This window comes from Enhydra lutris, unplaced genomic scaffold (assembly GCF_002288905.1).
Source record: "Enhydra lutris kenyoni isolate GAN:26980312 unplaced genomic scaffold, ASM228890v2 scaffoldscaffold2, whole genome shotgun sequence".
Classification (NCBI taxonomy): Eukaryota; Metazoa; Chordata; class Mammalia; order Carnivora; family Mustelidae; genus Enhydra; species Enhydra lutris.
In genome coordinates this window covers 11,232,194-11,304,282 of record NW_019154086.1, presented here as the reverse complement: position 1 = coordinate 11,304,282, position 72,089 = coordinate 11,232,194, and positions in this window count along the sequence as shown.

Here is a 72,089-nt window from a genome sequence, read left to right as displayed (position 1 = left end):
TTTTTTAAGATTTTATTTATTTATTTGATGAGAGAGAGTGAGATCACAAGTAGGGAGGCAGGCAGCGGGGGGGCGGGGGGAGGAGGCTCCCTGCCGAGCAGAGGGCCTGATATGCGGGGCTCGATCCCAGGACCCTGAGATCATGACCCGAGCCAAAGGCAGAGGTTTTAACCCACTGAGCCACCCAGGCTCCCCGAAACTGACTCTTAACTATAGAGAACAAACTGATTATCAGAAGAGATGTGAGGGGGGGATGGGTTATAGGTGATGAGGATTAAGGAGCACACTTGCTGTGATGAGCATCAAGTGTTGTACAGAAGTGTTAAATCACTAAACTATACACCTGAAACTAATATTACATGGTATGTTAACTAACTGGAATTTAAATAAAAAGTTAAAGCAATAAAAGGCATGCAGATTAGAAAGGAAGAAGCAAATGTATGTTTAGTTGCCAATGACATCACTGGATTTTTAGGAAATCCATAAAACTACTACTAGAACTAGCATTTTTTGGAAGATTTCAGAATTCAATCTTGTTAAATGTAGAAAAATCTTAAAAAGGGAGAATTGAGTTGAAGCACTTTATGGTACCTGATTTTAAAACAATGAAAACTGCAGTACAGGGATATTTAGGACAAGTAGATTATATGACTAGCAGAAAGTACAGGAAAAAAATTCACATGTATACAATAATTATATTTTGGAAAAGGTGTTGAGATAATTTAATGGTGAAATGATGATGCCAGAACAATTGTGTAAATCAGTAGTTCTCAACCTGAGGCAATGCCCCACCAAATCCTGGTGGGTGGGGGTTTGGGGTAGGAGATATTTGGCAATATCTGGAGACATTTTTGATAGCCACAATTGAGTGGGGGCACTACTGGCATCTAGCTGATAGAGGCCAGGAACATTGCTAAACATCATACAATGAATAGGACAGCCTTTCACAAAAAAGTATTTTCTGGCCCAAAATGTCAGACATCCTGGAATAAAGAATGGAAAGAAAAATGAGCCTCCATTCCTACTTCAAATTAGGTATAAAAATAATCTGAAATGACTCATAGACCTAAATGTGACAGCCTAAAATATAAACTTATGGAATAAAACATAGGAGAATATCTCCATATTAGAACAGGCAGATTTCTTAGGCAGGGTAAAAGAAAACTGATCAATTAGTCTTCATCAAAATTTAAAAGTTCTGCTCATGAAGAGACGTTAGTAAGAAGAAGAAATAAAGCACAAGTTGCAAGAAAATATTTGCAATACACACGTACAACAAAGGACAAGTTCCCATAAGATAAAAAAAATCAATAAATATGATAACCCATTAAAGACATCCAAGTATGTAAAAAGAGACTTCAGAAAAGAGCATAATGAGGGCACCTGGGTGGCTCCGTGGGTTAAGCCTCTGCCTTCAGCTCAGTCATGATCTCAGGGTCCTGAGATCGAGTCCCACATCCGGCTCTCTGCTGGGCAGGGAGCCTGCTTCCTCCTCTCTCTCTGCCTGCCTCTCTGCCTACTTGTGATCTCTCTCTGTCAAATAAATAAATAAAAGTCTTAAAAAGAAAAGAGCATAACGAATGGACTGTAAGCATGTAAATGTAACTGTCATCAGTGAAATGCAAATTAAAACTGAGATACCACTGTATAACCACCAAAATAGCTAAAATTAGAAAGATTAGTAGCATCATGGCAAAGGTACCATGTTCTATGACAAACGGAGCACTTGACAATACTGGTAGGAGTATAAAATGGCACAACCACTTTGGAAGATGATTGGTATTTTTAATAAACATCTACCCAGTGATTTTACTCATATGTTTTTACTAAAGCTGAAAGATATGTACAAAAATGTTTTTGGAAGTTTCATTCATGATTGCCAAAAACTGAAGATCACCAAAATGTCCATCAATAGGAATTTGTAAATATTCATATAAGGGAATAAAACTCTCTAACAAATAAAAAATGAAGTTCTGGTGCACACCAAAGTGAGGTACATTTCAAAAACATTGAGTGAAAGAACATAGAGAAGTACATACTGTGTAATTCCAATTATATAAGGTTTAAGGGAGTTAAAACTAATGTATGAAGATAGAAGTAAAAACAGTGGTTGCCAATGTGAATGGGTAATGACTGGAAAGTAGGCACTAAGAACTTGATAGGGTAATGAAAATATTCTATATCTTAATAGATTATTGGTTACATGGTGTATATATTTATCAAAACTCATTGAACTATACATTTATAATCTGTGAATTTAACTCTGTGAAAATTTTACCTCTATAAAGAAAAAGTAAGTTCAGAGAAAACATTATTGATATACCACTATGTTCTATGGACCCTTATAGGTAGTAGTGATACAGCATGAATAAAACAGGTAAAATTCTGACTTAAGCATATATATATATATTTTAAAGATTTTATTTATTTATTTGACAAAGAGAGAGATCACAATTAGGCAGGCAGAGAGAGAGGGGAAGCAGGCTCCCCGCCGAGCAGAGAGCATGATGCAAGGCTTGATCCCAGGACCCTGAGATCATGACCTGAGCCAAAGACAGAGGCTTAACCCGCTGAGCCACCCAGGCACCCCTCAAGCATATATTTATAGTCACAGAATGACAGAAAAGCTAAAATCAAAGTGCAAATATTGTTTATGGTAGTGAAAAGGGTAGGTGATAAAATCAAATCAAGCAGGATATGAGTATAGAAAGTAACAAAGGGGATCAGAAAGTACTACTTTGGTTTGGGAAACCAGCGATTATGGTAAAGACATAATATACAATGCTGATGTAGTTATCATAAAATGGTATATTCATATTTCAAGTAAATCATTAGAATCATTTTGACAATCAGCACAACAATATATGCAAGAATCATGTCATTAAATGTGTTCATACCTTTAACACAACAATTCAATTTCTTGGAATATAAGGAAAAAGTTTAAAAAATATAAAGCTTCATGCATGAAATATGTTTATTGCAATGTTACTTATATTAGAAATGAAAAGTAACTCCATATTAGGTATTAGGAATTGGTTAAGTGAAATAGTGAATAATTAATAAATATTATGCAGGCATTATAATTATGATTATAAAGATTATGCAGCAACATGGAAATCTTTATGATACATTGTGCTTAAAACTGGAATGTGAAATTCTATGTAAATTTTGGTTAGACTACAATAATATTATGCATAGACAAAGACTGAAGTGAAAAAAGAATAAATAAAAATTTTCCTGTTTGAATTAAGGATTTTCCTTGTGGGGTTAAGACTATGGGCAGATATTTCCTTTATTTTTGTTTAGTGTTAAGTTTGTGTTGCTTTGATGTTTGTTTAATAAATATATGTGTATCATAAACATATGTGCTTTGAGAAGAAATAAAAAATTCTAAAGGCATGTTGATTTTGCAAACCATCATAAAATAGGCACTCAGAGAAGAATGTAAAGGATTAAGAGAATCGAAAGCCAATAATGTGATTATTTATCTTCAGTTTTTGATTCCCTTTGTTTTTCTATGTCTTTTTCTTGATTGTATTACCTCTTATCATTTAGTGACAAGTTATTAAATTTTTTTTAACTAAAATTCTCTTTCTCCTTTGTTCTTGATAATTTTAAATGGATAACACTTGTTTTAGATGTACATTATGATAGAGATAAAGTGTTCCCTCCACCTAGTGAGACCATCAACTACAAGTACTTGATTCGTATTAATAGGCATCTAATCTAAGTTGGCCAGTTATTGGGGTATTCATTGAAGCTGCACTACACACAGATGGTGTGTGTTCTAAGCAGGGCCAAACTTTTTACAGAGATTGATGCAGGTGCTGGGAGAGAGAGGACCTCTTTCCTTTTGATCTCATGCAAGAACATCATGAGCTTGGAGCTGGGTAGGAGCAGACATCTTTGCTTCCATTTGGAGTGAGCCTGTGGTAAATAAAGTTAACAGAGGAAAGTATAGCTGAGAATGAAAGAGATGTTTGATGACATCTTGCATCCAGCCTGCTTCTAGACTTTTTGTTATATGAGCTATTAATTAGTGCTTACCATCATTTTTTTTGGTTTATCCATAAAGTAGTTTGAGGGGCTTCTGCCATTTGCAACCCAGGGAGACCTAATATAACACGACTGCTGTTTTAAGAAGTTTCCCAACTAGAGTTCTGGAAGGAGCCTGCAGAAGGTATTCAATGACCTTACAAAGTAACAGGAGTTTGATCGACTTTTTGAAAGGATGAAATACTGAACATACATATTCTAATCTTCAAATCTATTGGGGAAAAGCAGATGGTTCCAGCAATCTCCTATAATTGCTTACTTGGCTAAATCACTAAGGACTACAGGGTTTTGCTATTTTATGAAATTAAAAGAAGGAACAACAGGGCTGTTATCTAACTTCTGTAAAAGAAGAATGCCTGCAGGTTCTTAGGGCCCAGCAGGAAAGAGGTTGTAATCAGTCTATTAGTCTTGCAGTAGTTAAAAGTTGCATGCTTTGTGCCTTGCTAAGGTTAGCATCAGCTATTTTCTAGTTTCCACACAGGGAGATTTTCCATATCCTGTGGGAAAAGAGTTTAGGAGCCCAAATGTTCATCTTTTAATTTAGGTCTCTTCAGGGAAGAAAAATAGCTATTCTATAACAGTGATTCCAAAGAAATATTGGATCTGAAACTTCTGACTGGAGATCTGAAAGAAAAAAGTCATGGTAAAGGGTAAAGTTTAGAAGCAGACATCCTGCAGGGAAACCCTTATGTTAGGCCATCCCATTTTTTAGTTTTAACAAGACAGCACTAAACAATGACTCAGTGGCATATTGAGTCTGAAAGTGAACTATCAGGACATTAAGTATATTGTAGGGCTCTATAAGAGGGCAATCCACTAGAGTCTTCTTACCCACTATTTGCTGGGTGTCCTTCAAAGGCACCCCCAAATATGAATCCAAAAATTTGGAAAATAAAGAAAGAAAATATTCATGAGTTACTAAAACTACCCTTGGCAACATTTTGTCATACTTTCAGTACTTTTACCTTTATATAGGTTCTTCAGGTAGTTATAATAATCACAGTATACATACAGTTTAGCATTTCACTTTTCCACAACATTATAGGTATTTTACCACATTGTTGATGATCTTTGTAGTAAGCATTTTTCAATGACTGCATACTATTTTTATCTACAAAAGTATTTCTTATATTTTAGATGAAAAACCCTTTGAGAATTTAAGTGATGATGCTTCTGCTCTGGTGAGTCTCATCCCTCAGTGTATTCCAGAGTAACACACGGGCTTGCTTTAAAGAGACTGCTGTCCAGACCTCATTCTCAGAAATTTGGATTTGCTTAATCAAGAGTGGGACCACATCATCAGTGTTAAAAAAACAAACAAACAAAAAAAACAAACGCAGATGATTCTAATGTGTACAGGATTGAGAACCATTGAACGTCCCCAAATACATATGTCCTCAAAATTTACTGTATAGCAGTGAGATTCATGGATTCTTCGGGTTCAAAGACCCCAGATTGTTATCTATCTTACACAACACAGCTTACACAATTATTACCTAATTTTTGGACATATTTTCAGTGTTTTTCCATTACATTTCCATACATGTGGATGTATATAACATTTTTCAGAAGTAGGATTCTAATGACAATTTCGTGACTCTTTCTAACATCCTGCCAAGTTGTCCCATCTTAGGGATCCTCTTAAAACACTCTCTTTCCCTCTCACATATGTGCATATTAGGACTCAACCAAAGACTCAGCAGGCCCCTCTGCAGATCTCTGGATCTCTCTCTCTTTCTCTCTCTTCTAGCTAGTTCCCTCATTTATAGTTCTCTTTCTTACAAATTCTAGCTACTCTGACTTCTCCAAGCTTCAACTTTTGCCTCCCCAACTCAGCAGGATCGAAGGGCTCTGTTTGGGTTTCCCTTTCTTTATGAAACATGCAGTATGAAAACTGTCTCTAGACAGTAATCTGATGCAATAGTGCACGTTTCTCTTCTCTTGGGATCATAGTCCTGTGTTGCTTTTTGTCAAGTCTGAACACCACAGTTTCATGTATTTTTTCTGGTTTTCTAGTGTTTAAAGTGAATAAAGTAAACCTTTTCTTTCTCTTGCTTCATCTTGGCTAGAAACAGAAACTAGTCCATTTATATTTAACGTTATTAATAATGTATTTGGATTTATTTCTACCAATTTACTCTGTACTTTCATTACTTCTCTTTGTTGTTGCTATTTTTTTTCTTTCTTTCTTGATAGTGTGTTTCACACTATCTTCTAAGAAGCCCTATCAGAAGTCTTCAGACACCACTTTTAGCAGTGTGTATAGGGATTATGATATCTGTAGGTAGGTGGTCCCATGGTTTATAAAAAGAGTACATTGCAAATAAAAAAACTGAAAACCAATTACCACAATTAAAGCAAAAATAATTTATGATTAATTAATTATCTGGTTAATTAGATAGCCCATTCTACTTATCCATTTAATATTTACTGAACACATGGATACCAGAAACAATGACAATTTGTTATTTCTTTCAGGGAGCTTATCTCTGAAGTAGGTTTCAAGGACTTAGTCTGACAATTGAAATTTTCAGGCATTTTTTTTTTTTAGTCTATTATATTGGTTTTCAATATCATATCTCCCCTGTACTGAAGTTATATATATAACATATATATCTATATCTATGTATATAGACATAGATGTAGATATCTATCTATCTATCTATCTATATATATCATTTACTTGGCATGGATGAAAGGGCAGAGATTTAGGTACCACCATGTGGTAAGTGTTAAAAAAGTATTTAATTAATTAAATTGTACAGAACTGTGGAAGTCAAGTTATAGAACTCTTGTCAAAAGGGAAAACTTAGTTTCCTCCCCCAGTTTTCCAGGCAAAAACTTGATCCTGCTTTTGTTTCATGATTTCATGATTTGCGGGCCCATTGAAATCTAGAGCTTTACAAATATTAATATGACTGCATCCATGTCATCTCTGTTGAATGTAATTCTATACTATTTATAAATCTATTGTTATTTAGATGAATATTGACTTCTCTTTTTATAGGGTTGGCTTGTTATTATCAAGTGCAGCTCAAGCATCTACATCAATACCAACTGCAGGCTTTTTAAAACGAGGTTTTTCTGATCTACACCAAAGAACCACGCAATCAGAATCTTTATGGATGGCTGTCTGGAATTTACATTTTAAACAAGTATCCCAGGTGATTCTATGGTTTAACAAATATTAGCGTAGGCTTTTGATCCTGATTTATCAAGGAAAATAACTCATCTTTTTTTGCTGGAGAAGAAGTTTCCACCAACTCTGTTCTGTGTCCTGGTTGTTCTACCTCAGCCATACAGATTGGTAGAAGGCTCTCCTAGAATACTAATGACATACCCATTTATGAGTAAGTACATTTCAGAGTCCACTCCCTATATACTACTAGCAAATCAATCTTAAGAATGTTGAATGAAAATGAGAAGTAGTTGTGAGTTCAGCAGCTAAGTGCTTTTCTTATTGAGACTAAACTCCCAGGTGTTTTACAGGACTCTTTAGCATAAAATACATGAGTCAGAAGTCTTTGTTTGCCATGATCATATCTCATTTTGGTCCTCAGAGATAGCCTACAATACAACCAGAAACTAAAGAACACTTCTCCTTTGCTTTATTTCTGTGCGCCAACTTGGGCCAACTCTATGGATGAAGCCCTAGATTTAGTCTGAATAGGTCCTGTGTAAAATGAAGGTTAGCTGTGTGCTAAAGTGGAATTTGCACTGATTTATATCTTGGCTGTATCACTTATGGCTTTATGACCATGGGCAAGTTTGTTACTTTCACTTGATTTTAACTTCTCTGAAAAAAAAAATTAATCATGCTTTACCTGTTTTACCAGACTATAATTATAATCCAGGAGAAAATACCTCATTGGGTTTCCTGGTATTTCAGGGTTCACACACTGAAAATTTCTTTCTATGATCTTGATGTCTTATATCCCTAAATATATCTGTCTCTGTCCTATGCTCCTACTACTCTATATCTTACCATGTGTAGGTTAGGGCAAGGAGAAAAAAGAATGATTTAAATATGATGCATGATGAAGTGTTGGTCACTCCATTAAGCTAAATTCTTTAAGCCAGCAATGATTCATTTATGCATTTGTTCATTAATTTTATAAATATTTATTGACTACCTGCTAGCAATATATATATATATGTATATAATTTTGTGTATATAGGTATAAACACATATATGTGTGTGTATTTGGTATGAGTGAGTAAAAAATTTTTGATTAAGCATAAATCCAATCTATCAAGAGCTGAGGTGTTAGCAATGACTTCATGGCTCAGTGAGGACATGTGGAAATGCTTCAGAAGTTGGCCTGAGGAAAGGTTATGTACAGCTAGAACGACAAAGCATTTGTTAGAACAACAAAGCATTCATCAAATTCAAGTTATGCTCAAGGCAAAATCATGCTTGAGTGATAAATGACAGCCTATCAATCAAAGTAAGTTCCAATGTCCAAGATAGGAAGGAGGGAAATTTTCAGCACCTTCTCTCAACATCAGACCCGCCTCTTCTATCCACCTTCTTCTTTGCTAAATTACCTGCTTGCCTCTTAAGAAATGAAGAGTTGAGACTTAATTCATGGTGGTGTTTCAAGGGATGAACCTTTGTTCTACTTTCTGTTTCCTGCTTTGAAGTGATAAGCAGGTCTAAACAGAGTCTGATTCTTGGGTCTGGCCTGGCAAACTAAACTCTCATTTCTACCTCTGCCACACATGCATCTATTTGGGTAAGTTAAATCACAGTCTGATTTGCAGACCTAGTCATTTCTTTTCCCTTTAGTCCCTCAACTTCATAATTCATGGTATGCTAGAGGTGGTGAGATACCAAGATTTAGATTTGGGGAAACTAGTACCTTGCAATCTTTCAGCCCAAGTGATGTGGAATCTACCTTTTACAAGGCTTGTACAAATTCAGGTGTGTGGTATAATAGGAAATCTTATTAATAACTGGAGCCAAATGCCAAAGACTTTTAGTTACCTAATATTTGGGTTATAAAAATCCTCAGTAAGGAACAAAAAATACAGTATATATTGACTGACAGAATGTTTGAGCTGGATATTATCTAGTCCATTGCTCTTCACTTCGTTGGGCCTTAAGTCCTTCAAAAATCTCATGAAGGCTATTCCCCTAAATTTTTTTATATAGTATCAGGACATTCCCATATCCTTCAAAACTGTATACACAGATCTATGCACACACCTTCTACTCTTGTTCAATCTCACCATTTCATGATGAAAGTGATTTCAGATTCATACATTCACAAATATTTATTGATCATGACCTATGTGCCCACTATTTTGCTAGTTGCAGCAAATATCAGCACAAATAATTTCTGCTTTCTTTCCTCAGGAAATTCTCCAAAGCTTAAGTAAATTGTCTAAGATGATAAAGACAGTAAGTGGTAACATGAAGTGGTAACATTTCTAACTCTAAATTCAATCTCAAAGTTAAACAAGACTGGGAGGAAGGAGAGTTCTAGCAGATAGTATTTTATAGATAAAGTAAAAATTTGGAGAAAATCAGCAAAGGCATTTAGGTCTGGACATGTGGGAGGATTTCTATGAGGGGGTTAGAATTATCAAAAGTGCACTCCTCGGGACAAGATGGCGGGGAAGTAGGAGGAGGTGCCTTTTCAACCTGTACCCTAAAGTGAGCTGATTGCCTACCAAAGAACTCCGATCCCCCATGAAATCAGCCTGAGATCAGAATTACACACATCTAGATCTCTACAGGGGCAGAAGATGCCAGTGGGCAGGTAAAGCAGAGTGGGAAAGGTGGACTGATATCAGAAGATAAACAAAAGGGGGAGGGAGCCACCAGAGGTGACCGGTTGGAAAGTAATACCCCTAATACGAGTGAGCGTGCCCTGCGTCTGGGGACTAGCATTAACTTGGAGACTGGTTTGAAAGCACTCCAAAAGAGCAAAAGATCACGGGGGGGAGGGGGAGAATTGTGGGAATCGGGGCGACTAGGGACAGGGGCTTAAGTCCCTGGTCCCTGGACAGTCTCCCCTGGCGCTGAGCCAGAGAGAGTGCGGTGGAGAAACCAGGTCTTGGTCCCTGAGCCGCCAGCGTGCCCGAGATTGTATGGGTTCTGGCCCCTGTGGGGGGATGGGAGCCACTCCGGACGACAGAATGAGCGAGCCCTGCTACAGAGCCTGAGACAGGCGCGCCCCTCATCCTCCCCTGAGAGAGGTACAAAGGCCCAGCCGGCGCTCTTTGACATGCGCCATTGTTTCAGAGCCTAAGACACGCACCCCAAACTCTCCCCTGAGAGAGGTGCGCGAAGGCCCAGCCTGGTGCTTTCGGACCTGCGCCCCGTTCTCAGAGCCTGAGACGTGCACGACCTACAGCCTCCCCTGAAAGAGGTGCGCGCAAGGCGGGCGCTCTTAGACCCAGAAAGACCAGGCACTCCCAGCCCAGGCCAGTGGGAAAATCTCAGTGTGTGATCACCGCTTGGAACCTCTCTGGTGGTCTGGAACTGCCCAAACAGCTGCCGCTGCTTTGGTTTTGGGTACAAGCAAAAGATCCTGCGTCCCCAGGGACCACGACTTGGAACCTGCTCTGCCAGCGGCCAAGGGGGAATTTATATGGGCTCTGCAGCACCCACAGGGGAGCAGACTGAGGCTTCTCTCTGAGAGGGAGGTCAGGGTGCAGTTTGCTTTCCTCTAAACCTACAAAAACCATCAAAAGCGGTCAAGGCGAGAGGAAAAAAAAAAAAAAAGTGAACAAACATAAAAACCTCCAGAGAACAAACGTCTGAAAAAACTGGTTTCCTCAGAGCCCACCCCCTTGAGGGGAACTGGAGGACTTAACTCAGGGAACATCATTGAAAACCCACGTGGCAAGCCCCTCCCCCAGAAAACCAACCAGGAAGGAAAAAAAAAAAAAGACTACAAGAGAACCACCACCACTACTTCATAGGACACCTTTTATTTTTAATTTGTTCCCACTATTCTGGGAACTATCCCACTATTCTTTTTTTAGATAGATAATTTTTTAACCTATTTACCATCACAGTGAGCTATCCAGTACATCAAATTCCATAATAACCTTCTAACCTGAACTTTTTGATACATACACCTGTGTTTTTCTTTTGCATTTCTATTTTTTGAATTTTTAAAAAATTTTAGTTTAGTTTAGTCTAGTTTATTCCTTTTTTATTTTTATTTTCTAATATTCATATAGAGTTAAACTTCAAAGTAATCCCCTTTCCCCAATCAATACTACCCCTATAGGTAAACCAATTTTTAATCCCCCTTTAGCCTAGGAAAGTTGAGTCCTTTAATAAAGATATCAAGATACATCCAGGAAGAATCAAAATAATCTTCCTCGCCCACACTGAGAATTTATAACTACTCTCCCATCTTTTTCTTCCACCAGTGTTTCTGTGTTTTTGTGTTTGTCCTGATAGTATATAAATCTTACACTTGGGGTTCTTTTCGACAAGGTTCTTCCTTTATTTGCACATATATATATTTTTTCTCTTGTTATATACTTTTATCAGTCTTTTTGTTTGTCTGTTTATGTTTGTACACCTCATAAATCTTACCTTGGGGCCCATTTGGGCTGAACCTTCTCTTTCATCTTCCCTTTCTTTCCTGTCTCTCTCTCTCTCTCTTTTTTTTTCTTTTTCTTTTCTTTTTTCTCTCATTTGGGTGGGGAATCCTGATTGCTCAGAAGTGTTCCAGGGTGCACCCAGACTGCACCACGGTCGATACAACCAGCTACCAAAATGACTAGGAGGAGGAATGCCCAACAGAAGAAAAATACAGAGGATGGACCTTCTGCAACAGAGCTAACGGCTATCAACATAGACAATATGTCGGAAAGAGAATTCAGGCTAACAATTATCCAGGCAATAGCTAGGTTGGAGAAAGCCATGGATGACCAAATGGAATTGATTAGGGCCGAGCTGAAAGCGACCAGACAGGATGTTCACAATGTTAGGGCAGAGCTAAAAGCTACCAGAGCTGAGGTTCACAATGCTCTCAATGAGTTCCAATCTAATCTAAATTCTCTCAAAGCTAGCGTAACTGAGACAGAAGATAGAATTAGTGATCTGGAGGACAAACAGATAGAGAGAAAGGATCAAGAGGAAGCCTGGAACAAACAGCTTAGAAACCATGAAAACAGAATCAGGGAAATAAATGACGCCATGAAATCTTCCAATGTCAGAATTATTGGAATCCCTGAAGGGGAGGAGAAAGAAAGAAGTCTAGAAGATATAGTGGAACAAGTCCTTCATGAAAATTTTCCCAATCTCGTGAATGGAACCAGCATTCATGTACTAGTGAACGGTCTCCACCCAAGATTATAGATTCCAGAAAAACATCAAGGCACCTGATAGTCAAATTGAGGAATCATAATTGTAGGTATAATCTCTTGAAAGCCACTAGGACAAAGAGGCTCCTTACTTACAGAGGAAAGCCCATCAGAATAACGTTAGACCTGTCCACAGAGACCTGGCAAGCCAGAAAGGGCTGGCAAGATATATTCAGGGCACTAAATGAGAAGAACATGCAGCCAAGAATACTTTATCTAGCAAGACTGACATTCAAAAGGGATGGAGAGATAAAGAGTTTCCAAGACCGGCAAGGCTTAAAAGACTATGCAACCACCAAGCCAACACTACAGGAAATATTAAGGGGGCTTCTATAAAAGAGGAAAAATCCTAAGAATAGCATTGAATAAAAATATAGAGACAATCTACAGAAAGAAAGACTTCAAAGGTAACACGATGTCAATAAAAACGTATCTATCAATAATCACTCTCAATGTGAATGGCCTAAATGCACCCATAAAATGGCACAGGGTTGCAGATTGGATAAAACGACAGGACCCATCCATATGTTGTCTACAAGAGACCCATTTTGAACCTAAAGATACACCCAGACTGAAAGTGAAGGGATGGAGAAGCATCTTTCATGCCAATGGGCTCAAAAGAAGGCCGAGGTAGCGATTCTCATATCAGATAAATTAGATTTTAAACTAAAGACTGTAGTCAGAGATACAGAAGGACACTACATAATTCTTAAAGGGACTATCCACCAAGATGATCTAACAATTGTAAATATCTATGCCCCCAATATGGGAGCAGCCAATTACATAAGAAAACTGTTAATCAAGATAAAGAGTCATATTGATATGAATACATTAACAGTAGGAGATCTTAACACGCCTCTCTCAGAAATAGACAGTCATCGAAGCAGAAAATCAATAAAGAAACAAGAGCATTGAATGACACATTGGACCAGATGGACCTCATAGATATATACAGAACATTCCACCCTAAAATAACAGAATACTCATTCTTCTCAAGTGCACATGGAACCTTCTCAAGAACAGACCACATACTGGGTCACAAATCAGGACTCAACAGATACCAAAAGACTGAGATTATTCCCTGCATATTCTCAGATCACAGTGCTTTGAAACTGGAGCTCAATCACAAGGAAAAGGTCAGAAGGAACTCAAACACCTGGAAGCTAAAGACCACCTTGATTAAGAATGCTTGGATCAACCAGGAGATCAAAGAAGAACTTAAACAATTCATGGAAACAAATGAGAATGAAGACACTTCAGTCCAAAACCTATGGGATACAGCAAAGGCGGTCCTAAGGGGAAAATACTCAGCCATCCAAGCCTACCTCAAAAAAATTGAAAAATCCAGAACACAGCAGCTGTCTCTACACCTTAAAGAACTGGAGAATCAACAACAAATCAAACCAACTCCACACATAATAAGGGAAATAATCAAGATTAGAGCTGAGATCAATGAGGTAGAAACCAGAGATACAGTAGAACGTATCAATGAAACTAGAAGCTGGTTTTTTGAAAGAATCAATACAATCGATAAACCATTGGCCACACTAATCCAAAAGAAAAGAGAGAAAGCCCAAATTAATAAAATTATGAATGAAAAGGGAGAGATCACAACTAACACCAAGGAAGTAGAAACAATCATCAGAAGTTATTATGAACAGTTATATGCCAATAAGCTAAGCAACCTAGATGAAATGGATACATTCCTGAAAAACTATAAACTCCCAAAATTGAACCAGGAAGAAATCGACAACCTAAATAGACCGATATCTAGTAACGAGATTGAAGCAGTGATCAAAAACCTCCCAAAAAACAAGAGCCCAGGACCTGACGGATTCCTTGGGGAATTCTACCAAACTTTCAAAGAAGAAATAACACCTATTCTCCTGAAGCTGTTTCAAAAAATTGAAGCAGAAGGAAAACTTCCAGACTCTTTCTATGAAGCCAGCATTACCCTGATCCCCAAACCAGGCAAAGACCCTACCAAAAAGGAGAATTTCAGACCAATATCACTGATGAATATGGATGCTAAGATTCTCAACAAGATCCTAGCAAACAGGATCCAACAGCACATTAAAAAGATTATCCACCATGACCAGGTGGGATTCATTTCTGGGCTACAAGGATGGTTCAAAATTCACAAATCAATCAATGTGATAGAACAAATCAATAAGAGAAGAGAGAAGAACCACATGATCCTCTCAATTGATGCAGAAAAAGCATTTGACAAAATCCAGCATCCGTTCCTGATTAAAACGCTTCAAATTATAGGGATAGAGGGAACATTCCTGAACTTCATCAAATCTATGAAAAACCCACAGCAAATATCATCCTCAATGGGGAAAAGCTTGCAGCCTTCCCGTTGAGATCAGGAACACGGCAAGGATGCCCACTCTCACCACTCTTGTTCAACATAGTATTAGAAGTCCTAGCAACAGCAATCAGACAACAAAGAGAAATAAAAGGTATCCAAATTGGCAATGAAGAAGTCAAACTCTCTCTCTTTGCAGATGACATGATTCTTTATATGGAAAACCCAAAAGACTCCACCCCCAAACTACTAAAACTCATACAGCAATTCAGTAACGTGGCAGGATACAAAGTCAATGTACAGAAATCAGTGGCTTTCTTATACACTAACAATGAAAATACAGAAAGGGAAATTAGAGAATCGATTCCATTTACTATAGCATCAAGAACCATAAGATACCTGGGAATAAACCTAACCAAAGAGGTAAAGGATCTGTACTCGAGGAACTACAGAACACTCATGAAAGAAATTGAAGAAGACACAAAAAGATGGAAGACCATTCCATGGTCTTGGATCGGAAGAATAAACATTGTTAAAATGTCTATACTGCCTAGAACAATCTATACTCTTAATGCCATTCCAATCAAAATTCCACCGGTATTCTTCAAAGAGCTGAAGCAAATAATCCAAAAATTTGTATGGAACCAGAAGAGACCCCGAATCGCTAAGGAAATGTTGAAAAGCAAAAATAAAACTGGTGGCATCACGTTACCTGATTTCAAGGTTTACTACAAAGCTGTGATCACCAAGACAGCATGGTACTGGCATAAAAACAGACACATAGACCAGTGGAACAGAGTAGAGAGCCCAGATATGGACCCTCAACTCTATGGTCAGTTAATCTTCGACAAAACAGGAAAAATATACAGTGGAAAAAAGACAGTCTCTTCAATAAATGGTGCTGGGAAAACTGGGCAGCTATATATAGAAGAATGAAACTCGACCATTCTCTTACACCGTACACAAAGATAAACTCAAAATGGATAAAAGACCTCAATGTGAGACAGGAATCCATCAGAATCCTACAGGAGAACATAGGCAGTTATCCCTTCAATATCAGCCACAGCAACTTCTTTCAAGATATGTCTCCAAAGGCAAAGGAAACAAAAGCCTAAATAAACTTTTGGGACTTCATCAAAATCAAAAGCTTCTGCACAGCAAAGGAAACAGTCAACAAAACAAAGAGGCAACCCACGCAATGGGAGAAGATATTTGCAAGTGACAGTACAGACAAAAGATTGATATCCAGGATCTATAAAGAACTCCTCAAACTCAACACACACAAAACAGATAATCATATCAAAAAATGGGCAGAAGATATGAACAGACACTTCTCCAATGAAGACATACAAATGACTATCAGACACATGAAAAAATGTTCATCATCACTAGCCCTCAGGGAGATTCAAATTAAAACCACAATGAGATATCATCTTACACCAGTTAGAATGGCCAAAATTAGCCAGACAGGAAACAACATGTGTTGGAGGGGATGTGGAGAAAGGGGAACCCTCTTACACGGTTGGTGGGAATGCAAGTTGGTGCAGCCTCTTTGGAGAACAGTGTGGAGATTCCTCAAGAAATTAAAAATAGAGCTTCCCTATGACCCTGCAATTGCACTACTGGGTATTTACCCCAAAGATACAGATGTAGTGAAAAGAAGGGCCATCTGTACCCCAATGTTTATAGCAGCAATGGCCACGGTCGCCAAACTGTGGAAAGAACCAAGATGCCCTTCAACGGACGAATGGATAAGGAAGATGTGGTCCATGTACACTATGGAGTATTATGCCTCCATCAGAAAGGATGAATACCCAACTTTTGTAGCAACATGGACGGGACTGGAAGAGATTATGCTGAGTGAAATAAGTCAAGCAGAGAGAGTCAATTATCATATGGTTTCACTTATTTGTGGAGCATAACAAATAGCATGGAGGACATGGGGAGTTAGGAGAAGGGAGTTGGGGGAAATTGGAAGGGGAGGTGAACAATGAGAGACTATGGACTCTGAAAAACTATCTGAAGGGTTTGAAGAGGTGGTGGGGTGGGAATTGGGGGAACCAGGTGGTGGGTATTGGAGAGGGCACGGATTGCATGGAGCACTGGGTGTGGTACAAAAACAATGAATACTGTTATGCTGAAAATAAATCAAAAAATGTTTAAAAAGAAAAGTGCACTCCTCAACTGGGAGATGAATATATTCTAAAAATGACTTATGATGATGGCTGCACCCTCAGTAAAGTTGCTAAAAATCATTCAATGTACACTTGAAATTGTGAGTTTTATAATATGTGAAATATAATTCAATAAAGGTGTTAAAATGTTTTGTTTTTTTTTTTTCTAAAGATTTTATTTATTTGTCAGAGAGAGAGAGGGAGAGAGCGAGCACAGGCAGACAGAATGGCAGGCAGAGGCAGAGGGAGAAGCAGGTTCCCTGACGAGCAAGGAGCCCGATGTGGGACTCGATCCCAGGACGCTGGGATCATGACCTGAGCCGAAGGCAGCTGCTTAACCAACTGAGCCACCCAGGCGTCCCATGTTTTTTGGGCTCTGACAAGTAAAGAGCTTGGAACTCTTCACTCCCATGCTTACAACAAGAAAAACACTGAACAAACTGAAAAGAAATCACTTTTCTTTTTTTTTAATTTTTTTTTTATTCATAGAAATCACTTTTCTTAGATCCATCAAAGAACTGAAGTTACAGAGCAAATTGCCACACCCAAATCTGGAAAGACTGGTAAATACAGGGAATCACAGCTGAAATCAGTTTATCTGATGCAGAAGGCACTGGAACCATAAATGGGTAGGAACATTCACATGATAATTTTGATGAATTTCGGGTGACTGGGTATGGACTAGCTTGAGAGTTAAAACTCCTCCTGGCCCAGGGTTAGGGAGACCCCTCACATGTTCATGGGTTTTACCTCTAGCAATCTGACCAGATTCCTGCCTTGAAGATGAGAGAAAAATTCCCTTCTCTGTTTAGAGCAAGAGAAAAAGTAACTATTTTGAAATATTTCCAGAGCTTCTCTATAGCAAAAGCCTGCCCTTCAAGGGAAACTACTTTACCAGAGTCTTCTCTGACCTAACGATGGGGCACTCAGCCGTATCCAGCTCCCTGTAGCCTTCCTATTACTGGTAAGGAGGAAAGAAGAAAAAAAAAAAAAAGGTAAGGTGCATGATTGAAGCCCAGTGACTTAGGCCTACTAGAAAAATGAAATTTCATCATAAGATTACAGAAAATGTTTTCTCCACAATACCTTACCATCACATCAGTAGGACTCCAGTATAATATTGGTAGATTAAAACTGAGAGACCTATAAGACACAGACTCAATTTAAGACCTTACTTAAACAAAAAGACAAGGGGGAATAAAAACAAAACAAAACTAAACAAACAAACAACAACAACAACAAAAACACATGATAACTAAAGGGAACTGAAGCCTATGGCAGCTACAGCTACAACAAACATTAAATATAGCCTAGCTCCTAGGAGGCAGATTATCATAAAACCTCACCAAAAACCAAATAATCTGCTCCTATCACCCAATATATCATACCTGGCTTTCACCAAAAACTTACCAGGTGTTTTAAAAAATAAGGAAAATCACATTCTGAAAATAAAAGCAAATATCTGAAATAGACTTAGATATGGCACAGATTTTGTAATTATTAGGTAGGGAATTTCAAATAATTATGGCTAATATATTAAAGACTCCAAGCGAAAGAAGTAGACAACATTTAAGAACAGATGAATAATGTAAGCAAAGAGATGGAAACTGTAAGAAAGAATCAGAAGTAAATGCTAGAAAACAAAATCTGTAAAAGAAATGAAAAATGCTTTTAATGGCCTCATTAAAAGACTGCACACTGCTGAAGAAAGAATCTGGACCTTGAAGACGTGTCAGTAGAAATATTCCAAATTGAAAGGCAGAGAGAAAAGAATAATCTTAAAAAAAAAGAAATACTGGGGTGTCTGGGTGGTTCAGTCAGTTAAGTGTCTGCCTTCTGCTCAGGTCATAATCTTGGGGTCCTGAGATCAAGCCCTGTGTTGGGCTTCCTCTCCTTCTGCCCCTCCCATCCACTTGTGCTCTTCCTCTCTGAAATAAATTAAATTAATAAAAAAATAAAATAAATAAAAAAAGAAACATAATATCCAAGAACTGTGGGACAATTAGAAAAGGGGTAACATAGATATAATTGGAATATGGCAAAGAGAAGAAAGAAAGGAAGAAATGTTTGAAATGACAATGGATATACGTTTTTGTAAAATTAATAATAGATACCAACCACAGATCCAGGAAGCTCATAGAATAACAAATAAGGTTAATATAAAAAGAAAACTACATCTATACATATCATATTCAAATTTCAGAAACCCAAACCAGGGATAATATCTTGAACAAAGCCAGAGGAAAAAAATAATATTTTATCTCTGAAGAACAAATATAACAATGAACGACTTCTAGTCAAGAACTGTGCAAATAAAATAGAAGTAAAGTGATATATTAAAAGTTTTTAAAGAAAAACTATCAACACAAAATTTTTAAAAATTGTATCTGTAAAATCATCATTCAAGTGTGAATGAGAAATAAAGACTTTCTCAGAAAAACAAAAGCTGAGGGACTCACCACTCATACATCTATCACCACCATTCATACATGTATCCTATAATATTTTTTAAGAAATCTTCAGAGAAAAACAAAATAATACAGGTTCAAAACTCAGATCTACATAAAGAAAGGAAAAACATCTGAGAAGAAATAAATGAAGGTAAAGGAAAATATTTCATTTTTCTAATTCTTTTTTTATTATTGAAGTATAATTGACATGCAACTTTCTAATTCTTAATTGATCTAATAGATTATTATTTATTCAAAAGAATGATAGCAAAAATGTTTTGGGTGATTATAGGATATGGATAGGTGAAATGAATGAAAGCAATGTTATAAGGCATAGGAGGGAAGAGTTGGAAATATCTTGTTATAAGGTAGCTATACTATCTGTGAAGTAGGATAGTGTTACTTGAAAGTAGAATTAGATTATTTGTAAATGTATATTGCAAACTCTAGGGTAACCTCTAAAAAATTTAATACATTATAATTGATATGGTAAAAGAGTAGAGAAAATGGAATAAAATGTTGAATTAAAACTACGGAGAGTGGACAAAGAGGAGAAAACAAGAAACAAACAAGAGTGGAAACAATAGAAAAGAGTTAGAAATATAGCCATTAATCCAACTATATCAATAACTACTTAAAATGTGAATATGCCATACCCAACTATATATTTACTACAAGAAGCTCACTGTAGATATCAACATGTAGACAGATTAAAAAGTAAAGGAATGGAGAAAGGTATACCATGTTAACTCTAATAAATGAAAACTGATACAGTTATTTTCAGACAAAGCAGACTTCAGAACAAGAAAAATTATCAGATAAAGAAGGGTACTGTATAATGAATAAAGGGGTCAATCTATAAGAGATATCAAAATCTTTAATGTATATGCACCTAACAACACATTATCAAAATACATGAGGCAAAAACCAATAGAACTGCAAGGAGAAATTGAGAAATCTGCTATTGTAGTTAAAGACTTCAACACGTCTCTCTCAGTAATTGACAGATCCTACACTCAAAAAAGCAGTAGAATATAGTTGAACCAAAGAGTATCATCCACCTGTTAAATCAAATTGACATGTATAAACTTCATACAGCAACAGCAGACTCAAACTCACACAGAACATTCATCAAGATAAACTATATTCTGGATGATAAAACACACCTTAACAAATTTAAAATAGAAGTCAGATAAAGTATGCTCTCAGACCACAATGTACAGAAAGATAGCTGAACAATCCCATAATAATTGGAGCTTAAACAACACATTTCTAAATAACAAGTGGATGAAAGAAGTCACAAAAGAAATTTTTAAAATCTTTCAAATTAATATCAAAATTTGTATGATATAGCAAAAGCAATGCTTACAGGGAAATTTATGGCATTGAATAATTATACTAAAAAAAGAAGAAAGATCTAAATTGAGTAAGTTTCCACCTAAGGAAACTAGAGCAGTTTAAGTAAAGCAAGGAGATGGCAAAAAACGAGAAGAAATCAATGAATTTGAAAGCCAGGAATAAAAAAAAACCAAAAGTTGCTTCTTTGAGAAGATCAACAAAATAATAAAACTTAGTTAATCAAACCAAGAAAAGAGAGAAGACACAAATAAGCCTACAAAAAGGTATTCATCGTCACACGTGATCAGTGAATTTTAAATGGAAACAATAGTGGGATAACACATCTAATTCCAAAATAGTGACAGCACCAAATGTTGGGAAGGATGGGAAAAAACAGGAACTCTCATTCATTGTTGAAGGGAATGGAAAGTGGTTCACCACTTGGGAAGCCAGTTTGGCAGTTTCATATAAAGCTAAAGATAGGCTTAGTATATGATCCAACAATTGCACTTGCAGGTATTTGCTGAAGTAAGCTGAACACATGCACACACAAAATAAATATTTGTGGGGCACCTGGGTGGCTCAGTGGTTAAAGCCTCTGCCTTCGGCTCAGGTCATGATCCCGGGGTCATGGGATCGAGCCTCGCGTCGGGCTCTCTGCTCGGCAGGGAGCCTGCCTCTTCCTCCTCTCTCTCTCTGCCTGCCTCTCTGCCTACTTGTGCTCTGTCAAATAAATGAAAATCTTTAAAAAAAAAATTATAAAAAAAAATAAATATTTGTAACAGCTTTATTTATAATTGCCCCAAATCAGAAACAACCAAGATCTCCTTCAATAGGTGAGGAGGTAAATGAACATTGTGGTATATCCATACAATGAAATCTTATTTAGTGGTAAAATAAATGAACTACCAAGCTACAAAGAAACACAGAGCAATCTTGAATGCATATTACAAAGTGAGAGAAGCCAATCTGGAAAAAATACACCTCTGTGATCCCAATTACATGTCAATCTGGAAGCACAGCTGAATGGATTAAAAACAACAACAACAACAACAACAACAAGTACAACAACAACAACACAAGAATAAAAGAGGACTCCAATAGATAAGAAATGAAAGAAGAGATATTAAAACTGATACCACAGAAATACAAAGGATCATAAAAGATGACTATGAATAATTATATGCTAACAAATTGGACAACCTAGAAAAAATGGATAAATTCCTAGAAACATACAACCTACCAGACTGAATTATGAAGAAATAGAAAATCTGAACAGACTGATTACTAGTATGGAGATTGAATTAGTAATCAAAAATATCTCAATAAGCAAAAGTCTAGGACCACGCTGCTTCACTGATGAATTCTACCAATCACTCAAAGAAGAATTAATACTCAAAATTCTCAAATTAGAAGAAAAAATAGAAGAGGAGAGAACTTTGTCAAACTCATTTTATAAAGTCAGCATTACCCTGACACCAAAACCAGACAAGGATGCCACAAGAAAAAATTATACACCAATATCTCTGATGAACATAGATGCAAAATTTCTCAGCAAAATAAAGCAAACCAAATTCAATAATAAATTTAAAGGATCGTACACAATGATCAAGTGAGATTTAGTCCAAGGATGCAAGGTTGGTTAAACATCTGCAAATCAATCGATATGGTATAGCACATTAACAAAATGAAGGGGTAAAATCATATGATTGATTCAATCAATGCAGAAAAAGCATTGGGTGAAATTCAACATCCATTTTTGATGAAAACTCTCAAAAAATGGGTTTAGTGGGACTATCACTCAACCTATAAAGGTCATATATGACAATCTCACAGCTAACATTGTACTCCATGATGAAAGGCTGAATTTTTTTTTCTTTAAGATCAGAAATAAGACAAGGACACCCACCCTCCCACTTATATTCAATACAGTATTGAATAGGAGGAGCCAGTGGACAAGTGCCCCAACTTCCTGCCCTTTGGCTGGAGAAATCTGGGAAGTATTTTATTTTATTATTTTTTTAAAATATAGATTTATTTATTTATTTGACAGAGAGATGGAGGGAGAGCACAAGTAGGCAGAGTGGCAGACAGAGGGACAGGGAGAAGCAGGCTCTCTGCTGAGCAGGGAGCCTGATGTGGAGCTTGATCCCAGGACCCTGGGATCATGACCCAAGCCAAAGGCAGCCCCTTAACAAACTGAGCCACCCAGCCACCCCTCTGGGAAGTATTTTATACATATATCACAATGCCAGTAAAATTGAGATTCCAATGCTCCCAAAAGTGAACTTGACAAAACACTCTTTTTTAATAAATTTTTTAATTTTTTTATAAACATATGTATTTTTAGCCCCAGGGGTACAGGTCTGTGAATTGCCAGGTTTACACACTTCACAGCACTCACCACAGCACACCCCCCCACAATGTCCATAACCCCACCAACCCTATCCCTTCCCCCACCCCAGCAACCCTCAGTTTGTTCTGCGAGATTAAGAGTCTCTTATGGTTTGGACAAAACACTCACTCTTATATTGACTTTTTCTCTTCCCTACTTCACTCTCACCACTCCCTCATTCCTGATTCTTAAGATCACGTCCAAAATAAACTACTGGAACTCTGGAATTTCTGGCTCTGCTTCAGGGCCAATTAAACTAAACAACGTTTGTTTCACTAAGATATCTTCAAGACACATGGCAATAGTTATGTTTCTGGATATCATTACCCATTACAAACATATAGAGAAAATTCTTTAGGGACATAGAAGCACAAATTGGGGACATGTCCCAATACATTCTAGAGGAATATTTTTCAGGTTTTGTTTTATAAATATTTCAATAAACACTTTATGCAAAGCAGTACTTAATAAACACTCGTGTCCTGACCAAACAGTTTTCTTCTTCTGTTGTGGGATCTGTAAAGGCAAGAGGCAAGAAAGAAAATCAGCAAAGCACTTTATGACAACCATACTGGTGAGCCAGTAACTCAAAGAAAGGTAATTATTAGTATCATCAGAAAGTGCTCTCAGCCCTCATGAAAGCTTTTCCTTTGGGGAAGTTCCTGATGGTAGTTATTCACACACATCATTTCTCAGGATCCCACAGCAGATTGACTAGACTAATTTTCAATTAAACTGCAGTGCTTTCCAAGTGGTGAAAAAGAGAAAGACATTTTTTAAAAGGAGCAGTTCTCTATCTGATAAATAACTACCTGCCAAAGTGTGAAATTTGATAGTAGTTGTGGTATTGTATATCAAAAAATAAATTGCAGTGGATGACGTTAACAAATTCTCAATGTGGATGCCCCCAACTTACTCTTTTCTAGAGGCACCAAGCAGTGGCAGATCATGAAGAAAACACTACATCAGCTGTTAATTCCATATTAGATTATGGATACATCTAAATTAAGGCTAGCTGCCTTAGTGAGAATTATGAGTGAGGTCTTGTTTCGGTTTTCTCTACACTTATGTGTAATAGCATGTTATCGGTGGACTGGTGAACATTAAAATGAAATTTAATAACAAAATAATAAGCAAAGCATCCATGAATATAACTTATACACTTAGTATGTATTTTCTTTTTTTAAAATTGATTTATGTTAGTCACCATACAATAAATCATTAGTTTTTGATGTATTGTTACAAGATTCATTGTTTACATATAATAAGCAATGCTCCATGCAACCTGTGCCTTGCTTAACACCCACCATCAGGCTCACCATCCCCCCCACCCCCGTCCCCTCTAAAACCCTCAGTTTGTTTCTCTGTAGTCTGTAGTCTCTCATGGTTCATCTGCCCTTCTGATTCCTCCCCCTTCACTTCTCCTTTCCTTCTTCTAATGTCCTCCATGTTATTTTTTGTGTTCCACAAATAAGTGAAACCACATGATAATTGACTTTCTCTGCTTGACTTATTTCACTCTGCATAATCTCCTCTAGTCCCATTCATGTTGATGCAAAAGTTGGGTATTCATCCTTTCTGATGGCTGAGTAATATTCCACTGTATGTATTTTCATAGCTTATTTTGTTTGTGTACCTTTAATGGAACCTAATACATCATAATAACATATTGATATGATTATTTTAAGAGGCCGTGATTTCCTTGAGGGCAGACTATGTTTTCATATTTCTTGTTCTCTTAATGTTTGAATGAGTGAATGAAATAATAGAATATGTTTCATCACATTTTTTATCATATATGGTAAACATATATGTCGTTCCTTGCCTGGCATCCCTTCCTTCTTCTTCGTAATGCTACTTCATTATTTGATAGAAAATACCCCTTCTTTCCTCTATGTTCATTTAGTTTTGGGCATGGAGTGGGGTGGGGTGGAAACATGATTTTAACTCTAAGACCTGACAAAACTGTATAACCCCTTCTTTGGGACCAGTGATTCAAGGATAGGTATGTGAACAAAGCTGGTTCAATTAGAGTGAATCTTGGGACTTCTGCTGGACTTACTGGAAAAGTGGCACCTAGTCCAGAAATTGGTACTTATTCTGTTCTGTTGTAGACTTCTCATTTATGTGAGCCAATAAGTTTCCAGTTACTTGACCAGTTGGAGTTTAATTTGTATCTTTGATTCCTTCTTTCCTATTTCCTCAAGATTTTATAAAAATCTTCCAGATAAGAATCCAGTGTTATCCTGTGATGCTGAAATGGTCAGTTGGGACTAATTAGTCTTAGCCATATTTTCCCCAGAAGTTTGGTGGAATGGACTGACACATAAATGAATAAAAGGAAAGACAGAGAGAGAGAGACAGAGAGAGAAAAAAAAAACCTGTAAAACCTCCTGAAACATGAACCCTAAAAAACTGATCATTTAATCATATGTTCCTACATCTATCATTTCACATAGAGCTCTTAGAGTCCATCGTTTTATGCTTATAGAACTGAAATGCTAAGTCAGTTTCTTGAACTACTTCAGAAGGTTAAATTACACATGGCCCAGCATTTTCTAGGTCAACAAGCCAAGTTATGTGTTTTGCTGGCTAGAAAATGGAAAGCTGACATTTTCCAGGGCTTATCTCAACTCCACCTTAGACAAGAGCTTAGAGAAATTAGTCATTTTTGATGCTGAATTTCCTCATCTACAAAGGGGGAAGATTTATTTGTTGTGGGCATAGCAAGGAACACAAACAAGGCTGAATAAAGCAGTCCTTTTGGTGTTAAAAATCTAGTAGCGATTTCATATTCATTACTTTATTAAGGAGTGTGAACCAAAAAAAAAAAAAAGTGAAAAGCCTCAGGGCTTTGTCTCAAAATTGACTATTCTTTTTTTTTTCTTTTTTCTTTTTTTTTTTTTTTTAAAGATTTTATTTATTTATTTGACAGAGAGATCACAAGTAGGGAGAGAGGCAGGCAGAGAGAGAGAGGAGGAAGCAGGCTCCCTGCCGAGCAGAGAGCCCGATGCGGGGCTCGATCCCAGGACTCTGAGATCATGACCTGAGCCGAAGGCAGCGGCTTAACCCACTGAGCCAGCCAGGCGCCCCTGACTAGACATTCTAAGATACAATTATAACTAGTGGCATTATGTTTCACTGTTTAGAGAGAGTGACTGAGGATATATAATAAAGTGCTAAGGGAAGGGAATATAGGTCAGTTTTAAATGCAACAAAGGATTTTGGGTCAGTGAAGTCAGATCTTGCCTGGAGAAGTAATCAATAGAAGAGGCACAAGAAGAGTTGGAAGGTCTCTACATTAGTCAGTATTAGATTTAGAAAACATAATTTTAGGATTTAGAGCCACAGACAGTTGTTTTTTTTGGAATGTACTCAAAGTAGGGTTAAAATCTCACCCTTCTTCTAGCAACAGCCTAGCTATGGAAATTGGGAAAGACATAAAACCTTGGTTTCTGTAAAGTGAAAATAAAAATAAATTTTCATCATGTAGTTAAATAAATGATATGATGATCATCATTATAGTTAACAATAACTTAATTTAGTATCTCATATGGGACATACACTGTTTTAAGGGTCAGCATATGATCTTATTTAGTTCTCAAGACAACTTGAAGGAGAGGGCTACTATTTACATTTTACAGTTAGGGAAATGGAGCAGGAGGAAGGTGCTTCACAGACAGGGTACCTTGCTTAAGTCCCACAGCTAGTAAGCGACAAAAAAGGATTTTCACAAGGCAGCTTATTCCAGGGTTTTATAAGGATTTTAGGAGTGTCTCTATGTTATTTTTTTCCCAGAGCAGATAATAACAACTTAACAAATCAGAATTGAAGCTAAATCATGCACATACTCAAACTAGGAAAGATGACTGAAGATTACCCAAACAGGCATAAAGTGTGGTAGACAGGAACTTGTCTCTGGCTCCATTTTCATAAATATATTGGTTCAAGATCTTGGTGCCTTTCTCTAGATCCAATGCTAGATCTATTTTTCTTCCTTTTTCTGTGTTGTCTTTTCCACCTGACTCTCTGAAATGGTAACCCCCTCATCTCTTGCTTTAAGTTTGAGGCAGAATAGGGAACAAATTTAAATAGCAACATTTATTTAACATTCTCCAAATTTCTTAAATGATGCTGACTACAAAAGTCACCATCTTAAATCACCAGTTTACTGGGATTTTCTCTGCATCCAGTGAAAAAGCCTGGACATTGGATACTGACGCCATGCTTGCATGGACTATGACTCATCCAATGCCTTTCCTGTTAAATGGGTATAAAAAAGACGGCCTAGATCTGCAGTTTCAAAACCTCATGAGGTCCTGAAGCCTTTAAAGTGCTGAAGATAAGATTAACAAGGGAGAGATAGTCTTACCAGATAGTAAATATATTCTAAAGCAGTAATAGTTACATCACATGGCATAGGAATAGACACAGATCAATGGAACAGAATACAAAGTCCATATATGCTTATCTTCATTTATAATAAAAGAATTTCTTTTATTTCACTGATATGACAGTTTTTTCACCTGGCAAAGATCAAAAGCTTATCACACTATGATGTTGAGATTGTGAGAAAACAGATACTCTCATACATTGATGATGGGAGTGTAAATTGTCCTATGGAGGATGATTTGGCAATACTCATTAGAATTATAAAAGGCATAACCTTTAATCGGGTAATTCCCCTTCTAGGAATTTATCCTATGCATGGGGGAATTAACATTTATTTATGTACTGATATGAAGGATCTCCAATATATATTGTTAAGTGAAAAGAAAAAACAAGAGGCAAAACAGAATATAAGGGTATACTATCATGCATAAAATACATTAGGAAAAATACACAAAAGCTGAATCTGAGGAAAGGAACTGAATGGCTGAAGGACACAGATGGGAAGTAGGCTTTTAACTATTTACCATAATTATAGTTTGTATTTTTAACCATATGAAGTCATTACCTTTTCAATAAATAAATAAATAAAATTTATTAAGGAAATTTATTGTATTATTTAATTTATTACATAAAATTTCTAAAGCAAATACTAACATATCATACAGGTAGAAATATTTTAAAATAAATTTTAAAGCTGTTTACAACTAATGAAGCATCTGAGGGCAAGTGCTGAAATAGTAATTATAGGACAGGTATGTTTTTCAGCAGGGTTTTTTATAAGTACAGGTCCCAAACTTCTCCTCTTCAATTCCTGTTTAAAAGGCTAAAAAAAATAAAGTATACAAATGGGGAAATTTTTTAGCAGCCTTGGAAAACAAAGCTAAGTATCATCTATTTACTAGGCGTTTGGAGAAATGTCTATAAGGTAAAATATTGATTAGATGAAGGGAAAATGATGGGAGATCCGGGGTGTTGTTCCAGGTAACTGAGTAGAAACAAATCCATTCACTGACACGTTTATATAAGAGACAAAAGTTTTGTGACCTGCATCTAGATACAAAGATAGTGTGAGGAACTCGAGGATTTGTCTTTGGTTTCCCCTCATGTTTACAGATGGGCTGCAGTAAGAATATACTCATTACCTGGAAAGGCCCTATCCTGGATCCAGACCCAAAATATCACTTAATAGAGAAGGCTCTCCTTAGAGATCTTATCTATGATGTTTTATGGATCTGAAGTTACCACAAAAGGCCATGGCTTTGGTTTTTTTGGTTTTGAGATAGTTTGATCTCAAAATTGCTCTGATGTCAATACTTACATAGATTTAATTTTATGCCATTCCTTCGAAACTAAAGTCTTCTCTACTTTCTGAATTAAGTTTAACTGTTATTTCACTATAAGATCATGATGGGCAGACACAAAACTTCCTATTTATGCAATAGTAAGCAAGGAAAATTATAGGACTTTAAAAAAAATCAGCAGCTGCATGTATTAGTGAACGTTTTGAGGAGTTGGCTCCCTCTACATTAATGGATTTACTGAAAGAAGCATGTGTGGGCATTCGTCCATCTGCTGTCCGCTTCATTTCTACATTGTCATACTTTGCTGTATATTGCAGGACGACAGAAGCCTGAAAACTATATTTCACAGACCCCCTTGCCAGTGTGGTCCTTCTGGTTTTGGTTCTATCAATGCAAAGCACCGTAAGAGACTAGATGGAGAAGCAGGAGGAAAAGAAGCCATTTCTCTTCCTATTTATGGGTTTTGGTAGCTCCTCTGGCAATGACAGCTGCACAGAGTAAATGCAGGCTCGTGGTTCCTCTGAGACGATTCAGTCGGGCAGCAGTGGCAAAAGGGAGTGCTTTATCATCCTTATCAGCATATTGCTAAGGTACTCTGGTTCCAACAGCAGCAGTGACAGAAGTCTTTTGAGTTACTGCAGCACAAGTGGCAATGCGAGTTCCAGGCTTCCTGCCATGGTGATAATAGCAGTGGTTCCAGTGTTAGTTGCAGGTGCTCCAGCGGCCTTAGTGATAACATTATTGTGGGCCCTGCATACCACCACTTTCCTTTTTTCTTCAGCCTACATGGGTAGTAGTTCTTGCTGTTACTAGTATCTTCCCCTTTGTATTTCTTTAGACCTCCCACCACTTTTGAAACCAGTGCTCTAGATTACAGTTCCACTGATTGAAAAAGCTAACATGGCTTCTTTTCCTTACTGACTTATACAAAGCAGAAGAATTTTTAGGAGATTCTTGACTTATGGGCTCAGGAAGATTTAAAACTGAAGAGAATGCTCCTTTTTGAAATTAGACTGAGATGTCATAGAAAAGAATCATGTAAGATAAGGAAGTGCTAAACGAAAATGAAAAATAATATTGTGATACTTTAAACCTCCATAGAGACCCAGCAGAAAAGCAAGATAGGGCACCAACTCATTATTCTGAAAATTGATAAAGAAAGGTAGAAGATCAAGCCCTTATTCTTCCTTTCCTGTATTAACTGTATTTCAGGGCACCAAATAGCTGGTGAAGGAAAATCCTTCTTTAATAAAAGTATCACAGCTAATAAATGCAAGACAAATGATAGAATTAGAAAATATCTATTTTGTAATACCTAATGAAATAATGAATGTAGGTTATAATCAACAGTGTCTGCTAAAACCATTAGCTGAATGATTAATGGAAAATTATAATAAGTGGATCTAAACTGACACCACCTGAGTCCTGTAATTAATTTCAACATCACCAAATGTAAACCAAACAGATATTATGCGCCATGAAGTAAAGCATTAGAAATTACACAGCAGGGGCACCTGGGTGGCTCAGTGGGTTAGGCCTCTGCCTTCAGCTCGGGTCATGATCTCAGGGTCCTGGGATCAAGCCCCAAATCAGGCTCTCTGCTCAGCGGGGAGCCTGCTTTCCCACACTCTCTCTATCTACTGCTTTGCCTACTTGTGATCTCTCTCTGTGTCAAATAACTAAATAAAAATTAAAAAAAAAAAAAAAGAAATTACACAGTACCTCCTATATGATATCCCTGAAAAAAGGACTTGATCTAATTAAGCCTGCAGATATAAGTACTAGTTTTAAGGGGGAAAAAAAAGAAATGGAAAACTGTATGCTAATTTACACTGAAAGATACAATAAGACAAATCCAGAATGTAAGAAATTCTAATTTTGGGGTGCCTGGGTGGCTCAGTCTGTTGAGCACCTGACTCTTGATTTTGGCTGAGGTCATGATCTCAGGGTCCTGGGATAAAGCCCTACATTGGGCTCCACCCAGCGTGGAGCCTGGTTAATATTCTCTCTCTCCCTCTGCCCCTTCCCCCACCCTGCTCACATATGCCAGCTCTCCCTCTCTCTAAAAAATAAAATAAATTAAAAAAATAAGAAATTCCACAGTTTTTCTCCAGAATAAATGATATTTAGAAAAGAGGGGAAAGTACGTGGATACCTATTAAAAGAGACTTAATAGAACAATCTACCAGTTGTAAGATATGGCCCTTATTAAGTGTACAAAGACAGTTTTTGAGACAGTTGGGGAAAAGTTAAACATAGACAAGGTATTAGATGATATTGAGGAATTATTATTAATTGTGTTCAGTATGTTAACGTTATTTTTTTCTGTGTGCGTTTAAAGAAAAATCTAAGGGCGCTTGGGTGGTTCAGTTCATTAGATGTCTGACTCTTGGTTTTGGCTCAGGTCATGACCTCATGGTAGTGAAATTGAGCCCCACATCGGGCGCGCTCAGGACAGAATCTGCTTAAGACTCTCTTTCCCGGGGCACCTGGGTGGCTCAGTACTTAGGCCTCTGCCTTCAGCTCAGGTCATGATCTCAGGGTCCTGGGATTGAGTCCCACATCGGGCTCTCTGCTCTGCAGGGAACCTGCTTCCTTCTCTCTCTCTCTCTCTCTCTCTGCCCACTTGTGATCTCTCTCTGTCGAATAAATAAAATCTTAAAAAAAAAAAAGACTCTCTTTCCCTCTGCTCCACCCCCTCTATGCTTGATCACATGCTTGTGCATTCTCTCTTTCTCAAATAAATAAGTAACTTAAAAAAAATCATTCTATTAGAAGTTTTTGTGGGAGAAATGATATAACGTGGATTGCTTTAAAATGCTTTAGCACTTTCCACTAAAAATGAAAACAAAAAGAAAAAAGAAAAAAAGATGAAACAAGAATAGCAGAGTGGTTATAATTGGTACTAAGCGATGGATACATGGGGACTCATTGCAGTGTTTTTTGCATGAAATTATTTTAATAAACAGTTTAAAATTATTTTCTTTATAAATATTTTTAAAACCAAGAGGCTTACGTTTGTTTTTAATTTTCAATTAACAGTAAATTCCCACATTTTATAAAGTATTTATGACCATAGCAAATTTGGAGACTTATTCCAATTACTTTGAGTTTCAAGTTCAAGCTGAGAAGCCCTACTTCTAAGCACACTCTAAGCCCACCTCTAAGCACTGCTCTAAGCACACCTCATGATAGATCATTCACACACAGAACAGTTAGAAGATGTAATTGCTTTCAAGCAAGATAAACACCTCAATGGACCAGAAGGGTTACATAACACAAAGAGTAATGTGAGAGGATCTGAAGCTGTAGTCCTTTTGGGGTTTGTGCTATTTAGGAATATAAAGACAAATATTTGTTTACCAATCTGTCACTTTTATAAGACAATGAGCTGCTTGAAGATAGGCACCATATTTCTTCATCTTATTATGCCTAAAAAAGTGCCTGGAATATGTTAGGCAATAATTGAGTAAAACACAAACAAGGAAAAACCTTGAGGAAAAGGATAGCAAACAAGACCAGAAATATGTTTGATCAGAAGAAAAATGTAAGCTTGAATTTGTAGAAGCACTAAATGGACATGTGTTATAGAAGACCAGTGAAAAATAACTCCATGGGACTTCAGAGCTCCTCCGTGATTTTTTTCAGTCACTTTTTGTGTAACTGTCCTATAGTTTTTCTTACAGAGACTTGTACTCACCCTTTTTATCATACAAGTTATAACACTTCCAGGAGCCAGGATTGTTTGGGCTATCAAAGAACACTTCGGAGGTCTGATCATTGTAGAAAAATCTAGAGATTGCTTGCATAATATGGGATAGAGAGTAAAGAGAGTGAAATTCTTTTTATTTACTTTTTAATGCAGAAGGTCAAATTATGGTCTAGCCGGAGAGGACAGATAGTCTAGTAATGGCCCTACTGAATCACCTCAAAATGAAAAGCTAGATTGCCTAAATGTAAATCTGGGTAAAATTCAGCCTTCACACATCACGTAAGTGGTCAATTGCTGGGTAACATGCAGGAAAAGTCATAATGCCTTAGACAAAAACTTCCAGCTTAAAATGAGAGAAGAATCATGGCCTTTTGTATTTATTGCCAAATGTTAATTAATGAAATAACTAACATTTTTATTTATGGTATTTATATAAATAAGGTGGAAAAATCCTTGAATTAAAAGCTAGTTCTTGTGCCAATTCTGACTGGCTAGCTATGTAATCTTGGGAAAGCCACCTGACTCTTTGAGCCTTAGTTATCCTTATAAAACCTCAGGACTTGAGTCAAGGCTCAATCAGATAAGTCTCTAAAGTCCCTATCAGTCTGTCAGGTGAATTTAGGCTCTGTAACATGTGTGTAATTATATAAATACTTAAGAAGGCACAGAGATATTCAGAGAAGTCAATAAGCAATAATATTGAGAATTTTTGGCATCATTACTGTGTAAGATGATACAGCAAGAGGGAGAGACAAAGAGAAAGGTAAATAGTGTTTTTGCTTTTTATTTTCACTCAAGTTGATAAAATGGTCCAATTTAAAAGCTGTGGAAGATAGAAAATGAATTAACATAGTAAGTAGTAAGTGTATATGAAACACTTAAGTCTTCTAAATATAAAGAACAATTTTTAAAGATTTTCAACTAAAAATTATTTCACCAGCATGAACTTTTCTGAACAAAAATAACCACAATACTAACCTATATCTATATTTGTTTTTTTTTAAAGAATTTATTTATTTGATAGAGAGTGAGAAAAGAAGAGAGAGCACAAGTGGGGGGAGCAGCAGAGGGAGAGGGGGAAGCAGGCTCCCCGCTGAACAGGGAGCCCGATGCGGGGCTCTATCCCAGGACTCTGGGATCATGACCTGAGCTGAAGGCAGAGGCTTAACCCACTGAGCCACCCAGGTGCCCCTCCTATATCTATATTTGTAATCAACTGCTACTCTTTCTTTATAGAGAAGATATGATAGCTGCCAAAACTAATTATAATTATGTGTGTGTGTGTATGGCTATGTGTTCTTTTTTTTTTTTTTTAAAGATTTTATTTATTTATTTGAGAGACAGTGAGCAAGAGAGACAGCATGAGCTGGGGGAGGTTCAGAGGGAGAGGGAGAAGCAGACTCCGTGCTGAGCAGGGAGTCCAATGTGGGGCTCAATTTCAGGACCCTGGGATTATGACCTGAGCTAAAGGCAGACGCTTAACTGACTGAGCACCCAGGCACCCCACATCTGTGTTCTTAATCTCTCTGCTACATTTCAGCAGTCAAAAATACAGACCCAAAATTTGGGTGTTATTGTCACTAAATGGTCTTAAGAAATTGCTGCCAGAATTTGTGCAGTCTGTAGATATTAGCCTGATATGTGAATAAATGGTACCCATTCATAACCTATTACCTCCTTTGGCACTTCATAATTTTATCTTCAAAGTTTAGTAACATGGTTGACTATTTTCTGTCCCTGAAAATTTGTGAATTGAAGTAGGAGCAGCAGTGGTAAGAATTACATGCCATTGACATGGCATGTAATTAATTACTTTAGGTATCCGGAATTTGGTATGTTGTTTATGGGAAATTCTAACCTCATTAGACAAGTATCAAGAAATGTATTGGTGGGATTGCACCAAAGTAACTAATGTCCCAAAGGTAAACTTTGGTATAAATGGGATTTTTAAATTAATTTTTTAAAAGATTTTATTTATTTGATAGAAAGACACAGTGAAAGAGGGAACACAAGCAGGGGGAGTGGGAGAGGGAGAAGTAGGTCCCTTGCTGAACAGGGGGACTCAATCACAGGACCCAGGGATCCTGACTGATGCCACCCAGAAGCCCTGAAATAGGATATTTTTAAACTGCTATTTGAAAATTTGTTTTATGATAGATGGAGGTCATACAAAAAGAACATACTGTTCTAAAATTTACTAATTTAAAAAATTTAGGAATAATAATAGGCAGTGTAGTATGATGTTGAGGATGCTGAGCTGAGTCAGATGAATTTTTATGCTTTTTGTGTTTTCCTACTTTTAGCTGAATGAGCTTTTGCAAACCATTTACCTTTCCTAGCTTTGTTTCCCTCATCTGTAAGTTGAGGATAACGTGATTAGCCTTACACATTTCATAGGGCTGCCTACCTAAGATATTAGATATTAATTTACTTTTGCTTATGGTGAAGAAATTAACTATATAAACAATGTTATTGCTAGTACCTATTACTACAACCATAGAAGTACTTAGAAAAGTCCAATTCCCCTTTCCTGGTATCTGTTCATGAAATGTGGACTCTGCTAACTCTGTCACCAGTCACAATTCCCCTGGATTCCTTTTTTTTTTTTTTTTTAAGATTTTATTTATTTACTTTTATTTTAGAGAGAAAGAAAGGGGGAGGGGCAGAGGCAGAGGGAGAAAATCTGAAGCAGTCGCTGGATGCGGAGCCTGTCTCAGCTGGATCTCACGACCCTGAGATCATGAACTGAGCTGAAATCAAGAGTCAGATACTTAACTGACTGAGCCACCCAGGAGCCCACTGCTCCTCTGGATTCCATATACAATCTGAAAAATGTTAATTTTATGTGTCACCTTGATTGGGTTACATGTGCCCAGATATTTGGTTAAACATTATTTCTGCATATACATGTGAGGGTGTTTCTGGAAGAGAATAGCATTTGAATCTGTAGACTGAGTAAAGTAGATTTCCCTCCCCAGTGTGGGTAGGCATCATGTAATCCAATGAGGACTAAAGAGAACGAACTGTGAAGGAACGGGAAAATTCTCTTTCTGCCTGACTGAGTTGGGAGGGGCATCAACCTCCTCTTGCCTTCAGATCACTGGGGATCCTGGTTCACAGGCCTTCATACTTAGATGGGAATTTACACCATTGGCTCTCCAGTTCTCAGGCCTTCAGACTTGGTCTAGAACTTGCACCATCGATTCTCCTGGTTTTCAGAATTTTAGACTCAGACTGGACACACCAGCCTTCTTGGTTCTTTAGATTGCAGATGTGGACTGCAATGGGACTTCTCAGCTCCCATGACTTTTTTCTAAAGAACCCTGACTTCTATGCAATTCCTCCATGTTTTTCAAATACTGATTAGGGAATAGCAGATAGATCTACTGGATTTCTTCTCCTTGTTAAAAGCATTTGGCTGATTTAAGGATCTGCTTTATCTAACTCCTGATAATAACTTTCTTCTCAAAGTCTAAAGAAATGTGTGTTCCAGTTCTGTGGTCCTATACGCACCTGGAATTTTATGTGTTTGAAACTGATGTCTAATCCTCATTTCCCAGACATTCTCTGCCTGTCCCATCAGAATCATATTTGTCCTCATTGAAATAATTTCTAGATACTGCTTCCTTACCACTTTCATTCACTCCACAAACAATGCAACAACCAAACCAAGAAATAAGAGAGCTGCCATTTATTGATCTCTTACCTAGGAGAATTTTCATATTTTATCTCATTTAATCCTCATGACCATCCAACAGTATCATTGTCTCATTTTACAGATGAGGAAACTATGGCTTATGACGGGTTATTAACTTACTCAAAGATATATAATAAACTGTAGGTCTAAGAGTTAGATTCAAAGCCACCCAACAGCAAAGTCTGTGTGGGCTCAACTACCAGCATATCTCCTGCTCCCATATTCTCTTTCTTTCTTTCCTCAGTCACTTTTTTTTTTTTTTTTTTTTTTTGTCCACCTAAGTGTCTTAGGCTCAAAACAACTTACTATAACCTGGGTATATATTTTCTTCCAGTATTTTATGCAACAGTTTCAAAACAGCCCCAAAATGCATGATGACCACATTTTGCCTGTCAGCAATATTTTTTCTTTTGAAAGGATTCAAATTCGATAAGGTTGATATGTTTTGTAAATCCCTACTGCCTCCTTTAATGCAATCATAACTTCCTGGGGGTTGGCTCCTAGGGACAAAGCTTTATAGCGCATAACTTCTCAGTGAAAGATTTACTATGCAATGGAATTAATAGGTGTAGTGCATTTCACAGCTTTTCCACCTCAAATGGCATTTCTTAGTCAGCACAGTAGGTTTCCCATATGTATTGCCACAAATAGTAATTCTTCCTCAGAGTTCAGGAAGATTTTGGGAAACAAGTATTTCCAAATTAAATCTTATTCACAGTTTCTGCTCAGCATAAACCAGCCTAATTTGATGAGTGCCTTTGACATGTTGAAGAATAATTAAATTTAATTTTCACGCACAAAATAGAAATAAAAAAAGAATTCTGCAGCTCTGCAGTGGCTGACACTATACTATTGCCTTTGTGTTCTCAAAAGGGAAGGGAAATGGAATTCTAAGAGAATAGTGCATTCCACCAAGTTTTAGGAGAAGACATTCTAGAATAACACAATCTCTGCTGATATGGCAGATTTTATATTACCCCTTAGGAATGAAAGTGGGAAGGTACTCGGTTGAATTTTTTTTCTTTTGAAAAGGTAGAAAGGTAATTTGACTTATTTACTATCAAAATGTTCTTTAAAGGGGCACCTGGGTGGCTTAGTCAGTTGGGTATCTGCCTGCGGCTCGGGTCGTGATCTCAGGGTCCTGGGATCAAGCCCCATATCGGGCTCCCTGCTCAGTGGGGAGTCTTCTTCTCCCTCTCCTTCTGCCCCTTCTTCTGTTCATGCTCTCTCCATCTCAAATAAATAAATAAAATTAAAAAAAAAATGTTCTTTAAAAATTCACTGACTTTTAACAGACAGACCTGAGAGGGAAGCCATAGAATCACACATTCTGAATTGTCAGCAAGCTACCAGAATGGAATAGGCTCTTTACTATTATTGGGCTCTTTAATATTATTAATAACAACTAAAACAATAGTTCAATGTATTTGAATCCTTTATGAATCAGGGTTTATGCTAAATATTTTCTAGACTTCCCAATAATCCTTTGAGATGTCTTGTTGTTATATTTACAATTAGCCTCAGAGTGGTGAAGCAATTATCCTGATGTCACACAGCTAGTAAATGATTAAGCTGGGATTGGCTCTGAGGTCTGGATGTCCAAAGCCTATACTCCTTCTAATATAATATATTATAATTAAGAGCACAGTTTCAAAAGGCAGACTTGGGCTTTCAAACTCTGGCACTGTGGCTGTGGAAACGCAACTTACTTAACATTTTTGAAGCTCAGATCTCTCATGTGTAAATAATAATAATAACAATAATAGTAATAAGATCTTCAGTTGGGCTATTGTGGGGATTAAATGAGGTAACATATAGAGAATGCTTTTTACTTTCTGCCTGGCCTATGTACAGTACTCAATGTGTGTTAGCTATTTTTTATGCTCCCATACCAGGTAGGTCCTCTTCAGAGATATTAAGGCATAGACAGAAAGTTGGGGAATCAATAGGGCTACTTCCTTTATACATGGTTAAATTGGTTGTAGGTCAATAAAAAGATACATTGATAATGTAGAAGAAAGCAAAATGAGCTTTGGTCCGCAAAGCCCAAACTGTATTGTCAAATGTTACTCAATTTGAGCATAAGCAATAATGATGGAAAGACATTTTTAATTTATTCATTCACTCAACAGATTCAACCCTTTTGTTTGTTTGTTTGTTTGTTTGTTTTCTCTAGAGTATGAAAGTATATGTCAAATTCACCTCTGGGTAAGATTAGCCCTGTCTGAAAATTCCAATCTGTGTCAGAGTCATGAACAAAGAGATGAACTTTATAAAACTTGAGACAACTTGCTTTCTTTAAACTTACAACTTCTATACTACTCGTTTATCTTAAAAGATATTTTTAAGGTGAGGCAGCTTCTGAAAGAAATACAGAGTGACTCTCCTTATTGTCTAATTAATTTGCTTCTTTTTATTCAGGGTTCTCTTTACTCTCTTTATTTTTTTCCTGGTTGTTTGAACGGAGACACTAAAGGTAGAGGGAGAACAGCTCGGAGGGACATGATGCCATAACCCAAAAGTCCCTGCTCACATCTGCTTCCCTGAAACAGCTTTGCTCTTATATATATCTGTATAAATTATACTGATTTGAAAGAAACAAAACACCTTTTGTGCTTGTATTACTCTGAGTTCTTTTTCATCCATGCCAGAATTCTTTCTCTGTAAGAATAATAGCAAAGATTTGCTTTGCAAAACTCTGTGCTCAGAGCTGGAAGTGGGGGTTGGGGAGAAAGGAGGAATTTGATTCTTCTTCTTCTTCTTTTTTTTAAATCATGTAGTAGGCTGAGATTCCCTCCGGTGTGATAAAAAATAAAATGAGGCCAGATGGTAAGAGTTGTTTATGGGTTCTGAAGTAAAAGTATTAAGTCATTAAAATTTGGAGGCTTCTCTCATTTATTCCAGCTTCCTCTGCTCATTAAATTCTTGTTTTACGTGGTTGGAGGTGTAGGGAGAAGATATCTGGGCACCAGACCTGAATTCTCTCTTGCACTGAGTCTCAGTTAAAGCATTTCTTTGCTTCTCTCAGATCTCCAGCCTGGAATGAATGTAAAGGAGTATGCTTTCCTGATAGGAGTCTAGAAAGGTGCATGGCAGACCCTATATTGGAGATAGGGAAGGGTTATGTACCCTAACTTTTAAGGTTTTTAAAATCTGAATAAACTTTGAAGCCCATTTTTCGACACAGACTTTTCTGAGGGCTCCTTAGGGAAGAATTTATTCTCGTTGATGGATGTAAGAGGGAAGTTTTCCAGTATAATGAATCCTGAATGGATGTACACTAAGTTGACTTTAAACGTGTTGGCTGGTGTTACCTATAAAATGGAAAAGATGACATGGTCTTGTTGTTAGATTTTTTAAGAATGAGATTGGTCAGTTAGTGCCTGGGTATCTTAAGCCGATTAAGCAGCTGACTCTTGGTTTCATCTGAAGTTATGATCTCAGGGTCCTGGGATTGAGCCTGTATTGGCCTGTGTGCTCAGTGAAGAGTCAGCTTGAGGATTCTCTGTCTCTCCCTCTGGGACTTTCCCCCACTTGTGCTCTCTCTTTCCCTCTCAAATAAATAAAATCTTAAAAAAAATAAAAAAGAATGAAATCTGTCAAGTCCACTCATATTGTTGGACATGATCCTGATATTTCATGTAAATCTGATTATGTAAATATTCTCAGAAGTAAGCAAACAGCTTACATTAAAAAGTTGTAAGCCATACGTTACATTTTGGGGAGTAATAGTGTTTCCTTGTTGAGCCCATATTAAACCTTATGTGGTAGTTAAGTCTCCAGGGTTATGGATTGGACTGACTGGGTCTTAATTTGAGATTAAATCTTAACTTGACAACTCACTAACCAAGTGAATTTGGACAATTACTTAACACCTTTAAGCTCCTATTTTACTCACCTATAAAATGAGGTTATTAATAACTCTTATTTCATAATTAACTTAGGAAGCTAAATTGAGCAATGCATACACATGCCTTTGTATAGTTTCTGGGCCATAGTTCCTGGCCACTGATAAGCAGAACTACCCATCAACTTAAATGATCTATCACCTTTACTGTTCCTGATAAAGAGTCATTGGCAGGAAAACTTATTAAAACAGAAGAGTAGCCTTAAAAAAGTATATATACAATTGAGAGTCTCCTTGGGGGACATGCAATGAGTTTTATATATGTAAGAAACAGAGTGTGTCTCAGGCTGCTGGGCTCTTCCCCTGGTATGGTATGGCTGCTGATTGTGGGGCAGCCATGTTAAGAGCCATTGGGCTCCAACACTAAGTAAGTAGAGCTTGGTGAAGACTGGGCAAAAATTTGGATCAGGAGGGATTGTGGGAGATTTTCATTGCTTTGCACTTATTCCTTCTCAGGACTATCTCATTCTTGACCAGTGCTCTGAGGACAACCAGGGAGAAAGGGAGAAAAGAACAGGAAATAGAAGTCCACAAAAGCCCTGGGAAACATCTCCTATTTTGAGGTAAGGAAAGACTGGACAGATCCTCCACTACAGAGTTTTACTGGAGTCTTAATTCAGGCCTTTCTTGATTCTGAAATGAATATTTTGAGCTTTTAGAACCTCTGAATTTTTTTTTTTTTAATTTTTTTTTTAAAGATTTTATTTATTTGACAGAGAGAGATCACAAGTAGGCAGAGAGGCAAGCAGACAGAGAGAGAGGAGGAAGCAGGCTCTCTGCCAAGCAGAGAGTGCAATGCGGGACTCGATCCCAGGACCCTGAGATCATGACCTGAGCCGAAGGCAGAGGCTTAACCCATTGAGCCACCTAGGCGCCCCAGAACCTCTGAATTTCAAAGCCTCTGAGTCTTCTACGTTTTCCTATTTAAAATTTTACTTCTAAAAATACACAAGTGGGGGCGCCTGGGTGGCTCAGTGGGTTAAAGCCTCTGCCTTCGGCTCAGGTCATGATCTCAGGATCCTGGGATCGAGCCCCACATCGGGCTCTCTGTTCAGTAGGGAGCCTGCTTCCCCCCTCTTTCTCTCTGCCTGCCTCTCTGCCTACTTGTGATCTCTCTCTGTCAAATAAATAAATAAAATCTTAAAAAAAAATACACAAGTGTTTGTATTCCATATATTCTAAAAATAAAATATATGTACGATATATTCTTGGAAAAAAAAATCATGTCTGGAAAAAAAGTCTCCCTGTATGACCACTCAGAAACAAATCAGATATGGCTTTTCTGTAATTTTATTGTAATTTTTTTTATAGGAATGAGATCATACTATAGATGTTTTTCTGAAATTTTTTCTTTTTTTTTTTTACTTACTAACATATCTATGAGATTTCTATGATAGTACATATGCACTTAGTTCATTGTTTTTAACTGTTGCATGGTATTCCACAGTTTTAACAACTGATAATTTAAGAATTTCTCTATTGATGATTATTTGGTTTTCAATAGTTTATTATTACAATCAGATTTTAGTAAGCACCTTTTTTTAAATTATGTCAGATGAATTCTCATAAATAATTGTTGGGTCATAGGATATGCCAGTTTTAAATGCTGATCAAACTTACGATTGCCCTTCAAAAATTTTGTACCAATTTATATTTCCTGCACATTATTTATTTATATTTCCTGGATATTATTGAAATTTTTGCAAATCTAACAGGTAAAAATAATTCTATTTCAGGTCCCACTATTACACTTTCTATCTTTCTTAATTTGACTACTTTGGGTACCTCATATAAGGGGAATCATATAGTATTTGCCCTTTTGTGTCTAGCTTATTTCACTTTTGACTATTGTGAATAAATATCCTAAGAACACGAACGTGCACAAATATCTGTTCAAGTAGGAGTACTTAAGCTCATAAATTCAAAAATTTAGATGAAATGGACCAATTTCTTGAAAGACACAAGCTGCCAAGGAAATTATTTTTTTGAATTTGAGAAGGCCATAAGTACTTCTGAGAAAGGTATTTGTCTCTCTGTACCAAAGAACCTAGCACAGTACTTGCTTCATGGTGGATGCTTGATAAATTGTGGTAACTGTTATAACAATATTATGTAAAGTGAAGACTGAATTAAGAAAGGAATGACATACTAAATTGGATTTGGATATGACTTGCTTAGAAGAGTTGCACTGCTTGCATAATTTTTGTGTCAAATTGTTCATTTATTTACTGGTCTATCAATTTTAAAAGTTCTTTAGAATGCTTATTGGATGAATGAATAAGTCTGTGATGCTACGTACTAGGAATATGCAGATAAAAATGATGACACCCATCCCTGAGCAGCTCATAATCTAGCAAGACCTAATTGGGAATATGTAGTGAGATATGGAACCAAGACATTCCCAAACAGAATAATATAAAGTGGTTTATCTGGAAGAGAAATGATACCCAGTACAGTGGAGTTCAGCCTAAGAAGTTAGGGAAGTCTTTCTAGAACTAATAGTTTAGCTATGCTCTGAAAGGTTTATACTTTGTGTGAATTCACTGTATATGAGCAGAGCATATTTCCGGAAATGGCTTGAGTGTAGGTCCACATGAATGAAATGCTGAGGAATGTCAAGCAGTCCTCTGGGTTACAACACAGGGTATAGAGGGATTAGCTACAAAAGGCAGAAACAGAAGAAAATGCAAGGCCAGAGGTGAAGGATTGGATTTCTTATGGAGTTACTATTAACCAAGTTTAAGTGTGTATTAATATTAAAAGGTGAACTATTTTGTGGTTTTAGTAGAGAGAAGGATATTCTTCATTATGTCTCAAACCCTATATAAACAGTAACACATTTGTTAGTAGATAAAGATGCCCTTGATTTCATTAACTACACATTTATCTTGAATTATGCTTTTATAGTATTTTTAGATATGAAAGCTCCACATTAAATCAGAAAATATGTTTATATTTTGTAATTTCACATCAAAGCTGTTCCATAAAGAGTTAAATACATTATCTCAATTTATAGAGATCAGGAGTTTAACTGCAAATCACATTCGTGTTAGAAATCATGTGGCAGTTTAAGGTTTTCAATCTATAGAAATGTAATTCTTAGAATTGAAGAAGGATGAAAGAAAGAGACCCGGAATGAAGGTCATACACCAAAGAAATAATTTCAGAAAGACTAACTCATAGAGTAAAAAGAAATCGATCTTGAAGAACTTAAAGACAAGTTGCTGAAATACAGTCACTCTAGGTATTAGAATGATAAAACACTTGCAGGAAATCTCACTTTCATGATCTATATGATCTATATTTATTATTTTCCCACAGCCAAGTTTTTAAAAAATCCTTAATAATGTATGCAATAAATTTAAGTCTATCTGGGAGGCTGAAAGTTATTCTGTAGTGATGCCTCCTGTAAAGACCACCATATCTTCTTAAATCTACATCCAGCCCCTCAAGACTTCATATCTAGATAGTGTTCCATTAAGATTAAATATTATGAAGAATATATAATACATAATTAATCAGTTGGATAGAATAATAAGCCATTACATCCACAGACATTTATTGAAAACCTGTGATGTTCCACAGATACTATTCGGTGTGCTTGGGGTAGATAGGTGCAAAATAATTCCTGTTTATGTTGGGTAGGAAAAACTTTTCCTCTACTCTCTTATATTCAATAGTAGCTGGAAGGCATGCAAATTAAACTAACAATAGACAGAATAATAGGATAAAAAGCACATAATTTTTGTTAATACTGATGTACATAGGAGTTTACACAGAAGTAAAACTCAAAGAAATAGTTAGGCTCTGGGCTTATAGACCCTTATAACAAAGATAAGAGGGCTGGGGCCATCAAAGTTATAGGGAAATGACTAAGAAAAATTTTAGTAAGGTCTGTTTATACAAACTCATCTTGGTGCCTACTTTCCATCTTAGATGATAAGAGTGTCTCTTCTCTACCTGGTCTGGGAGATGGGCAACCCCTTCAAAGGAAAATTTATGCCCTGCTTTTAGGAACATAAGGGGAGGGCATCTGTTGATTTTCAGTTGCCTTCAGCTAAAAATAATCCTTATGTTAAATTGGCATATTATGGGCTGGCATATTCTGATCTCCTTCACTTACATTGTAGAAAGATGACTATGCAGTATGCTTATCTAAATATAAGTATTTTTTACCTTGGACACAGAATTATGCTCTAACTCAAGGGTTCTCAAACTTGGATATGCAAATTATTATCACTCTGGGAATCTTGCAGATGCCTGCCTCCTTGCAGGAGGTCTGGGTGGTGCCTGAGATTCAGCCTTTCTAATATAGAAGGTAATCCCAATCTGCTGGTCTACTGACCACATTTGAATATCAAGGTAATCCAAGATTTCTCTATGTTTGCTATCCATAAAACTACTCAAGGAAGATTCTCTAAGAAAAAAAAAAAAAAGGTATTTTTAATCAGGTAAGTTTGAGAAGGGCTATGTAGTACATTTTACTCTCAAAGATCCATAGTGCACATAACCATACGGAAAGCTCTGAGAATTTCTTCAGTAAAAAAAACTGCTTAGCTTTATTTTGCCCATTTTGTTATAGATTAACACAAAAATTACCCAAAAGATACCTGCCCAGGAGACAATTTAAAATTTCCACCTGAGGAATATTTCACATTTGCTGTTAGCCACTCTAGATACTTTGCTTTTACCTAGCTGCTATTCAATAATCTTCTATTTTGGAGTCAAAATCATAAGCCTCAAAACTGAAATTAGTCTTGGTTAAAATTAAATAACTTATAGATCATAAATGGTATTTGATGAGAAACCCTTAGAGAAAATAATCTTGTTGACAAAAAAAATAACTCTTTGAAAATTCTAAAACTGTGCTCTTTACTGTCCTTTGTAGTAAGATAAAGAAGGAAAGGATAACAAATATTAACATTCTAGGAACCATAAAAGTACAATAAATGAATAGATAGAGACTAGATAACTGAGACAAATGTTTTATATAATTTCTATTCATCTTGTTTCTTGTTATCATGATCACAGTTTCTATTTTTTCCATAGTCAAAGGAAGAACAAGAAGCTCTGTGATATTCAACCGTTTAACTATATAGTTTTTTAAAAATCTCTTTAGAGAAGAAATATTTAGTTGTGAGGTTTGCAATAGCCACAAATATTGCACAATTTATTGCTATGAGCAATCTTATTTGTTCACTTAAACTATAGGTGAACTCTTCAGACTTGTGTTAATTTTAGCCAGTTCCTGTAAATGAACTCTTCAAAGGTCTTATGTAAAGTAGCCCACTACATTATATTATGTGGATTCTTTTGTTAAAAGTACTAGACTACCCCTGACTTCTTCCTTGAAGACCTGATGAACATAAAGGGTGCTGCTAATAGATTCTCTTCTGAACACAGGGAGAAGCTACCTCTTTACACACTTTGTATTCTACCATTTTGTGGATATTTGAGGTTGATCTCCATAATTAGAAGGTACAAATGTAGTAATGTGATTTGCATAGCAGTACCCAGTTTACCTCTATCCCTGAAGGGTTATGGACAGAAAAAATAAAAATACTGTTAATATTCCTTTACTACCTACAGAGATTGGAGGGGGTAGGGCTCATCCTCATGAAACTTCATCCTCATGAAGCAAAATAGAAACTTTTAAAGCTTCTATTTGTGTGTGACTCACAGTTGCCATCAGGATGATTCTGTTGTTTGGCAGGACTCTACAATGTGCCTCCTTCCTTTTTTTTTTTTTTTTTAGGTATCTGTGCAACTCTGCATAATAATGTATACTGATCTCTCTCCTTTTGTAGAACAATTTCCACAGATTTTGTCAAATTTAGGAAAATCGTTTCTCTTCTTGAATATAAATTTAAGCTGTATCATTTTAAAAAATATTGCCCATGAGGGTCATGTAGGTATGTTTGCACTGTTGAGTGATTATTCTGGGCAAAAATTATACTCTGAAAAACAGTACTATAAGTGGAATAAATGGGGGCAGAACAAAGTACTGGTGAATAGGTTTCAAAGAGGACCAAATCCCCAATCCAAATTCTAAGTGACAGACCCATCTGGGATTCTTGTGCCAGGCCTATAATTCCAAAATTCACCAAGACTGTCACATATGCACTCTGGCCTACCCTCTACTGGAGTTCTTGTAGGTGGTCCTTCACAAGTCAGGATGCACACTGGAAACACCTGAGCAGTTTTAAGAACCTACCCATGCTGACAGCCCACCCCAGAGATTCTGAGTTAGTTGACTGGGAATGAGTCTTAGGCATAGTCTTATTTGAAACACTTTTTAAAACTTAAGTTAGAGCTATAATAACTGCAGTTCATCCTATGAATATGTCCAGTTATCCATGTCCAAGAGTTTCTGACACTCAGTTGGAAAGGAGCAAAGGCCCTGAAAGGCAACTGCTGAAGGATGACTCGGGGGCCATTTGACAGGGGCCAAATCTCCACTCTCCTACCATGTTCTTAAGGTCCCTTGAAAATGGGGAGAGGCTGATGCTGGGCTATAGTTTGAAGGTTTGAAAATTTCCACTCCAGGACGTCTTTATTATTTTCTTTGTTCTGAATTAGAGATTTGATAGGCTCATGAAACAGGAAACTGTAAATAATTGTTTGCTATTGTTGCTCCTACCCAGGGAAACCAAGAGCGAACTGCACCTGTCATAAAACTGGTAGCTCTCAAGGTCAAGGATGGTATCCTTTATTTTTCCAACTTCATCTACAACAGACTGCACATAGCACATGTTCAATACAGGGGTTTTCTTTTTTCTGTTTTTAATTTTTCTTTTTTAAGTGACATTTGAAGGCTTGAAGACCTCTAAAAAGGAGCAAAACCTAGCTCTCTTTCCCTTGATGTAAATGAGGTATCCAAAGAGTAGTGTGGTTCAATTTTGATGGTTTGTTTTCCTTTGAGTTTCTATAGGGTGTTCTGTTACTTTTGGATTCCTGTAATTGTGTACTGTAATGATTTCAAATGATGCTGGCAAAGATGTTCATGCTCCACTAAAAGGCTTCTCTTGAAGCATCTTTACTTAAACTGATATACCATTACAAAAATCACTTACAAATAATGTAGTTACATAAAGCTTTTCAACCCAGCAAAATAAGGAGGAATCAATCAGTGAACTCTCATATTTTAAGTACATTTTTGCTTGGATTTTCATATATAATAACCTTTCTTCCAAAAGGAATTTTATACAGTTCATGTCTAATATGTGCAAATTATTGTGCTTTTTGTCAACTGTCATTTGTAAAGATAATCTCTCAAAAAATCACTTTAAACTAATGAAAAAAGACAATTATCTTGAAAGTGTCCTATTTGTGGCTCATTTTTCTACTCTTGGAAAACGTGAGGAATGAAGTTCCCTCCCACCCTATCTCCTTTTTCTAAACGTCATACATAAGCAGAACTTGTCACTGTAAGAGGCAAATGTTCCTGCTGTGATACTGTGATGCAGACTTGGGTTCTACAGCACATTATTAGGTCTTACAAGATCATTTAACAGGAGTGGGCTATGTTTGAAAGGTAATTTCTCTGAACTACATAGAATTTTCTCTAAGTAGAAGATCTTTAGCTTATCATATAGGTGAACAGGTTCAAATAAATACTAAGTTATAGAACAAAAAGTCGTCTTAGAGGGTCTCTTGCAGTCTATTATTAAATGTATGATCTACAGTTGATATTACTCCGTGGAAAAGTATAGGTCAAGAGGATGTGCTACTTTTCATAAAATAGAAAGTACAAATATTCACAGACTATATACTAGAGAAATGGAAGAATTCACAATGGTTACTAAATCACTTTAGCCATTAGGATTCACTAGATATTCTTCATGTTTTATTTGTTGAGGTACCGTACCTAGTTTTTGGTTTGCTGCTTTATTTCATTTTGCCACTTAGTTAATTTATCTTCAACTCCACAGTTGGCAGCTCTTAGCTTTTGCCTGATAGAATATTCCCGAAGGGGTAGTTTTGATGAGGGAACAGAAGGCTAGCTGAGGACAAGGCAGAAGTTGACACCCTGCAACCTCCCCGCCACCCCACTCCTGGGTAGGACATATATGACATTCTTCTAGGAATCTCCCAACTATCTTAATGTTAATACCTTGCTAAAGGGGGAAAAACAACCTTAACTAGATAATGGCAAGGTCTCTGGTATCTTTAGGTCTTCTTTAGCATATGAAAGTTCTTTTGAAACCTCCTTTTTCCTTACCTCCCCCCATCCCCCTAGTATATAATGAGCCACCCCTCACAACCCTAGGGCAGCAGCTCTTTCTGCCCGTGCTTTAATAAACCACCATTTTGTACCAAAGACATCTCAAGAATTCAGACGTCTCAAGAATTCTTTCTTGGGTTTTGGCTCCTGACTCCATCCCACTGCACCTCACTTATATTCTAAAACTTTATCAGTTTTACTTCTTCCAACACTTCCATTTAGAAGACTTGAGATGTAAATGCACCAAATAGAGGCACCTTAGTGTTTTAGCGTTATTTCTCATTGATTTGCAATTATCTTATCATATTTTTAAAGGCAGAACATTGGTTTTTAAAGCAGTAAATAATTTATTTATGATAATTCCCCAAATTCATCTTAAAAAGACAGTATTGTAGGTGCAATCATGGGGGCTAAGTTTTAAGTACATCACTTCTTTTTATAGCAGAATCAGCGGTTATCATTTCTTCTCCAAGTCCCAGGTTCTAGAGTGTGTGTCTGTTTATCTAGTTAGCTGGCTAGCTATAAATAGATATAGAGACAGTATGTTTATATTTATATATATACTGCCTCATTCAGTCTTCATAACAAGCCTGCTCTCTGACACTTGATTATGGACACTGACAGAAGAGGAAACTGAGTTTGAAAGGACTTTCACAAGATTACACAGCCTGCTAAAAAACAAAGCCAAAAGTTTGACCCCATGCTGGCCAAGTACAATTCTTGTGCTCTGTCTGCCCTTACACTTCCAAACCCCCTCTTCCTTCATGCTGTGAAAGATTAAATTTTAGGCAAAAGAAACCAGAATATTTTTTACAACTCATTCTGCTAAAAGCCCCCCACCCACATAGGATCTGAATGAAGGAAAGGGCACATATTTTAGTAAGTCAGTCCTGAGATGTTCTCTTGTATAACTGATGTGATTACGACTTTTTTTTCCTAATTATTTTGTCACAGACACCAGTGTCTGAAAATGAGAAGAGATGACCACATGTAGAGTCTTTATTTTGTTCTCTATGATTTCTTTTTTTATGTTTTGCTGAGGAAAAAAAAAAAACATACAAAAATAGAAGAGCTTAAAAGTCAGAGGTTAGTGGCATCAGGAATTTCTAACTTGCTAAATGTCCACCTCATTCAGAGGGATCTCATTCTAATTTAAAACTGAGGCAAAAATAGAAGGCATTTTAATGTAAGAATGATCCCATCTCTTAGAGTCACACACTTAGGACTGAAGATTCAGGGGTTACTTAGAAACAACAAAAACAACAACAACAAAATCCTGCCACTTTTCTAACAAACAATGAATGGAGAGATTGACCACAGCTGAGTGTCTCTGAGAGAAGCACTAAGTGTGCTCTTTAGATACCAACCATAAATCCCAAAGAGACTATCTTGTTGCAGGTAAACTTTTAGAAAAGATGAGGATGGGAAACAAGGGATTCAATCAACCAATCAACAGATATTTGTTTATAGTTGTATCAGCTTTGGATGTATTCAGTGGCAAGTAACAGAACATCAAAATAATATTGGCTTGAGCAGATAGGGCATTATTTTTCTCCAGAGGAGCCAGTCTAGAGCTGGCTGGTATGGATGGCTCAACAGTGTCAACAAGGACCCAAACTCTTTCTATCTTGAATAGGTAGGTGGGTATTTGTTTGTTTGTTTTTTCCCACAATCTCCAAAGCTTTCTTAGGTCTGTAAGCCTTGTGTCCCTAGCAGACACAAGTTCTGATAGCAGAACAACACAACAGCAAAAAAAATGCTTTCACCTAGTGTTTCAATTATCTATTAATATAAAACAAACTACCCCCAAATTTAATGGCTTTAATCAACAAGTTAAAAATATTATATGCCATGAGTCTGTGGAGCAGAGAACTAAAATTACTGAGGGTTGTCCAGGCATCTCTTTCACTCTTAACATAGCCTCTCCGCATGGCTAGTGTGGGCTTCTTCACACCACAGTCCCCTCAGAGTAATCAGATCTCTCCCAGAGTGGTTCAAGACTCCCCCAAAAAGGAAGAAGAAAGTGCTGGGTGTCACAAAGGCTAATCCTGGAGGTGACATAGCATCAGTTCCACCACATTTTATTGTTCAAAGAGGTCACAGTTCAGCCCAGATTCAAATGAAGCAGATACAGATACCCCTTTACTTTCAATCCTTTGCATCTCAATGGAAGGAGTGTCAAAGAATTTACCTTCATCTTTATCACAGTCTGCACTATCGTCATAAATTATGTTTCCTCCACATGCAAAATATACTAACTCCCTTCCATGACCCAAAAGTCTCATTCCATTATGGCATTAGGCTCAGGCTCAAGGTCTAGGATATCACAATCTCTATAGACCCATGTGGAGTTATGGCTTCTAAAGTGTGGTTCTTTAATACCAGTTCCTTGAGTATAATTCCACTTATGCTTAAGAGCTATCAGCTAAAGAGATAAGTCATCTGTCCCCCATACTGCACTGACCAATAATTGGAGCTCCAAGATGTGGAAAAGCAAGAAGACAGGGAGAGATTAATGCTGGAGGGCCAGAAGTTAAAGAGAGAAAATGGCCTAAGAAGGTACTCTGTTATTTCTTCTAAAGAATCTACACCCAGGGGCACCTGGGTGGCTCAGTGGGTTAAAGCCTCTGCCTTCAGCTCAGGTCATGATCCCAGGGTTCTGGGATTGAGCCCCACATCGGGCTCTCTGCCCAGCAGGGAACCTACTTCCTTTCCTCTCTCTCTGCCTGCCTCTCAGCCTACTTGTGATCTGTCTGTCAAATAAATAAAAAAAAAAAAAAAAAAAAAAAAAAGAATCTACACCCAAAGGCCTCCATATCATTCCTTTATACTGTGGATCCAACTGAAAACATTCCAGTATTCCTTGAGTTCAGAATTGAGTCTTTGCACAGAATAAAACAGATTAAAAAAACTTATTTATTTGAGAGAGAGAGAGAGGACAAGCACATGAATAGGAGGGAGGGGTAGAGGGAGAAACAGACTACACACTGAGCAGGGAGCCCGATTTGGGACTTGATCCCCGGACCCTGAGATCGTGACCTGAGCTGAAGGCAGACATTTAACCAACTGAGCCACCCAGGAACACCTCCCCTTTTTTTGCCTTTTTAAACAAAAATGTGTGGCATACATTTTTATTAAATCATAGAAAACTCATTTATATACAAATTGTTCCCCTTTGGGGAAACTGTAATAATAGACAGCTGGGTAACAAAACAGTGGAAAAATACATCTTACTTCGAATGCTTATCACCCAATTAGCCTCCCCCTCCACCCCTCCAGGAACCCTCAATTTGTTTCCTAGAGTTAAGAGCCTCTCATGGTTTTTCTCCCTCTCTGATGGCTTCCTATTCAGTTTTCCCTCCCTTTTCCTATGATCCTCTGTCCTGTTTCTTATATTCTACATATGAGTGAAACTGTATGATAATTATTTTTGTTGATTGACTTATTTCACTCAGCATAATACCATTCAGTCTTGTCCACATCAATGTAAATGGTAACTTTTCATCCTTTCTGATGGCTGAGTAATATTTCATTATATATATATACCACATCTTCTTCATTTCTTCATCTGTCAATGGACATCTCAAGCTCTTTCCACAGTTTGGCTACTGTGCACACTATGGAGCAACCTCTTTATAATGGGAAAAGATAGTTGTCATAAGATTTTGGATAAGCTTGTTTGGTGAATAACTGCCCTGCTTCCTTATTTACTTTTCTTGTCTACTCCTTCCCCCTCCTTTCCTCTTTTCCCTTCCTTCTCTTTCCTTCCTTCTTTCTATCCTACCTGCTCTCTTCTCTCCCTCCTTCCTCCCTTTCCCCCCTCCTCATTCTTTACTTTCTTATAGTTTTCACTCCACTTTTTTCCTTTTCAGACTGTATGAGAACAATATTACCATGTTGAATGTCATATACAAATGTCTAAAAAATATTAAATACCTGAAAGTAATAACCTGCCATTTTTATTCTTTTATTTCTTAATTGTAGTCAACCCATTTCAGTCATCTGTCCTTTGCCTTGCCACTAAAGAGAAAAATAAATACTCTCTAAACCGGAAAAACAATCAATGTCCTTTTTCTAGCAGTTTCAAGTCAAAACAACTTATCCATATTCATTGACTATTGTGCACAGTAGCTAATGTATTGACATTTAAAAAATATCTTCTTTCAGGTTGAAATTCAGTATATTTTATGGCTTCCACTTATTTAAAACTTTTATAATATCCTGAAGTGATAAAATTTTATGAATAAAAGACCATCTGGTTCCCCAGAGTGTGTGAATTTCTTTCAGCTTCTCTGAATGGGGCTTTATTTTCAGTAACAAGCTACATTTAAAAAATGGGTTTGTGATGAATAAGCCAGGGAGGCCTCATAATGTACCAATTTTGTCTTTTCAGGGGTCTTTCTTCATCTCTTGTTTCCATCTCTTTATCCTTCCTATGTTCATAGGAAATGGAAACTTTAGGTTTCTATTACCTTCCTTCTCTTTGTCTTGAGTTTTACAGAGAAGTCTGGGATTGAATCACTGTGAACCAAGGTAACTAGTACCTTGAATATGGAAGACTTCTGTATTAAGTTGGGAAAAGTAACATAAGGCACCCCACCCTGTAAAAATTCCTGTGGGAACAATCCAGCCAATAGTAAAAACCAGAGATACACCTATAGCAGTTCTAGAAATGAGGAATGTCGTCATTCACATTCTAGAAGCATCAGCAACATTCTACTATTAGCATGTAAGTGGAACAGGACTGATAGAGATGGAGACTTGAGTCATAACTTTGCTCCAAGAAACATACATTGTGCTAGGGAATTAAGTTGCATGTTAGCTTTGCTAGATTATGTTGTGTAACAAACAATCCCAGAATCTAAGTGGCTTACAAAACAAATAATTATTCCAATATGTACATGCTTGTGTAGACATTACTAGAAGACATAAATGAAATAGTTAGATGTCCATAACTTTACACAGAATAACTGCATGCCGAAGCTAGAAAGTTAGACTGACAGAGGTATGTTGCATTGGCGACTTAAACTTTATAAGCAACATTGCCACTGGAGAAGTTATTTCCAAAATAATGACCAGAATTTGATCAAGTACAAAAGAATGTAGTCACAGTCTATAAATTTCAGTATTTACTGCGAATTATTTTTAAAATTGTGTTTCTGTATAAAATAAACCTGTGTTCTAAAACTGCTATTGTTTTAACTTACATGTCCAGTGGGGTGTTTAAAATTGTTTGGCACCAGAAAATTCTTCAATATGTGGAATTTTCCTTCATGATACAGGATGTCTGGCATTGAATATTTATTATGCACCCATTAAAGAGTAATGGTCCCTCTGAATCACTGGGACAAACAAAACTATCTCAACAAATTTTCAAAATACGTTTCCTCAGAGTAGTACAACTCTATTGAGAACAAGTACACTAAAAGAATAAAACAAGGTATCTATTAAAACACAAAACAGAAAAAGAAAGGAAACAATGCAAATCTCAAGGAAGATATGATAAGGGCAACAGCAAGAAAATACTAAAACAGAAGAACCACAATGAAGAATAGGAAAATATTCCGCTTCCACTTTGGATATAGAAAACTAGAGTATACTATAGTATACTATAACAACAACAACAATAACCACCACAACAAAGGAAAGCCAAATAAATCATAAAATCCTAACTTTCCTTGAACTGGCTAGAAAATTTTCATTTTAGGTCAAGCTAGCACCCTGAAATCTAAGGAACAACTGGTACCTCCAAGTAGATGGGGCATGAATACTGGTTCTCCTTTGGCAGAGCACAGGAGGAAGATATGCCAGACACCATTGAAGCAGACAAGAAGAGTATAGCTAAGATTTTTAGCATATGGCTGAAAACCCAATGTGGGCTTGTGTGAGAATATGAAACCCCTGGAGATCACAGATACAAGGGCATATTGTACCAACTCATACGATCTTCTAATATGCCTCTGTGGAGATACATATGAAAAAGATTGAGTGGGGTACCAAAGAAAACCTCTGTCAGTAATGCAGACCTAAGAGAAAGAATGGCCTCCCCTGTGGGAAAGGCACAAACTGTTTGGGTCCTATGTACCTAGAAAACAAAAGCCTTAAGCCTCTCAGGGATGGTAAGCAAATATTGCTACCTCTAGGACACAGATGAAGATTTACTACAGCTGGGGAAATGGTAAAAGCTAAAAAAAGAAAGCCCTTGATCTTGGAAGGAAGTGGTAAGAAACTTCCCTGGGGCTAAATCATTAGAGTTATTCTGTTGGGGAAGGAACAGGAACCTCATTCCCAGACAAGGCCTCCTGAATATAAAAAGCAGAATTTGGCTTCAGTGGGAGAGGAGGGGTAAGACCCTGGAGAAGCCACATCTCACAAACCCGTGGATCCAATACCTACTTTAGACAGGCCAGACTAAGACAAAAAATAGCACTTTTTCCACTAACCACCAGTAGGTAAGAACAAAGGAGTAAGTAATAGCTGTCTCTACTGGGAACAAAGTTAGAGCATGCAGAGGGACCCCCTCCAAAGCACAGGTACAGAGCAAAAGTCACAATAAGGTCAGAACAAAATTATTAAGAAAAACTAATAGGTACTCTAGCCTCTAACCTAAATACTAGGTAATGCTAGAGAATTTCAAGTTGGTGATGAACTGAATTTAATAGCAGCAACAACGGAACCCAAACGTAGCACAACTCTTGACGAGATTTACTCAACAACTCACAGTAATCATCTAGTAGCAGAAGAGGCATAAATATTATTTATCTTAGATGCTACTCTTCTACATACAGTAAGAAAAAATCATGTTACACAAAAAAGCAAAATTAAAAAAAAAACCTAGTGTCAAAATATAAGTGAATCAACCAAACTAGACTCAGAGATGACCCCAAAGTAGAAATTATTAGATAGGAAATTTAAATTATGTTAATATGTTAAAGGGTCTAATGTAAAAAGTAGACAACATGAACAGATGGGAATGTCAGCAGAGAAACAGAAACTATAAGAGTGAAATGGACATTCTAGAAATAAAAATGCAATCACAGGGATGAAGAAAGCCTTTAACAGGCAGATTCAAGGAAGGTAATACGTCAAAGATAGGATAATAAAAATTATAAAACAAACATTTCTTAAAAACAACACATAACACTGTAAGATGTGGGACAATGTCAAAAAGTTAAAAATGTGTATAATTTTAATTTCAGGAGGAGAACACAGAGAGAATGGATTATGGGAGAAATATTAAAGAAGATAATAGTTAAGAATTTCCCCCAAATAATGAAAGATCCAGAGATCCAATAACTCAAGAGAGCCCCAAACTGGATAAATACAAAACAAACAAAACTCATATATCTACCTAAATCTAGCCATATAGTATTCAAACTGCTAAACCCAAAAATAAAGAGAAAATCTTGAAAGTAGCCAAAGAATTACAGTAGACTTCTCATTAAAAACTCTCTAAGCTAGAGCACAATGGAATGACATATTTAAAGTGCTGTAAGAAAAAAAATCAACCCCTTCTAGAATCAATTTCTCAATGTTCAAATTTTAAAAGTTGGTATACATTTACCTTAATAAAAATACAATCTATGTTCTCCTATGTGTAATATATTGTCAATGATAGTTTAGTGGATACATTTTATTTCACATCATTTACCCCTTAGGACTGCGGAGATATCATCTCTCTTTTTCTTCCTTTAAAAAGATTTTTAGGTGAACCTAAATAAAATAAAGATGTTCTTTTGTTCTCTAATTATCAGCTAAAATGTTCAAGGCCCAACCAATATAACTCTAAGAAGCCTGGACTCTCATTGAATTCTGTACTATTATTGGCATTTGAATTTATCACCGCTTGATATCAATTATCATGTACTACTTTGTGCTATTATAGGTCACTACTCTGGCCTTCCTAATCCATTTCTCTTGCCATTTGGTCCTTAGGCATTTCTGCCTTCCTAATCCATTTCTCTTGCCATTTGGTCCTTAGGCATTTCTGTTGCTTTGTCCATATTAGTATTGCTTTCTTTTGATATTTTTCTCAAGGTGTGTGTCCATGCTATTCTTTTAAATCCTAAAAGCACAACTAATACCTGTCTATAGTATTTAACAAAAGAGTAACTGTATGAAAAATTAATTTATAGCATATTGCCGTGCTTCAAAGTGTAGCCTCTGTAGCCAGACTGGGTTAAAATTTTGTCGCAACCATTCACTAGTTTGTGACCTTGGGCAAGTTATTTAATCTTGTGATGTCTGTTTTCTCAATTTCTCAGAAAAATAATACTGCTATCATGAAAATCACATTGTTTATAAAGTGCTCAGTCCAGTGCCTGGCACTTAGTAAGTGCTATATGAATGTTTGTTAAGTAAGTTAAACAAAAAATTCAAAACGGTTAGCAAATTTGAGTATTTCTATAATTCATTAGCTAAGGTAGCACTCAGGAGATAATAGAACACTGGTTAGCATATTTAAAAAAATAAATGGTAATTGCTATTATTGTTTATTTTGTGACTCGTTCCTTAGCCTTTATTCCACCTCATATAGGATGGGTCAGATTACTTCCCAAGGATGGAATTGCCTTCAATTATGTTCCCTGCTTCTTTATTTCATCTTTTTTTCCCAGCTTTATTGAGATACAATTGACAAATAAAATTATGAAATGTGTACAATGTGATGATTTGATACATGTTTACATTATGAAATCACTACCATTGCCCCTACTACTTTAAATCTAGGCCTCCAGGTCTATCTCAGGGTCAGGAAGAAGAAAAAACAAATATTTATCCCCACCACACCTACACTGGAGCCACCACCTGAACTGACTGAACATGTTAGTATGTACACCCTAAACATAAAAGTTAGCTTTTTATTTTCTCAACATCTCCTTTCCAAAAGAGGTCCATATTAACCTAAAGGTTCATCAAAATGTTGATTCCAAAGCCAGAAAGCTCTAGCTTCCAATAATGAATTCAAACATTCACTCACCTCCAGCAGAAGAACCTAAAGGCAACATCCAGCAATTTGTTACATTTGCCCTTATAGGATTTTTTATTTACCTTTGAATCACAAACCTCATCACACCAGTCATGTTTAGACTCAGTTTTAGTATGCTGATACACTATTATAAAGTAATTTCTCAAAGTTTCCAGTATATAATTTTTTCATCCTAAATTTCTATCACTGATACTGATTTTTCATAAATTTTGTAATCGGTAATTAATATAATCTTATATTATATAATCTTAATATTTTATATAAATAACATAAATAAATCTTATATAAATATAATCTTAATAGGAACTTTTGGGAGTGGGAAATTTAGACACATTTGCTCAAATATCCATCCTATTCAAAGGCTAAAGACTATTTAAAAGTAATGGAAATGAGAACCTAATACTTAAAAATATTAGATAGAGCTAAAACTTTATTCAGAGGTAAATCCTTACCTCTAAATACTTTCAGAATTAGAGAAGGAAAGAAATTATTGAGCCAAATATTCTACTCAATATGTTTTGAAAAACCAAAACTAAACCAGTATAAAATAAACAGATAAAAATGATATAACGAGAAATAAATAAATTGTAAAACAGAATTATAAATCATAGTTATAAAAAATAAGTTTGAAATTGAAATAGAGTCAAACTGATAAATCAACTTAAAAGTCGAAACTTTGGAAAGCAAAAACAAAAGAGAAGAATAAAAACCAGACAATTTCTCTCACAAATCTAATTTAAAAGAAAGAAAACATGCAAAAATTTTAAGTCAAAGTGTAGATAAAATAGGTAATTTAAATTATAGAAATTACATAGGACTTTATACTACTCAAGTTGAAAATCTCAAATGATGGTTTGTAGGAAAGCAAAAAACTAAATTATTTCTTTTAATCTAATGAAAAATTGTTTAATATCACTAATCAACAAAAAATGAAAATCAAAATCAAAATGAGATAATCACCTCATAGCTTTTAGGATGGCTATTATCAAAAAACAAAAAGATAACTGGTCTTGGTGAGAACCGGAATTCTCATGCACTGGTGGTGGGAATGTAAAATGGTGCAGCCATTATGGAAAACTATGGAAATTCCTTAAAAAACTTTAAATATAAATGCCAAATGATCTAGCAATTTCCCTTCCAACTATATACCCCAAAGAATTGAAATCAGGATCTTGAAGATATATCTGTACCCTCCCCACCCATGTTCAGAGTAGCACTATTCAAAATAGCCAAGACATGGAAACAACTCAAATGTTCATTGGCAGATGAATAAATAAAGAAAATGTGGTATACATATACATATATATGTGTGTATATATTATATATATATAATATTATTCAGTCTTTAAATAGAAGGAAAAATAGAAGGAAATTCTTCTATTTTTGACAACATAGATGAATCTGGAGGACACTGTGTTAGGTGAAATAACAGACTCAGAAGGATAAATGCTGTACGATTTCCCTTACATAAGGTATCTAAAGTAGTCAAACTCTTAAAAGCAGAGAATAGAACAGTGATTACTGGGGGGTAGAGGAAAAAGTCAGTGTTGCTAAATGTGTATAAAGTTTTAATTTTGTAATGTGAATAAATTCTGGAAAACTTTAAATTAGTAAAATAGGTCTAAGATGTAGAAAAACTGAATAGCAGTAAACCAAGGAAGAATTTGAAAACATATCTCAACAGCATACACAGATAAGGCCAGATCAATTAAAAATCTGAATGTAACAGATTTACATTAATCTTCTATAACACTGATAGAAGATGATAGCAGAAACAGGTAGGAAAGTAATTCTTAAGTAAAATTCACCAGACCAAGCCACTAGTTTGTTAAGCCATTAATTAAGTGTGATTAGTTGGTTATATTAAAATTAAATATTTCTGTTTGTGGAGATCATGCACAAAATTAGAGGTGACTTACTGGGATGAGACTATGAGAAACAGATAATACCAAAATATAGTTAAAAGCCATGGTGGATAGACTAAATGGTTTCACATATAATAATAAGAACTGTAAAAGGAGAAAAGGAGGAAGGGGTAATATTCAGAGATAATGTCAAAGAAAGGTCTGAGCCCTAACATTGAAGAGACACAGTCGGTGCCAGGCAAGAAGAGTAGCAACATGGGTGAAGCTGGTCAAGTACAAACAGCCAGTTATAAGTTAAATAAATCCTGGAGATGCAATATACAGTATGGTGACTATAGTTAACAATATTATATTGTATATTTGAAAGATGTTATGGGAATAAATCTCAAAATTTCTCATCATAAGAAAAAAGGTAACTATACATGATAATAAATGTTATCTAAACTTATTGCGATGATCATTTTGTAATATATATATATCTTAAAACATTATGTTGTATACCTAAAATTAATACAATGTTATATATCAATTCTGTCATAATTTTAAAAGTTTATTTTAAAAAAAACAAACAAACAAAACCCAAATTTCCATGTCAGCTCATCGTGGCAAAACTGTAGAATATCAAAGATATAGAGAAAATCTTAAAAGCAACCAGAGAAAAAACAAAGTCTCCCAAGGAGCAACAAGTAAACCAATAACAACTAGACTTCTTGGTGACAACAGCAGATGTCTGAAGACAATGTAGTAATAGTTTCCAAGTGCAGAGAACACCTGTCAGATAAAGTATTATTCAAGAGTGAAGATAGAATTTCTTCAAAAACTAAGAAAGTTTGCCATTCATGCACATTTATTAAAGAAATTATTTACAGATGTACTTTCAAGGTAGCCTACTATTTGGGAACAAGAGAACTAATAAAGCTTATTTTATTCAGTAAATAGAGGAAAGAAAAAAAACAGTAAATTGAAAACAAAATAATGTGGTAGAAACAAGCACAAGTGTATGTGTAATCAAAACAAATGCACAAGGAATAAACTCATAAATTAAAATACAGACTCTTGAAATTAGAAAAACAAAATCTAGGTATTTAATCTTCTAAGTGGCACACTTAAATTATAATAATGTAATTCAATAATGAAACATATCATGTTCTAGTGGGATTTTTAAATCCTGTAAACATGTTCATTTGTTTTTATTTATCTATAAATTTCATGAAATTCCAACAAAAAAAGTTTGATTCAGAAATTTACCTGGAAATGGAGAAACCCAGGAACTGGTAAGATAATTCTAGGAAAAATACCACTGAAAAATAATAAAAATGTATGAATAAATTAAGTCTCTAAAACATAATGTTGAATTTTTAAAAAGTTGCAGAAAGAAACATAAGTATAAAATAATTGAAATAAATGTTTAAAATACAAATAAATGTTAGGCAGTATTTATGCATATTTGCATATTTATGTAGTAAATAAATAGATACATAGACTGTAGGAGAATTCATTCTTGTTATCTTTGAAGAGAAAGAAGGGAGAATGGGCTTGGCTGAGGATCAAATGGAATTCCTCTTTATATTATTTATGTTATTTCACTTAAATAAAATTTAGTTTAGTTTTAATTAACTAAGCAAAACACAATTTTTGTTTTTTAAAAAACTGTAGCAAATATAACAAATATTTTATGTTCATGCTGGGTGGCATATATATATATATATGGATTTTGAAATACTACTTTTGATTTTTCATTTTTACCAATTAAAAATGGAATATATGGATAATAAACAAAAAACATTGTTAGCACTGTTGTAGAGGGAGAATTTAGTGGAAACCTCTGTCACTGACAGATCAAAGTGACAAAAATTAAATAAGATTGAAATATTTTGAATATGTTATTTTTAAGGCTGAATATACATATAAATGTGTGTATGTGTAATTTTCATGAAATATTTATAAAAATTGATCACATAAGCCACAAATTGCATCTTAATTTATCTTCCAGAGTGAAAATTTATAGGTCACAGATACTGACATCAATAGAATCATATAGTAATTTAGTTAGAAGAGCTTAAACCCAGCAAAACAAAAGAACATCAACAGAAAGAACACTTTCAATTAAAAATTATTCAAATATTTTTGTATCAACGAGGAAATCCAAATTACATTTATAGGTTATTAAACATAAATGAGATTGAAAGATCTCTAGGCATTTGAGGAAAGTTTGCAGCATGATAGCAAAACCAAGAGAATAGAGTAGTAAAAGTGCCTCTAGAGAAAACAGAAATAAATTAGGGAAAAAGAAAAGAACTTCAAAAAGAAAACTCTAATTATTGATCTCAGAAAAATTCAAGACTAAAATGCATGCATAAAACAAATACTGTATTCTACAGGAAAGGCAAAATCAAATAATAAGATAACTCTTGAGACTTAAATAAATGATTACCTCATTCAAAAAATAATGTAAGATTTGAAAAATAAAGTTAAAGAGCTTAAACAGAAAGTGTAATGAAAAAGCAAGCATAAAAAATATATGGAAAAGGATAAGAGACACAGAGGATCAGTTCTAGTAGTCCAATATACAATTACTAGATCATCCAAAAAGAGATGACAGAGAAGAGCTGGAAAGAATGTTATTAAACTATAAATATAAGTAAGTTATAAATATAAAATTATAATGTCCTAGAACTGAAGGGAAAATATTCAAGTGTTGAGAAGATAGACGAATAAAAATTTCAAATTTGACATAACCATGTGAAGTATTACAAAGTCAAGCATAAAGAGGAGTGCCTAAAAATTCCAAAGAGAACAAAAAATAATCTACAAAAGAATGAAATTCCAAATGAAGTCATATTTCTCAGAAATGCTGGATGCTATGAAATAATGGATGCCTTCATGCATCTGAGGAAAAGCAATTTTCATTCTAAACTCTCCTTAGTCATATTATCCATCAAGTGTGAGGACAGGATAAAAATATTTTATGATATGCAAGAACTCAGATATTGTCTTTCTTAGGATTTATTTTTTTAAGAGGATGAATTCTGTTGAAATAAGGGAATGAATTAAGATGTGAGGTCAGGGAACAGTGGGGGGAAGTGCAATTCTATCTGTGGCCTCTGAATCCATGTTGGAGAGATGAGAGGACTAAGGGCTGGGGGTGGGCGGAACCGACTTAGAATGTGATGGAACATAGACTATGATGGAGAGTTTAGGAACACTTTGTATGATACAAGGAAACAGACAAATGCAAGCAGAGATTCAAATGCAAAACAAACAGAAGAAAACTATATGAGAAAGGCATAATCCAAACGGGCAGACAACTAAATTGTGGCATAATTTGTGTCACTCAGTAGGGTGTGAACAAAAATAATAAATATGAAGTTGGCCCAAGAGTATTCTTGAATGTCACAGGTGACCTGACAAAACTGTTTAGAAGCACAGCTGAAAAATGTACCCAGTCATTAGAATGTCATTACTATGTATTGGTTTCAACTTTTAGAATCTTATAAATGACTTATAGTCAAATCATGGAAAAACTAAGATTAGAGAAGGGAATAAAAATATTATAAAAGATTACAATGGAAAAGCTAAGGTAAAGTCAGCACCATTTGGGATTTGGAAAGGCAATAGAAGGGGGATAATGATAATATTCTTATCATATAAAGAGATTAATTAAAAGTAGTATATATTGTTACTGAGAAAAGAAGTGGTAGTTTAAGAATATTACTTTAAGTGGAAATTGAAAACAATGTTTTAATTCTAGTGAGAAAAGAAGGAGTAACAGAATTGTGTTAACTCCTTTTCTATCAAAACAAGAAGCCAGTAGATAATATCTAAATTATGTGAATACTGAAATAGAAGTTCATTGACCTAGTTTAAAGATAAATAGATTATCACTCAAGAAATTAAACAAAACTGGTTAAAATGGCTATCACTAGTTAGTGACATCTGAGTGGCGATAATAGGGCATAACTTGGGCATAAATTTCTTTATTGATCATTCAGAACTTTGTTATTTAACCCTGTGCATATATTACTCTGGAAAATATCTGTAACTCAAAGTTTATATAAAGCAAAATGACAACAAAAAGCTATATAAGGGGGCGCCTGGGTGGCTCAGTGGGTTAAGCCGCTGCCTTCGGCTCAGGTCATGATCTCAGGGTCCTGGGATCGAGTCCCGCATCGGGCTCTCTGCTCAGCAGGGAGCCTGCTTCCCTCTCTCTCTCTTTCTCTCTGCCTGCCTCTCTGTCTACTTGTGATCTCTCTCTCTCTGTCAAATAAATAAATAAAATCTTTAAAAAAAAAGCTATATAAGGAATATAGAGAATGTGGTCAATGTGAATTCAGAGAGAAATTAATAGTCTTTAAAAATATTATTAAATAAGAAATAATTAAAGGAAGTGAAAAAATATTCAATGCAAGTTAGAAAAACATGACTAAGAAGACCAGAAAGAAGGGCACAATAAGGATACAATAAAAAATTATAAATTAGAAAGAAAGAAAATTACAATAAATATAATGTATCTCACACCATTTAAATACTTTGTTTTTTAATCCCTTTACTCTTCATAACAATTATGAGGAAATTGCTAGTATTTTCCTCATTCTCAGATGAGGAAATTGAGGTATATAGATAGATAATTTGCAAAGAGTTACCTGGGAAGCAACAGAACAAGAATTCAAATTACTGCTGCACTAGTTACTTGGCAATGCTTAACAAACAGTTCTCCTCCCTGATCTCCCTGCTCTCTACAAGTTCCTGACTTGTAGTGTCTACAAGTTCCTGACTTGTAGTGTCTGCAAGTACTCCCACCATGATCAGTTTCAAGCTACCAATAAATCAATAATATGAGTGGAATTGGAAGGAGATCCACACAATTTGTTTTTATGAGCCTGTTTGAGTAGGTTCCAGCACACCACTGATTCAAATCCAGGCAATCTGGCCCCAGAGGATTAAAACAGAAACCAACAGTGATGGTATTCTAAGCATATTTCCATTAATATTAATTCTAAGAGAGATATTCTGTCATTGTTAGATTGCTAACATTATGTAATAACACTATTAACTAATGCAATGAAACAAGTAAGTGGCTACATAGCTACTAAAGTCATAAAAGTGGCATTTGATCTTTTTTATTATTTGTGTATATATATTTCAAATGGAGGCTAATGTAATAATGCAGGAAAATCAATAAAAATAATTCTAGAAAGCCAGATAACTACTATCATTATTTCCAGATGATATGTCTATGTACGCAGAAAACCTAAGTGACTTGGGAAACCTATTAGAAAAACATAGCGGGCTAAAAATTTCAAATTATTAAGTGAATTTTTAAAAAATCAGTAGTTTCTCATTGTATCAGCAAAAATACATTAGAAAATATAATTTAAAATGTTCCTTTCAAAATAAAATGCAAACATGGAATACTTAAGAATAGATTTAGGAATTAATCAGTATTGGGATGAAAGAAACATAAAACTTCACTGAATAAATGGACTCATACAAAGTTCTTGAATGTGGAGATACTAATAGAAAAAGTAAATTTTCTCAAATTGAATTATAAATTTGTTACAACTTGATTTTAAAGTTAATCTTAAAAATGAGAGAACAGCCAAGAAAATTTTTGAAATTTTAAAAAAGAAGAATTATGATTAGGAATTATACTGCCAGATATGAAAATACATTTTAAAGTCATGATAATTAGAAATCTGGTACTGTTACATAATTAGATAGCACAGCAGAATAGATTAGAATGCCTTAAAATATTGCCAATTACATGCCAATTTTAGTGTATGATAAAAGTAGCATTTAAAGCAGGAAGAAAAAGATGGGAGTGTGATTGAACAGATGCATTTATCTTCTTTCCCTATAGAAACTCTTCTAAAATATTAGTAAAAGGATCTTTTAAAAGCATAGAACTACAAGTACAAATAAATAGATCAGGAAAGATGACAAAAGCAGATGAGTCATGATAAATTTTTTGGAAAAGAGAGAGCAAATGAAGGTATAAAAACTAACTCAGCAAGGGAAGGAGCTGTAACTGAGGAGCCTGCAGGAAGTGACACTGGCATGAAATACAATGAAGTCCAGGCACAGTGGATGGAACATAAGGTTGAAAACAGAAGATCAAAGGAGGTCTGATCCTGAATCCTGGGTCCTCTCCAACACTCTTTCCATGACAATAGCCAGGCATGTACCTACCCAAAGCTGAAGAAAAGAGGATTCTTTTCTTGGGAAATTGAGAAGGGGCCCCAGTGTCAGTTACATTTGTACTCTGGTATCTAAAAAAACTATCTTCTTGCCTGATCACTCTAAAATGAAGCCTACCAATTTAAAAGCTAATTTTTTCTCATCCTTCCCCTAGAAAAGCTTCAACTATATTTGTGGAATCTTTTTTTAAATATGCATGGTACACTAAAGATTATAAGAAAATTAAGCAAAATGTCTAACTTGAAATAGAGAAGCCAAACCAAACACAAAACAAATAAATTCTTCAGAGGAAAGGAAGGCCCCCCCCAAAAAGTTTCAACACCCCCCCCTTAATTTGTATCCTCAGAAGAATAAGAGAACATAATGCATCCATGAAATAATAACAAGATAATATATAAAAAGAACAACCAGACCACGAAAGAACTCTTAGAAACTAAAAAATAAGAATCAGAAAAACAACAAATCAATAAAAATATTGGAAGATAAAGCTTAGGAAAAGTTTTTATTTTTTATTTTTACTTTTTTTTTTTAAGGATTTTATTTATTTATTTGACACAAAGAGAGAGAGTACAGGGAAGGGGAGCAGGAGGCAGAGGGAGAAGGCCAACCAGGGAGCCCCATGTGGGACTTGGTCCCAGGACCCTGAGATCATGACCTGAGCCAAAGGCAGCTGCCCAACCAACTGAGCCATCCAGGGCCCTAGGAAAAGTTTTTAAAAAGTACAACATAATAAAACATATATGGAAGTAAAGAAAAAAGATTTTTTGAAGGTCAATCTACAAAGAAAAACCACTGGATTAATGAGTTACAGAAAAAGAGAATAGATGTGGAAAGGAATAAATTATCAAATAACATACGAATGAAAATGTCCCAGTACTGAAAATAAGTTTCCAGATTAAAAGGATCCACTGATTACCAGCAATCTATGATTCTTTTGGTCATTAATAGTAACTGGCTCTTTGTGGCCACCTGGCTTCTATTACCTTGAGGAATCATCACCATTATGGCTATTAGAGTGTGACTATTTTTTCTACCATCAGCACTACCCTGTAGAAGTTAGTTACCACTGGATTCTTAGTGATGCTGGTGCCCTCTTAGTGGCAGATTCTTAATGGTCTTGATGAATGATGGGTCCTCAGCACCCTTCTTTAGTCTGTTGTTAGTCTTCTGGTCTTTTACAACATATCTACTTCCATGCTTACTTCCTTCAGCCTCTTTAATTCTTTCTCTGTGACCTGCCAGAACAACTCAGATACTTTCATGTCACTAGACACTGGCCATCACTTTTTCCAGATGTCTAAGGGCCATCCTAGCAGTGATTCTGCCATATTCTTGTGGTCCTTGCCAGAAGGAAACAGTATTTGTCCCAGGAAAATTCCTCAAAGCCAGTGAATTGTTACAAAGCATTCCTTTCCACCAAGGCATTTTACCAGGCTGCCACTAGTGAAATATTTATCAATTGAGCTGTTATTTTTTTGCCAGGGATTATCTGTGAAACTGAATGCCCCACCTAACAAATAGGGTGTTGTCCTCTATGTTCATCAGGTAGTGAGTGAAGCAGTCCCAAATACCCATCTGTTTTCCTAGACCACTCTCAGTACCACTTGTATTAGTCCTCTAAGCATTAGATGCCAAGACAGGACCTTTCATTATAGATATTTACTAAGGGAATACCTATGTGGGATAATAGGAAAGAACTTTGAGGAGATTAGGAAAGTCATCAAACCTTGATGTAGGTCTGATTTCTTTAAAGGAGACAGGGAATGAAGAAATGTCATAGGCTATAGAACAGTTTTGAGACGTTTGGCAAGGCTGATGGGGAGTCCTTAAGTCAAAGGTACTTGTCAGAGGAATCTCATGTCTCCCAGCAATGGGCCTGCAAGTGACTTGGAACAGCTGTGGAAAATTTGGCCTTGGTATGAAGGGAGTCTTGGATTCAGAGCCAGGAAGCTGTGGTTACCAATCCAATTTGTTTTTCACACTAGATCAGAGAAGCAGTTTTTTTTTTTTTTTTTAAACGAGAGTTACTTATTTATTTCAGGGGGTAGGGACAGAGAGAGAGAGAGAGAGAGAGAGAGAGAGAAAGTTCCAAATAGACTCTGTGTTGAGCACGGGCTCAACCCCACAACTCTGAGATCTCAACCTGAGCCAAAACAAAGAGTGAGACACCCAACTGACTGTGCCACTGAGGCACCCCTGAGAGGCAGTTTTCATAGTTACTGCACTAGATTAATGTGTCTGTCTGTCTATGTTGAGAAGGAATTCCATGAATAAGGCACAACATATGAGAATACCCAGAGGTAAGAGAGCTTGGCAGTTTCCAGAAATAGAAAGGAGAGAAAAGCAGGCATTATAGTCAGGTTTGTAACAACTGGGATGAGGAATGAGAGGAAGAGTGATTTAGTTAGAGATAAAGAATATATGTGCAAGGTGCAAAGTATGCATGCAGTATAACACAAAACTGCAAATGATACAGCTTGTTGAACCATAAAATTCAAAGAGATTTGGAAAAGGTAGGATGGTCTGGGATGAGGATGGAGAGATAAGCAAGAACCTGGTTATGAATGGCCTTTCAAAACCCAGTAAGGGATTGAGTTTCATCCTAAAACGATGATGAGTTGTGAAGGGCTTTAAGCAAAGGGATGTTGATCATGTCTGTGTTTTAGAAGGATCACTTTGGCTGTAACACAAACTGTAGATTAGAAGAGAGCAAATGGGATCTATTCAGAATCTACTGTAGGAAATCAGGTTAAGAGGTGATGGTGACCTGGAATAGAATAGTGGCAATTGGCTTAGAAAGCTGAAACTAATTCAACAGAAATTTAGGAGAGACTTAATAGAATGAGTCTAGGATTAAGTCGGTATGGGACATGCAGGAAAGGGATGAGTTAATCACAGATGTTGCCCATGTTTCTTGCTTAAGATTTGGTAGAAGATGTTGTCAGTCACTCCAATAGAGAATGTAGGACAGGGAATTTTGGAGAAAGATAATGGGCTTTGAATACCATCAATGCAGAGATGTCTAGAAGGAATTTAAATATGTGGGCCTGAATTTGAAAGTGAGATCTAGTCTTGAGAAACAGTAATGGTCATTGTAGCTATGGAGTAGATCAATTGCAAAGGGAAGGTATAACAAGTAAGATTAGAAGCAGAGCCCATAATAGATTAATTTACTTGAGGTCGTATGATATTTTGCTGTAGATTTATAAGAACAAGTTTATGTTACCATTACCTTATTGTCAGACCTGAACATTTTTTTCTCCAGGTTTTAACTCTCACAAATAATCTTGCAGTGAATAGTTTTGCTCCTAAATATTTGTCTAAATTTCAGATTGTTTTCTTAAGATAGACAGCAGAAGTGGAATTACTGGGATGCTGTCCCACTTTGAAGTAGTAAGGTACTTAAGAAACCAGTTGATTATTTAAAGGATATTTATGGATAAAGCAGAGTGTAAAATGGTTTGAGAAAAGATCCTGACTGACCAATTCTTTCTAGGGGAAATGTAGTCATGAAAAACTTAATTTTTTCAGTTTACTAGGGGAAAGTTAGGCCTCTTTAGAGTCTCTTAGAGGTTAGAAGTTACTGGAGGAGTGTTTGGGGTTAACGGACAGAAACAAATCCTCAAGAGGATATTCACAAGAAACTCGTGAAAAACTGGAACTTTTCTCCCCAGGTTTTCCATGAAGAGAGTAGTTAGTGTTGAGTTTGAGATTAGGGACATAGGGGACAGTTACCCCCAATGAGAAATACTTCTTTGCTGTCTTCTTGGTAATAGTCATCTTTCCTTTCTTCTGTGCTCAAGTCTCAGTACCTTTTGGATAAAGCTGCTCTGTTATTCTTTTTTTTGTCGTTGTGTCCCTTCAAGATAGCAGAGGAAAGGGACGCCTGGGTGGCTCAGTTGGTTGGACGACTGCCTTCGACTCAGGTCATGATCCTGGAGTCCCGGGATCGAGTCCCGCATCAGGCTCCTGGCTCCGTGGGGATTTGATGGTATTCGAGTTATTCATTGCTCCAAAACAATCACCTCATGAAAGTGCAATTTAGGCAGAGTTTGGTAGGGACAGCTCATCTCTGCTTCACTTAGAATCAGCTGGCATGGCTCAAAGACTGGAGGTTGGAGTCTTCTAAAGCCAGGTACCTCTATTTAGCATTCTTAACCTTGTAGGTTGAATATTTTTGTTGAAGGGGACTGGGATTTGTAGAATGTTTAGCAGTATTCTCATTCTCTACACACTAGATGCCAGTAGTATGACCTCTCTAGTTGTAACAACCAAAAATTATCAAATTCTCCCTCCCTGGGGAGGAGGGAGGCAACATTACCCACAGATGAGAACCAAGGGGAAGCTTGCTTGCTCACATCTGTAGTAGTTGATGCTCGCTATTGACTAAGACCTTAGCAGAGACTAATGTAAAGGCTGGAACACCCATACATGGTCTCTCCAAAGTTATATGCTTCCTCACAATGTGGTGGCTGAATTCTAAGGGTAGGTGGGAATGCAGAGCAGAGAAGGCCATATTGCTTTCAATGACATAGCTTTGGATATCATGCAACTTCACTTCTGTTGCATTTGTTCACACAGGCAGCCATAATGGTCATTCTCAATATCAAGGGGAGTGGAAATAGATTTCATTTTTTGATGAGGGACTCTATAAATGACTTGTATATAATTGTTAATTATTATATATTTGTGGGTTTATACCCTTTCTAATTCTACTAGCATTATTTTGCTATTGACTTAATTAAAGCATTTAATCTACACTTCCCTGAGGTTTTCTCCAGAGGGTTTGAGAAAGAACTACATATTGTTCCTAGAAGGCATCCCAGGGCCCAGAACAAGAGAATGGATGGTTGTAGCAGCAGAAGAATTCCTAAGTGAATCTGTGTGCAGAAAACTGAAGGATCGGGGCAAAAAACAACAGGTGAAAATGTTTGTCTTGGGCTGCATGAATGCAGTTGGTTTTCAACAAGATTGAATTCATATAATTCAAGATACATCTTGTTTCAAAAACAAAGCACAGCTTTCCTGGGGCTACTCAATCTTTATCAGGTTTTTCTTCCGCAAAAGGCTACTCTTGCTGAGCAATTTCATCTGGGAAAAGATGTTCTATAACATTGTCCTCACCAACCAGAGAATGCTTTCTGGAATAGCAAGTAGTTACTAATGTCTGAGTCTTCATGTTGGCAAATTATGATAAAAAACAAGCCACCTTTTTGCCACCTTGCTTCGCCTTACTGTGTTGGAGTTGGGTTCAGTCACACAATTTGAGATGGTAGAAATAATAATTGCTTATAATTTAGCGATAGATCTTGGCAGTAGGGTCAAGAGCAATAGGGTCTTGTTCTTGGTTTCAAGAGGATTTTTCAATTCAATAGGATTCTCAACCTTCCACCAAGTAATGCCATCCTGGGGCTCCAACCTACAGAAATTTATTTCAAAATGAAGAAAATTAAAAACCCTATCCCCCCAAAAATATATATTACAACATTATCTATAGTGTAAAATTGATAACAGTGTAAAAGTACAGCAATAGGGGAATTACTATGTAAAGTAGCATATTCTCTGGAATATTTTATATTATTAAAATAATGGTTATTAAAAGCAGAAAAAATGTTTCAGTATAGTGTCAAATTAACCTGATGATATCTAAAATTATATGAATATTATAATTTTTTCATTCCAACACTTAAAAAATTATACAACAAATATAGGTATAGTTGCATTATAAATATTCAAATATATGTATATTATCTTATCATGAAAATTTAAAAAACTACAAAAGAAAACCTCTTTATGACTCTCTCTTACTATTGTTGCTAGATGTAATCATTGGTAGTACTTTCATGCATTTCCCTTCTTACCTTCTATATATTTCCATGTATCATTTCTTAAATAATGAGAATATATTAACTCTATTGTTTTACAACATGCTTTTATTAGTGAATGATATATGTTGGAAATCTTTTCCATAACTGACAATGCTATTATTAATATTATGTCATATTTTTAAACATCTTTTTTTGCCAGTATTTAATGTAAATTTATTTAACAATTCTCCTGATGCAGATTTAGATGGTATCTTTTTTTTTTTTAACTCTGCAAACAATGATTCAATGATCATTGTTACACATATATTTTCATGCATGTATGTGGATATTTTTGTAGGATGATACCTCAAATTAGAATTTTAATAAATAGTGCCAAATTTCTCCCCCATGACCTTTTTCCAATATATTCACCAACAAATGGAATATAGCAATGCCTGTATCCAAAAATGAGTATTTTTAATCTTTTGAACTTTTGCCAATGAATAATGCCTCATTGTTTTAATTTCAGTTTTCCTGATTACCAGTGAAGCATACTAAATGCCCACTTATATTTCTTCTTCTATGAATTGCTTGCTTTCATCTTTATGGACATTATTATTTCAACCAGGAAAAAGATAATGAAATGATGAAAAGAAATACATATAGATATTCATAGTAGTTGTATTAAGGAGTAGAATTATAAGTGATATTTTTTATCTTCTGTAATTTAGAAAATGTTGATGTGGTTATATTAAAAGCTTGTTGTGGTTTTGTTTTTTTAAATGAAAGGAAAAGTCACAAATTCTTCTATGACTATTCTTTAGTTACTTTTACTCCTTCAAAAGCCTCTTTGGGACTATTTACTAAAAATAAGTCTATACACTTGATAGGCCATGCGGGAAAAAGTCAGAACAGTTTCCTCACTGTTTGAGGCTGTATGCT